The following is a 72,089-nucleotide window of genomic DNA, read 5'->3' on the forward strand; positions in this document are numbered from 1 at the left end:
TGTTTAAATTTGGTCAGGTTATGACACATGCCCTTGTGTAGTTTGCCAAGCCTGGTTCTGCACAGTCAGCACCTAGATTTTGTTAATACTTAGAAAGATGAGAAACTCTGAAATGGAACTCTTAAAAAAAAAAAAAAAGAAAAAGCTATATGAAAAAAGCCAACACGTCAAAACATTCCAGCTGTCAAATTTCATGGTTCCACTACGAATCTTGGATCTTGGCTTATTGTCTTGGGTTTGTAGCTTTTTAATTAGACTTTGAATTCTAATAAGATGAAGATATGTTTTCTTTTTTTTTTTTTTTTAAACAGAAATTAGTTTTCAGTCCATTAGCATATTTATATAAGTAATATTGAAAGCGACCCTTAGTTAAAAATTCACAGTAAATTAACTTTTCCCTTAATAAAAATGATATTTTAGACCCACTTTAATTATCCATAATAGAACACAACACTAGTCTGACAGAAATTCTCACAGGAAAAATATGGTATATTTATATCAATAAATTTAGCTGTGTCAATTTGACTTTAAAGGAGCACTTAAGCCTAGAATTTGGTTCACATAAAGTTCGAGCATTTAACTCACATCAGGCGACTGGAAGAATATTAAACAAAAGTGGAATATCTTTCCCTGTATAGGCAGATTTTGAGAATTTATAAATGTTTCCAATATCTTCATGGTTAGATATATAAAGCTTTATTTTAATTAGGTAGGCATATGTTAGGATACATTAGGAAACAAAATACAACCAATGTATATTTCAATATGCTGTTCTGCAAGCACTGAGATAATAATTCGAAAAAATAATTTATTTCAACTACAAATGGTACATCATAATGTCAGATAAATGAATACAAATGCTGACGTTTCCAAGAACTAAGTAGGATTTTAGCTTTAGCTCTCCATCTCTTTCCCCACTAACCAAAATGAATATGTAAAGCCTCAAAGAAAGTAGTTTCATATTGTAATCTTTGATACCAGCATGATTAAAAAAAGCATTAAGAAAGGTTGATTTGTACACAGTGCTGAAAAATCAATGCTGCCTGGGAGAATGATAAATAGTGGAAGCTGCTATTAAAATAGAAGTAATTGCTGATACATCTATATATATTTTAGCACTATTTTTAATTTGGGTTTTCTTATATCATTGCACACCATAAAAATTCTAGATAAAGAATTAGTATTAGGAAAATATTGGAAGACTAACCATTGAGAACAGTCACAGCTGGGCCTAACTCAGAAATATTTTTTGTATTTAAAAAAAAAAAGAGCTGTTTTGTATTCAGCCCTTTGCCTGCTGACCCAGATTGTTGCTCAGATGGAGTTGTGATGTGAGAAAAAAAAACATTCCATGTTCCTTGGGTGTGTACTGGAGTAGGACCATAAGCTGGGGGCAGTTACTGAGTTCAGACTTGTGTATCTGGGTTGCTTAAAGACTTGGGAAACTGTTTAATCTTGGAAAGGAACATGTTATGGATTGTGTTTTCATGTATACTAACACAAGGATTAAATGCTACATGAGTCTCTGCTAAGGCCTGAGCAGATCAACTTGTTTGATCTTTCCAGGGAGAAGGAATAACTACTGGAGCTGCAGGAATTCAAGGTGACAGAAAAACAACATTTGGGAGGCATTTAAATTTGTCAGCCTTGCTGTGTGCAAGTGATTTCCTTACTTTACAGGAAGATTTCATCCCTGCATATATAGCAAAAGAGGACAGGAAATTATTTTCCCAGGTAATCTTTATTTTTGGAGGCATTAAAAGTTTCTCAATTTGTCTAAGGATGAAATGAAGCTTTTCTGAAGTTTATCACCTAATAATTTGGGCATTGAGTTTACCTGAACTTTGGTTCCTGGACCCTGACAGTTGCCCTGTCCTGAGCAGGGATGAACAAGTAACTAGAGGAGAAGAGGGAGAAGAAGGTAGCAAAAACTGGATAAGCATTTAGGATGAAAATGCAAAAAGTCACATTTCAAGTGAAGAAAAACTTTATGGAAAAGGTTCATTTGAGAAAGTATTTGAAACATGCTTCTGATGAAGGATTTGATAAAAGCACAAATAAAGTAAAAAAAAATTAAATATTTGCTGCATGGTTAAGAACACTCATTTTTTAAATCACATAAACTTAAGTTTTTGCTTAACAAACTCAAATAGGATGGCAGTGCCACTGCACTGTTAAGGCCAGCTTATTTAAGAAATATGAAACTTGGGCTCAATTCCTCCATCAGCCTGAGGGCATTTGAGTCCTGCCCAGGAACTTGCTCAAATCATGATGAAGTATCTCATTTTAAAAATGCGTATTTTTCCATGAAACGTTACTTAGCCTTTTTCTCATTGTGGAACATAGTGCAGGGAATCTGTAATTTTTTTCTGGTTCACAGAATTTACCATCTTCTTTTTCCAGGAGAAATCAGCATATTTTAATATTAAACAAAAATCTTGACTTAATAATCTCCCTGTGTATTAAGCTCGTTAAGAAGTATCAGGCTCTCCAATCCATTAATTTAATATGAGTAGTATTGCCTACAGTAACGCTGCTGAATTTATTGCCCAAAGATAACATTTGGATAACGAGACCATTCCATTACAAATGACTTCTGAAAGAAATCACTGCCCTTATAGAACCTAATTTAATTAATCTTCTAGATGAAGGCAGTAGTCAGTAGGAAGAATTTGATGTTTAGTCCCACTCTTATGAATATTAATATTTAATGAAATAATTCTTCGGTTCATGAATACTATAAATGAGCATTCAGAGCTCCAGCCCGAAAAGTTACCAGTAGTTATTTTTGTTCCTCTGTTCTTGTAAACAAAGACTCTCGCTTTCCTGCATTTGATTTACACAAAAGTTTAACAACAGAAATATGGTGGAACTCTTGTTTAAGGGAGAAAAGCAGTAGTGGGTGTGGACCGTGCCTGCCCTGAGCTGCCCTTGGAGAACTCCACCGTGTGTCTGCATGTATGATTTGAGAATTAACATTAACAGCACCTGACATTTTAAATTGTATAATTATGCTAAGATACATAAATAGAAGTACAGTTTTTAGGTTCTTGTGTGAAAAGAATCTAATTTCACTCTAAAAATGATGTAAGAAGCCTTTTTCTTTAAAAGACCAGAATGAACCAACCTTTATCTTTTCACACATGCTGAATTAACACGAGCAAATCATTAAATCTGTGTCCCGCATTTCACCCCTTCAGGGGCTCCCTTATGACACACTGAATTTCTCATTCTCATGGTATCCAGCATTAGACAGCTTCAGCTCCCATGGGGGGCTGTACATTGAAGCTGGACCCAGCATCTCCCACACAAAAAATTTGCCGTTTCTGTGCAAGATTTACACCTTGGGGTCCAGCAAGAATTACAGGAAATATATTTGCAAGCACTGTGGTGTTTGTGCTCTCTTAATTTTTGAAAAAATTAATTAATTCTGCTCAAATCACATTAATAAATACCAGAAAGAAATGGGGCATTCATGTGACCCTCATAAAGGGCAGTATCCCTCAAGCAAGATTTCATTAGCTTTTTGAGACTTAATTCAGTGTTTCCTGGAAATGTAGAGAGATCAAGTATTCATGGACCAGCATTTTCCTCCTTTCACTAGTGAAGTGCTTTGTAAAATAAATTAAAATTGAAACAGTTATTTTGCTTGAAAGTGCCCTCAAAAGGCATAAAGATATCTAAAGCTGGATCTGAAATGGTTCTTGGAAGGAAAGGGAAAAAAAGCTGAGAGAGTTTGCACTCAAATCTAAATGTTCACTGCAGTTTTATCTTCTCTGTGCCATTCTCAAAGAGCAGCTTTTACTCAAAATTGCACATTTTCCTTCAAGAGGGATGTGCTTTGTTGTGCTTTGGTTGTACAAGAGTTCTACAGGTAACTGTGAGTCTGCTATGGGCTGGATCTCCACCTGCTTCCAGGTGCTGTGGCGTTTCAGGATATTTGGCTGAGCATTTTTATTTTCTGTAATCATTCAGGTAATGCATGTTTCAGATGAATTTCTGTTCTTTAGACTTTGTTATTGCAGTGTGGATAAGAAAAGGGAATTCACTTGCTCACTTTGCTAATTTGTGACAGCAAATTGATACCAAAGGCTCTACAATCTCTCTCTTAGTAACACTGGAGTAGGAATAAAGGGGGGAAATGTTACTGGGCTAATACGACAGGTACAGCACTGAACAACCATTCCTAACCCTCTGGAGATAATTACTTCAAGCTCAATAAAGTACATGTCCTCTTCACTGTTGCAGCAATATCTCAGATGATTTTGTGCTTTGTTATGGATTTAATTCCCCCCCATGCCCCCTCCAGAAATGCTGTATAATATTGTGGCTACATATAGAATAATAGGATATTTTTAGAGTAAAATGTATGTTGATCTGCTTCATTTAAACAATTGATTATTGGAGGAGGCAATGCCATTTTTTGCAGTACCCTGTTTATGTATGAGAATTCTCTGAAGCTTGGCAAGTTAGTAATTTGTGCCAGCAAGCCTGTAACCGAGCTCTAACATTTCTAGAAGGATGTAAGTTTAAATATTGCCTCTTCTAGAAACACATTTCTGCTCTTGTTACCATGACTGAGCTAGATGCAGCATGTGAAGGCAAGATGGAGAAAGGGAGAGTCTGAATCTGAATTTCTGAGATAATATAGGAGTGAAAATCAGTCCTATCTCTGTTTTCAAGATGGTGTATCCTGTTACGCTGTCGTATCGGAGAACGGTTGTACCAAAGTGTGGTTTTCATTCCTCGGTTATCTATTTCAGGTACTGTGAAGAATTCCCCCAAGCCTGATGAGGGTGAGTTGTGGGAGGTGTTTTTTAAATGTTGTTACACCTGCAGGGAACGAGACACTTCCCTTCCTCTGCCATGCACTGCACAGGGCAGGCTGTATCTTCCACTTGGATATATTGGAAGATGGAACCATTGTGCCATGGGTATAGCAGGCACATGTGTTTCTGTGTTGCTGATTAATACAAAAAATGTGAGGCCTGACCTAGAATAATACTGCATTTGTAATTCAGTGTTTGTAGAGATTATGGTTTTTATGTCCAGACACTGAGGCATTCATGTGACATGGATATTTTGCAAAAGCTAAGAAATAATGAAAAAGTATTTTACTGACCTATGACAACTGTTACAGCAGTGCAACAGCTGCTGATCTGCAGTTCAGTGAGAGATGAACAAAACTGGTCTATTCACCTGCAGAGCACCGATAAAAATTAGTAAGAAAGCAGGAAGTTAAATAATGAATGAACACCCAAAGGTGAGAAGGTGAAAGATGAGCAGTAACACATTCTGGTGTTGGAAGTTAAGTTAGAAATTCTAATCAGTCATTAAAATAAAGGGTAAAGATGGAAGAGTTTGCTCAGAGCAAAGGGTTAGTAAAACTTGAGCAGCAACTTCAAATGCTAACAGAGGAACTGAATCCCTACACTTCCCAGGTATGTTGCTTGCAGGCTCACTTCGGAGTACAGCTATTTGCAGATGAAAGCTATTCTAAAGTAGCAGCAGGGAAATACAGACTGCAAATTTAGCTTTTAGGAAGGAGTTGTACACATTTAGGCAAACAGGGATGGAATAAAGCACAAATGCTTGTAGCCAGATACAAAAGCAGGGATTCTGCTGTTCACCTGAAGTTTTCCAGAGCAACCAGCTTCCACAGAAACCCAGAGCTGGCCACAGCAATTATGCAGATAAGCTCCCACTTCAAATGACAGCCCACAGTGCTGATAAAACACACACCAGGAAAATAAGTATTTTTTCCAAAGTTATTGGTGGTTACTTTCTCTTGGATGGGAATCTCAAAGAACACTTGTGTTGCTTGTCACGTGGGAGTTTTACATCTTGGACTCCAGTGAATTCTCCTACCTGAACCGGCCTGTGTAGAGCCCAGAGGGTCAGCTGGGGCAATTGCTGTTGTCCCTGCTGGAGCCACACTGTCTTGTCCTACGCTGTGTTACCCTACTGCAAAGGCTGCCAGGGCAAACATGGTTTGTCGTTAGCCAAGGTGGTCTCTTTCGGTAGAAAATGAGTGCGTTATTTCTGGGAAAATGCTGGGATCCAGCATGCTCTGAGCTGTCTTTAAATCCAGGCCAGAGAGACCTTGGCACACGGGCCGTGTCCTTCATTCTGCTCTGCTCCCCTGGGGCTCCCCAGGCACGGCTGTGCTTTGATGGTCCCTGTGGGGCCCACACGGACAGATGGCGCCATTTTGGGTGAGGGGGACAGTCCGACATGTTGGGTAAGGGCGGGGCAGGGGTGGGGGTATCAATCTGCCATTTTGGGTAAGGGTGTGAGGGAAAGTCACTCCACTGTTTTGTGTCAGGCTGTGGGGTCCCGCCACCATTTTGTGTGAGGCCACGGGGCCACTCTGCCATTTTGTGTCAGTGTGTGGGGTCATGCCGCCATTTTGTGTGAGGCCACGGGGTCATGCTGCCATTTTGTGTGAGGCCACAGGGTCATGCTGCCATTTTGTGTCAGGCTGTGGGGTCCCACCACCATTTTGTGTGAGGCCACAGGGTCACTCTGCCATTTTGTGTCAGTGTGTGGGGTCACACTGCCATTTTGTGTCAGCCTGTGGGGTCACTCCTCCATTTTGTGTCAGGCCACGGGGTCACGCTGCCATTTTGTGTCTGGCTGTGGGGTCACTCCTCCATTTTGTGTCAGGCCCTGGGTTTGGCCACCTTCGTTTGTGTGTGGACTGAGGCTGACTGAGGCTCAGCGGGTGGGGGTGAAGCAGTGATGTCCCACCTATGCAGAGCTCACCCTGTTCTCCCCACACTTCCCACCTGGTTGTTTGGAGCCACTGAACCATCTCTCTGGTCTCCTACAGGGACAAAGGGGAAGTATTAACTACTCTGTATTTAATATGCAAAACAATTAAAATAGCATGTGCCATATGGTTCTGCTTTCCTTACAAGAAGTTAAGTGAACTGAGGAGGAAGCGCAGATTTGCCAATTTTTCAAGATGTGAGATGATCAGATTTTAATTCTTCCCTATCCAAAACTTCAGAACAAGGCAAATGTACTGACATAAATGCTTTCTAAGGTGCTGAGAAGGTCACATTTGTCATTCACAAAGCTTTCTGGGCCTGAGCTGAGGTCTCTGCAGTGGTGCCAGGATGTGCATCCCAAGCTCTAAATCCTTAGTGGAACAACCTGGGACGAAAATGCACTGTGCACATGTTTTTCAAGGGTTCTGTCTCTGCTTGTGTTTGCTCACAGGGTAGGTCACTTCTGACTTCTCATCTGGATTGTATATCCTTAAAAGCAATCATTTATTTATCAGTTGATAAAAGTGCAAGACTTCTATTTCATAGATAAATAGTGTTTTATTTGGTCATAGGTGATTATTTGTATTAACATGTAAGATAGCATTCTTAAAAGGGCCACTATTTTCTGACTGAAAACCTTCCCATTAAATTCACTTTGCAGAGAGAACTGCACAAAGACTGGATTTATTACTCAACAGATGCTTATCACATTGCTCAGTGCTCTATTTCATGGTCCATATTCATCATCCTTTTTGATTCTTAAATCTACACCCAATTCCTTTTGAACATCTGGTGTTCTTTCTTTTCTGTGTTTGTAAGAGAATAATTTGTTTGGGCAAAGTGTTTGTTCTTGTAATGCTCTTAATCCCCCTGGGTGATTGAATCATAGGCAGGAGAGCCGAACTTCTGTGGTTAAATGGAAAGAGGTTTGCAAGATTGTTTCATTTTCTGATAAATATATATTTATTCCTTCAATGACTTCATCTCTTGGCAGCCTTTGACATAAATCTGCTATTGCTGAGAACTGTCCTTGCTAAGGAAGTAGTTCTGTGAACCATTGATCTATATGCAGATTTCAAGGTAAATTAAAAAAAACCCCAAACAAACAAACACAAATTTCTCTTTAGAGTGGGCGTTAAACTGAGGAATATAGTTTATTGCAAATTTAAAAACTGTTCAACATATTTTTGCATTAGGTGTTTGCCATCTGCCAAAGTATGTTGATTTGATTTTTGATGAGCACATGGGACTGTGGGCCTAATGTCATCTGAAGAGCTCATGCAGCAGCACTGAAAATGCAGCTTGTATTCTTGACATCTCAGTAGAGAACTTGAAAATCTTTCTTCCTTTTTTAAGTCATAGATATTTTCTGATACTTTTGAATTATGTTAATTTTTAATTTTTTTACTGTCATATTTGATGAAGCATTAGAAGTCTGGGAACAGTGAAGTCTTTTTACAACTTTTCATCTTGCTGGTGCCTTGTCAGCCTGATATACGTAGAGACTTATGTGTATTTTCCCAAGAGATTGCCATTTCTCAGACAAGTGTTGAAATAGTAGTTGACATCTTTAATAAGAAAATGGAGCCAGGGAACAGAATGAGTAAATTAAAACAGCCATTAATTTGATTCTAGATTTGATCTTAAAAAAAAGTCTAGACATGAATTAGTATTGAAAGAACTGCCATGATTATAGAATTAATCCTTGCCTGGAATCAGATATTAGAGATTACTTATGATCAGCCAGCACAAATTCAGAGTCCCACAGCTAACAGTTGACATAAATAATTGGAAATTGAGAAGTGAATAAAATAGCTAAATGGGAGATGCACTGGTTTATGAAACAATTTCAGGGTACAGTTGTTTTTCCCTCTGCAGAGAATGGGTAATCTTTTTTATAAATAAAATAAGATTTGACTTTAAAGTATTTTTCATTTTTTCCAAGTTGATATTTTTATATGCTTCTTAAGTGGGTTAACTTTAATAATTGCTTATTGATTGTTCATAAGCAGTGGCTCATGTGCAGTGTTCATATTCTTTGATTGTTCATATTTTCTGCCTTGTTAGATCACTATGGATTTATGGAATCTTTTCCACTCTTGAGCTACCTGAAAAAATTTGGGTCATCTGTAAATTTTGTCTATTTGTATAAAGTACCTGAAAGAAGTAATGCAAACAGCATTTATTCAGGTTGTTTGGCATTCAAATTTTCACTTGCTAAACATCATTGTTAAGTGGATTTAAAGTATCCATGTAGGTTTTATCTGTGTGACATAGGCCATTTTCCCAAGAAATTATGTTTTAAAATGGGAAAATGGTCAGCTGTAATGATTCATCTACTAACACTGAGAAATGGGAAAATGTATTGGCAATTTGTAAATATTTCTATATTCTTTTTGTGCTCCTATTGCCTCTCAGTTGTTCTGTGCCTAAAACAGAGAAGATGACGCAGCTTTTCCTCACAGCTGTAATAAAAAAGGTTTGTGTTTGGAGAAGGTGAATGTGGCTGACATTATGCTTTTTCTCAATATTTTTATTGGAAAATCTAGTCCTTGTGAATTCAGAGAAGTTTGGAAGAGCTAGAACCTGTTCAGTGAGACAGAAGTAAGTTTGTCCTCCCCAGTATGATTTCTGGAGGTCCAGCTGCTACCTCTGGGTGTATGGGATTGCCAAAATTTGGAAGTATCGTTGAGGGATTTTATTTCCTTCCAGGGTAGGTCTCTTAACCCTGCTGTGGTGAGAAATAAAGGAAGCCTTTTTTTTGTGTGATTGGATTCTAAAAGTTTGCAAAATAGAGAATAAGGCTGAGACATGAGTAACATGTGGAATAAGTGATGTCTAAACGATGACTTCAGTGACAACTGGACACTGTTATCCCCTAATTTCTGGTACCCAGTGCTTCAGAGTCTTTGTATCCTACCAGACAAGTTTCTAGGAAAATTCTGAAAGCAGTCAGGGCTTTGGAACCACAGCTAGTGGATGCTATAACTCACTGCATTTAGTTTTTAACTGGTGCAAGCTAAGTAAGTGTCTAACAATGTTTTTGAATGAAAAATGGAACCATAACTTGGCACGTTTCCAAGAGATCACTGAGGGGCAACATTTATATCACTGGGCAACTTTATTTAATTACAGTTTTTAATTCTGTTGAAGATTACTTTGCATTTTTAATCTCTGATGTCCTTACTCTGATCCGATCCTTTTGTTCTTAAGTTATCACTGAACAGTACATTTGAGTAATAACAGTACAAACAACAGCTAACATTTTTTTCATTGTTGAGATTTGCTCAGCTATTCTGTGTCCAGTTCTTGTAGGTTTTTCAAGTCAGTTTGGAAGAATACAGGGATCTCTTCTACATTTTTATTGTTTGTGAGCAAGTCTGTAAAGAGAAAAAGTAGGGAGTATGGGGCTTTTGCAGCAGGAATTAATTTCAGTTTATCTGTAAAATAAGGACTTGAGTAAGATGTTGGTTTCAAAGCCACATGCTGTGGTGACAGCATTAATTTGTGGGATTTTTCACATGAAGTTTTCTTCTTCTTTCTTCTTTTGGTCTCTCATTAAAACATTTGTGCTGTTTCTGCTCCAAGGGCCTGCTTCCTTACACCTGTGCGACCACACCAGCTGCAAGACATGATCTAGTAATGACTGAATATCTGCCTGACCCTGCTGGTGCAGCTGACTTTTGCTGAATCTGCCTTTTCAGGTCACTGTTCTTTGTGCAAAAGTCAAGCAAAAGAAGAAATCAGGAGGTCCCTGACACTACCAGCACAGGTATAATTTTAAATTGAAATTGTGAATCTTTTCACTGGCATGGCCTTGGGGCATAGATGATCTTGGTTTTGCTTAACTGTTCCATTTTCCACTGGGTGCAAATTATTAAAACTCACATTGTTCTGAGAATATTAATTTTGCCCAGAACATCAGACTCTGCTTTTTCTTCCTTTTCTCCATTCTTTTTGGTGAAAATTTGTAGCCAGATTGGGATATGTCATTCGATATGGAATATTGAGAAATGTCACATAATTTGATCCAAAGCATTTCCTTGAGCTAAAGGTATGTAAACTTAACCAAAATATGTGAGTGAGGGATCTGCTAGGATGCTTTGTATCAGATCCAACTTGGCCCTGCTCTAAAACAGTAACCATAAAGGTGAAAAACAAGACTGATTAGGCATCGGGAAATGAAATCTAACAGATTGAGGCTAAAAATTTTTCATGTTTACGAAAACACTGAAATTTATAAAATGGTCTTTCAGATGGCACAGCACAAATATTGTTTAGAAGCCATAATAAATTTTCTCTCCAATGAGTTTCAAATATTTGAGTCCTATATTGGCATATTTATCCCTCCATGTAAAACTGCATCCCAAAAAGTCAACCTGGTGAGACAGTTGTGAAACGTAGCTTTTTATTTCTGTTTATTATGTGATACATTATAGTAGAGTCTCAGGGAATAGTTACAAACTAATTCCTAATACTGTTTGCCTGAATTATTCATTTGCTGTGTTGCTACCATGATTTTGGGGCAAAGGTGATAATGCTTAGCTATATTTCTAGCAGTTCTTAAAAATAATTGGATTAGAAATCATGCACTGAGAACCTACTTATTATTCTTAACGGTTCAAGACTTATGTAAGTGTTTTAATCAAGCAGTAAATGATGTATATCTCAGACTACTTTCTTTCCTGGGTTTTGAATTGCAATTTTGTAAGCACTTGAGCACAAGCCTTTTCATTTGGCACAACAAATTTTGGTAGCATTTTGCCTTTCTCATTCCTCACAGTAGGAAATAAACCCCAGCCGTTAATGTTAGAGGCAAGCCACACTGTGCTGTCTAAATAAATACACAGAATTAGCACATCAGTGAACTAATGCGACCAGAATTAATCTAATACACCTGCAGAGTGTCTTATCCAAATCACCCCTAATTGATTGTCGTTGGTGTTTGTCTGGCTTGCTAATGGAACTCCAGTTTTTAGCGAGGCAAACAGTCTGGTGTGTGTTTTCATTAGAGCTGCCGTGCCTGCATTGTGCTGCACCTGCCTGCTCCCCAAATGCTTGTTAGAGCTGTCATATACTTTTATGAGGACAGGAGCAATGTTCTGGCAAGCCAACTTGACTCAAATTGTGCTGGGACATAAAACATGAAGACCCACTTGTGATTGCAAAGGCAGTAAGTCTAATTTGATTAGGGCTCTGGTGACGTGCCGGATTACGGACACCGTTTGTCATTCCTCAGGAGTGCTCCTGGAAGGATCATGTGGAGAGGAGGCGCGATTGGAGCCCACGAGCACGGCTGGCACCTTCCGTGCTCAGCGGAGGAGCAGGGAAACGCCAGGAGATCATGAGCAGTGTTGGCTTTAAAATCAAAAGGAACGGGAAAGGCAGCAAGCAGGAATTCCTGCCTTCTGAAATGAGGGAAAAGTTTTCAGTGGGAGCATGATTTTCTCCTTAAGATTTATGTTACTGAGTCTCAGCTATTAAAAACACCACAATTTCAAACGTCAAAACTCTGTTGTTGAATGACAGGGCCTTATTTTTCAAAAATATTCTAAAAAAAGCTTCTATGGGTTGCTAAGCAACTGGGCTTGGACAAAAAGGCCAGATCCTCAGTTTATGTATTTCTAGGTGTATTCTGGAATATAATATGCCCCATTCTTCATAGCTGTGGGTCAGGGTAGTGTCTGTCAGGCAGATTTGGTGCTGTGTACAGAGAATTCAGCTGATGAAATGGTTTTACAGAGATGGCAAACATTAAATCTTCTGTCAGTGTCAGTACGATAACAAAAATATCTCCTTGTGGAAAATTGCAAGGGTTTTAAATTTTTCCATCGCAAGCATCCCGCTGGAATATGTGTTTGAAATTTTGTTTTCTGCCTCTTAGTTTTTAAGTGTCTTAGTGTATAAACATTGCTGAACGGCTTCATTAGAAGGCTCTGAGTACTGGGAGAAGGAGCAGGGTGGGAAAAGGCCTCTTTTCCTCTTTTTTTGGTTTCTTTGTTTCTGGAAATATTCTCTCTCTCGACATCAAAATATCATTGGGATCACTACTGAAATAGCTGGAATTTCTGCTACAGGGTTTCCATGAAAATATGCAAGTTTCAGAGAAATTTAGGATTTTCATAATAATATAAAATAATTAAAACCGTTAAAAATATATAATGTATTAATATATTTTTATTCATCATTTATGGTAAAAATGGACACTGCTATTTAGATTCCTGTGTTTTAGAACAGCTTAGAAATGAAATGTATACAGTGAGGTCCTTTTATTCTTTTTTTAAAATGTTTTTCATGTATTTTTTTTTCCCTAGAAAATACGTTGACACAAGTAACTTGGCTTACAGATAACTGTCTAGAAATGCCAGAAAGAAGTGCTCACCAGATGTGGCAGCTACAAACTGGATGAAGAACTCTGTCAGTGGAGGGAATGAGAAAAGGTCTGTAGTCTTTTTCAGTATAACAACTATTTATTGTTTGGCGATTTTCCCCTAGAAGCAATATATATCATGGGATAATACACAGTGCTGATGGATTAGAGAAATAATGTGCTTTGAGAAATAAGGGTACATGAATGGAAAGATGAAAATGTGGTATTTAGTGCTTGGGAAAACACACAATATTTGAGATAGCAGCAGCTTGGTGTTGCCTCTCTAAGAGCTCTGCTCAGTCTGTTCTGTTGACATTCATACTGTCCTGCTTCCATTAGGTCCCTTGCAAGGATCATGCTTAAAAGTTAAGGGCACAAGCAGAGTTAGGTGAAGAAAAAAGCAGAAACCAGTATCATCAATATAATGTAGATACTCAGTTCATCTTCCAGTGTCTACTGGTAGAGAAACAACCTTAATTCTTCAAAAACCAAACCAGGTGAGGTCTGTTCTTATAGAATAAGAATTTGGGGAGGGGGGGGGAAGCTTGGGGTTTTTGAATAAATAAATTATACTGGGTATTTTCAGCAGATTATTACAGTTTTTGAAGCCTTGTGAGGCGCATTTTAATTATCACTTACCATCCAGTGCATTGAATGTTTTTAAGCTTGTTCAATGCATTAAAGCAGCAACTGTGTTAATAAATTCTTGTCATTGATTGATATTAAATGACATGTAGCAAACAGTCCATCTGTCTCTGTTCTGTCGTCCCATGCCTTCTTTCATGTTTCCATTACAGAGTCTGTAATAAATAGTCTGATCATTTTGAGTGACATTTGGGATCTTTATTGGACAAGACATTTCAAGTACATCTGTCTTATGACTGGTTTATAGCTGACAGCTCTAACAACAGCTATTACCTTCCAGAAAGGCTGCATTCAAAGTGTTCTCCATGTTCCCCTTCCTGATTTCATCTCTGTTTTTCAGAGTGCCTGTTGCTGACATTTCTTGATTGTGTATTTTTTAAATCCAGACACTTCTTTTCCTCTATGATGATGATGATGATTTTATCACTGTTATGCTGAGTCCAGCTGTATCTGCCACTCACTCCAAAGTTAATCATGGTCTCTTTTGTCTAATCCTGTTGCTGTCCTCTGTTAGCCTTATCAGTTTTGCCACTTTGTATCTTGGTGGGTGTAGCTTCCTCAGTGCTCAGATTTTACAACTTGTGTAAAATACGAAGTCCCTGGGAGGCTAGAGCAGAACAACTAAAACTACCAACTCAGCAATAGTGTTGGTGTGTCTAATCCACGACCTATTGCTGAGAGCCACATGATGCTCTAGCTGCTCTTATCTCAACTTGACGTGAAATTTCTGTGTAATTATTGTCCAATCTGATGGCTAAACTACAAAGTTGGTAGGAGGTTGTTGCTTTTTATCCATTCAGTTCATATTATGCAAGAAGCTGAAGACAGAAACTCTCCTTCCCTCAGGTACCCTGCTTACCATCCCACCATTGGATTTAGCTCTTCTCTATTTTTAGTCACCCATTTTTTGGGTGGCCACAACAGTTGTCCTCGTCTTATCTCCTCATTCCCTGGTGCTGGGAGGTGGCAACTTGTGAGGAGTCATGCTGTTGAGATAAGCCTGACACACAAAATTATTTAAATTGAGAATAATCCTCTCTTGTGTGCAAACCAAGCCTTAATACTGCTGCTGAGGATGTGCTGGATTAATTTCCTCTCTCTGCATGAGCAGAGGCAGCGGCCTGTGCACAGCAAAGCCAGGGAAATGCCTCCAGCTCCAGTGCCTCGAACCAGAGCTCTGTGCTGTGCCACTCCCTCTGGGGCTTCTGCCATGCAAACCATGACATTCCGAGCTAAGAGATAATGGATACAGTGACAGGGTATCTCCTGAAATCCCCTGAATGCCACAATAAATACAGCAGCACCTGAACATCTTCCTGAAGCATCCAGGCCTCCTTTCTTTCTTACTTTATTTTGAAAGTTGTTTTGAGTATAACTGAACTTGATTTAAATTATCAGCAAATTTTGCACTTAAGGTTAGCAATAACTGTTAAAAAGATAGCCATTTCATAAACAAACCAAACTTTATTAAAATTACTTTTATTTTAGATATGTGGAAGTAAAAATAGTCTTCACCTGGCTCCCTTTGTTACATCAGCACATTTAGTCCACAAGTGCAGAACAGTTATTGCTGGTGACTAAACTGTAGTGTGATATATTGTGTTCTGAGGTTGTACTTCTCTACTTTAAATATTAATATTTCATTATTGTAACACTTTATTTCCAACTCCTGTGGAGAATGCAGTATCATACATTTTTAATTTTTCAGGCAGACATGTTCCATACACACAGGAGTTTTAATGGCGTGTTTCCCTGTTCCAGAGGAACCCTGGCCTGGAGGATTGGGTGGCTCAAGGGGCCAAGCAGAGCTTTCCACTTGATCCCAGCTCTGCTGGAAGCCGTCGCTGCCTCAGGCTGGCAGAGCCATGACTCCAGGTCAGTGTAAGCAAAAAATATATTTTCTGGTCTCTCCCCTCACACACAGTCGTGTCATATACACACTTAGGTGGGTATAAGTGACTTGCAGTGGCACCAATAGCATTTTGTAGCTGTTGTTGTTCTAAAACGTGAACCATCTTCAGTCAGAACAATGCATTTCTTTAAAATTCAGCCGTGGGCCATGGAGATTTCTCATGGTGGCTCACCACTTTATGGAATAAACACATCAGCAGAATTGTCAGACTCCTACTGCATTGTATAAGGGGCTTTGACTGCCTTAAGTGTATGCAGGCACCTCCGTGAGATTGTGAAAGCGTTAAAAGAAAAATCAGGCCAAAATGTCTGTGGCCCACCTCAAAATGGATGACAGAAGGTGCTGTAAGTTTTCGTCTTTAATCACAACATGTCCCTTTTACCCTCTCCCTCAAAAGACAAGACACATGGTGAGAAGTCAAAATATATGCCTAATTAAATAAAATACAAAATAAGGCTGAATCAAGTTGCACTTTAAATCCAAGGAGCCCTAGTTCAAGGTCACATCATTTACTCAATTTTAGCCATAAATCTCCAGATCAATAACAGAGGTTGAAGCCAATAAGAAATATTTAACCTTTGGCAAACACCTCTATCTGTTTTGTATAGACCTTGAAAACACAAAATCCCAGCTCTGTGTGTTTGCAGTCACATGTGCCTGCAGTTTTTACCCATGGAAGGAACAGAAATGATGTTTATGTTGGGCAAAATGTAAAAGATGCAATGAACATAAATGCCAAAGTACTCCGTTACTCAAAATTCTGTCCTTATTTGTGTGCTCTTACAACTCACAGCTAGGATTTAGAATATATATATGCACAAAGATGTTTTTAAACAGAAATGTATATACTTGAATTTCAAAGTATATACAAAAAGAAAATAATCAAGATGGTTGACATTGGTGAATTAAGGGTAACATAACATTTCTTTTGCTGCTGTTCTGTGTTCCTCAAAAGTGATTTATCTCTTTGGCTGCTAAGTTCAAAACTTAAAGTATTTTAATTGAGAATGACTCCGAGGGAGTGGTTTTAGTTATTATTTTCTGTTACACGGGAGGAAAAGATAAGGCTTAATAATTTTTTTCCTAGTTTTCTTTATTTTTTGTTTCACTAAATTAAAACACAAACCTTCACTAAAATTATTTTTCAATCTAGCATGTTACTGTTTTGGGTCTGGCTGAAATGTTCTACTAAAAAAAAAAAAAGTTGAGGAAATAAAGTGGCCAACTTCCCGAAGTTTTGCAGGAGCCAATTGCTATTGCTGTCACTCTTGGGCTAAGAACTTCAGGGTACTGATGTGTGTTCAGTAGATATTAAAGTTGGGAAGAAGAAGTAAAAGTGCTCCAATGTGGTGCCTGAGAATACCACAGGTCTGAGGTGTCAGACTTCAGAGTCTTTCACCTACTTCAGAGTCAGGTGAAAGAAAGATGGCAGGTGGAAATACAGGCTGAGAGCTGCAGTTCAGGTTTCTGATGGGTTGGGCATTGAGTGCTTTGATCACAGAGCAGAATGACAAGCAGCAGCCACAGCATTGCAGTTTTCACCTTTGCCTTTGGAAGTTTTTCCAAACAAAAAGGATTGAGGAATTTGTCCCGACTTAGCAAATAGTATTATAATGATAGATGTAAATAAGAATCACAATAAAGCTGTAGAGCAGCCACTTCAAGTGGAGAAAACACTTGGATGAGTAAATCAGAAATATCAGGCAAAAACCCAGAGGTGGAAATGGGAGGAGGGGACATGACCCCCATGAGGACTTGCTTTTAATTTCTGGCTTTGGTGCTATGGGGGTATGGCCCTGTCCCTGGAAGAGTGTTCAGCACTGCAGGAAGAGACCGTTCAGGCATCATGTCCTGAAATTTAGACACAGTAAGGGTAAATTCAGACAAGAGAAGATTAAGACTGGGAAATACAAAGTAAAGTGTACATAGTAAGCATGTTTATCCCTTTCTAAAGCTTCCAGAGAAGAGAAAAGAAAGCAACATTATACCAATCATAAACTGGTTTTTTATTTCCATGAAAGTATGGAAAATTGCAAGGAAGTCCTCTGTAGACTAACACAAAAAGTGCGTTGCATATCCATGTGTGACTCTCACCTTTTATATCTTCGAGAATCTGGACGTTAGGAATTCATTTTTGGCATCTTTAGTGAGACTACTTTCAGGCCAATAAAGCCTCACTGAGTTCAACTTGAGAAAAACAACCTTCTGGTGTGGCATGAGCGAGAAAAGCAGCTACTTAGGATCTTAGTGTCCCAAGGAGGAAAACCATAAAGACTCTGGCTCTCATCTATCACATCCAAGCGGGCAGGACTCACTCTGGGCACGGATGCCTGTTTAATAGCTTTGGAAGTGGCATTAACACAGGTGCAAAGTGGGCAGGAACGTGGAATTGCTTGTTACTGCAAAGCCTTGGCAGCATCATGTAAAATGTGCTGCTACCTGTATCCACCCTGGATGGTACCACATTTGTGTAGGCAACAGCAGGAGCCACCATACCCTCACACATATCCCATTCATTTTTAAAGTGGGAAGGCAATTAACTGGTTCAGTGGGAAAGCTAAAAATCATTTTCTGCAAGCAACTTATTGCTTAGGAACTTGGAACAACAAAGGTCATGAATGCATTCCCTCATTTACGTTACCTTCACCCCTCAGCAGTGCAGGATCTTCAGAGTCTCTCAAGGTCCTACTGAACACCATTGTGCGAGGCTCCGAGAGAGAGCTGATGAACTGAAAAAGAAGCAGAAATAGAGAAAATTTTGATTCTTAGAACTGATTGGCTATCAGAAGAAACTCAATTTAGGCAATGCTTTGGAAAAAAAAGAGCCCCTCTTCTGAAAATCAGTTAGAATTTAAGGTAAACTGTCTTTTACTATGATCACACAGGTATCTAAAGGGAAAAAGCCAGAGCACATCAAATGCAATTTGCAGCACATCCTGGGTACAGCTTGTTCTGCCATCCACTGCAATCAATAAGAGACTTTCACTGATGTTAATGGCTTGGGATCGAGGCCTCAAAGTGAACAGCTCTATCCTGATGATGCAGTTGTGCACTGTTTCTCCAAGCCTGGCAGATATTTTGAGGTGAAACAGAAAAAGGTAGCAAACAACTGATTTGCACAAACAGTAGAACAGCAGAAATCAGTTTGGAAAGCTGTATCTTCTTTGAGATTGTTATTTGATCATGGAAGATCAATTTGAAAATATGTATTTCTCAAGTCTAAAAACTATGTTTGTGATAAGTATGTTATGCCATGAGTCATGCAGGACTTTGTGTAGGTAGATTAGAATCAATACTTAAAGGAATTCAGTGACATAAACCCATCTACTTGCCTTACAAAATTCTTGCAAAAATGTATGTTGGATAAAAAGCACCCATTTTTTCTAACTAATGTTTAAAATTTTGACCTAAGTATTTGGTACAAACCCATAACTCTCTCGAGCAAATAATAATTAAAAAGGTGGATAATGCTCTGTTTACTTAAAATTTCTCAAGAGGGATATGGACATGTTTGTGAAATATTCTTTCCCACTATCTACAACCTCAGCTTTTTCTGGCATGTCCTGAGTTACACATCTTGAACACTCTCAAAATTGACATATCAGTTAAGTTACTACAAGCAAAGATTTCTTTGGAAACAGTTTTTTACAGAGACCTTTGTGACTGTCTTCAAAGATCAGAATGGCAGAATTATTTTTAGCCTAATATAAGAAGAAGGAAATAAACCCACAATATTTGGGGTTTTTTTTCCTTTAGGAAAACATGCAGGTCACTCAGTTACTGACTGGCCAAGTGCTGAGCTGTTGTAAAGGGTCCAGAATGCCAGAGCTTCAGCAGTGTCTGCTGAAGGAGAAGGACCTGTCAATAAAGAAATACTCCTACAGCTTCTATTAAACATCTCTTTTCACTGCTAAGCACCTGTTTTATGTAAGCTCATGAAAAATTTCAGTCATGACTTACCTGTGCGTCTGTTCTTTTTCATTCACTTGAGGTTCACGGGAAGCAATCATTGAGGAAAGAAGCTACCAAAGTATTTATGAAAAATGGAGCCTAGTGCTTGTCAGATGCCATTTCAGTACTCTTGGAGGCACCAGTGAGAGGGCACACTTTGCAGGCTTCTTGAAGAAGGTGCTTATGCTGATGCCAAATGGTTTAGCTGATTGTGGAGCTCCCCAAATAAATCAAATTCATCTCAGTGCATCTCTTGCTGGTTGCTCAGCAGATTCTTTCTCTTGCTCCGAGTGCATATTTTAAAGATCTGTGGGCTAACAATTTGCTTTCTGGCAATACAGCAACAGTAGACAGTAGCAACATCAAAACTGTAGGAATTGTATATTCTAATGTCTAATTACACTTTCCTTGGTTTGTCACTCTCTCTGAATTCAGTTACTCCTTACAAAGGGACAGGAGCAGGATATAGAACTTAAAATAATGGTATTGTTTCCATCTTTGAATGTTCATCAGTAACTTTTGAAACTTTGTTTTCTTTTCACAACAGGAAAAGTAGTAAGCACTGAAATAAAACTTATTTAGTGGGTTGTGAAATAAAGCAGCCTAACACACTCCATTTGAATAATGGGTTATCATGGACCATATAATATTTTTTAAAAGATGCTTCCATTTCTACATACTCAATTCAGAGTAACTTAGGACTTCCTTTACAGAAGTTATGTCATTAATATTGATATTAATCTTAAAATCAGTGTCAAAAACTGTGTCAGTCAAAAACCGTAGATCCTTTCTAAAAATTTTCCAGTATTCATGTCAGTTTCTGGGTTTTTTTAAAGAAGTTTTTTAGCAAAACTTCAGTAAGTCTCTCAACAGCTGAAACACATACAGGACTTGGAAGTGTAATTTTATTTATTGTCTTTTCTGTGTGTGTGAAGAATGTTTGTACTGATGACTGTTTTGTCAGTAATCATTTGCAAATGCTCACAGAGTATTTTAGATAGTTCTGTGATTTCTGCTTTTGCTGTATCAGTAGCTTTTTGTTTTAAGTGGCTGTTAATTTATATGCTGACATTTGTAAAAACTGGAAAACGGGTGACTTTCACATACTTTTTGTGAACTACTGATTGTTTGCCTAAATGGTATCCCTTGGAAAACTGTAATGTTAATATTAATTATAAAACACAACCAAACCCAGAATGTTTTAACCAAATTTAAAGCTTCTGGTGTAGAGCTAGTGGAATGGTTCTCCATTGTGCTGTTATTGTAAAACATTGATAATATAAAAATCTTAAAATTGACACTATAAAACTCTAAAACATTGATAAGGATTTAGGTACATATGTATTTATACTCTCATATGTCTGTGCACACAGTTTGTTTTTGCTTTACATTTAGTGAAATACCCAAATTGTACAATATAATTGGCAAAGTAAATGCTAAATACAGCCTATAAAAATTATTCCCTTCAGAAATTTGCCTGATATTGTAGAAATCCATACTAGTAAAATGTAGTCACCATGAGGCTGTAATCAGTTCTCAGTGATATGCTCTCGATACCTCAAGGAATGAGTATTTTTATCACTGAGGATATGTTTTTTTTGAGATTTGATGTTACCATAGGTATCAAAATAACATCTTGATGCATTCTGTTATAAATATCTATATTTCAGAAATAGAAAATATTGGCAAGATTAAGGATTAAAAAGTGAATAAACACCTTTTGTGCAGCTAGATATGAGCTGAAATGCTTTTAGTCAACACAACAACAGCTGCTTGCAAATCCACGACGTGCTTGAAAGAGTTCCTGGTCAGAACTTTTCATTGGAGCACTTTGTGGTTTCTTCCTTATGTTTATATCAATCCTTGGCAGTTTTGAAAGTATTCTTTGGCTTTCTACCATTCATGTGTCTGGTGGCTTCTTAGAATATTCTTATTCCTCTGCTAATTCAGTCTGTAGCAGAAAAATGCAAATGAACTTGCATGAAAGAGTGTTTGGCAGAGAACTTGCAAATTAAATAGTAATATTGAAAAGTTAGATGGAAAAGCTTGCTTTTACAAAGCTCTCCTGATTTCTAGAATTTCTTGCCAAAATGCTACTGGAGCTAGGATTTTGCAGCATGTGTTTGCCCTGTGGAACCAGGGAGGAGTTCCCAGGCATGGTCTGACTCCATGCTGGAACAACATCAAGGTCGGGAAGTCAGATTCCCCTGAAACTGGGGTGCACAATTGTTTCAGAGAGAACCTGGTCTAAAGTTAAGGTAAGAGCTGCTTCAGCAATGTTTTCTGTTGGCTCATGAGCAACTTGAGAGGTAACAATGGTCCTTTTAAACTATGAAAAACACAGTAATATGTAGTGTGCATAAAGAATTCCAGTCACTTCGGGGTAAATTGGTAAATGGAACTGTTTGCATGACTGGACTTTGGCTCTTCCACCTACCATGATACTTCTCCCTTGAAGGATCAGTTACAGTGGTAATTGCAGTACTTCCATGTGTAAAAACCCACATGTCAGAATATCTGAACCCCTTTGACATGTTCCAGTGCTTTAAAACAAGTCTCCATATAACCTGGACTCTGAGATAACTCAAACTCAGAGGAAAGGAAGGGTGATGAAGGTAGAAGGGATTAGAGGCAGAATAGTGAGATGGAAATGAGAAAAGAAAGTCACAAAGAAAGCAGCAGCTCTGGATGAAACTCACGATTGAAGCACAACTTGCTAAAGAGAAGTTTGGGGTCTTTTAGGGTTAATCCTTTGTATTTTGAGAACACAATGCTCCTAAGATGCTTAGACAAGGAGCCCTGTAATTTTGACTTCTTATGAAACATTTATTACACAATCTACAGTATCATTACATGAAATTTCCTCCTGACTGGAAGAAATCTTGTGTGTTAGGGTGCCATTACATGCATTATTTTACTTTAGAAATACTTGTACTGGGAAGGAGGTGTGAGGGTAGTGATAGGAAACCTGCTTTTACTCAGTAATAAATTCAGTAGTTATTTGAAGATACATTCAGTGTCTGGATTCAACATTTGCTTGGCTACCTCACCAGCAGCAGAAAGGGCTGCATGCAAAAAGAAGCACAACACATGGAAGTGATCTGGAAGTCACAAAATATGCAGTTAGCCTTTCTTAGTGTAAAAAGTTAGTTAAGCTTTAACCTCTCCAGAAAACTCGCTTACAGGACTGGTGTGCATTAACACCCTAATAGTAGTTCAGCTGTCACATCTCTAATTTACTCTGTTCCAGTATTTGTGATCTGTGAATTCAGCAGAAATGCTTGAATGCTAGTCAGAACATTTAATAGCCCTTGATTTTTATGCAAATTTCTTTTTTTGTGGGCTACCATAGACCAATTCATTTAAAATATCAAAGTCCCTACCAGGTGACAGAGATATGAAGAGTCTAAGCAGATGGATTTCTGAAGGCCTCATAGTAAGTTTTGTTGTTTTTTCACTGGTTTGTTTTGGTTCTTTAATCAAAAATCAGACTGCATGAGATGCTGCTGCTGCAGCTTTTTTTTCCCTTGAAAAGTGGAGAATTATGTTGTTTGGTTGAGCTTGTTTTATTGATGCCATCTATTTACTGTGCTGACAGTCCCAGAGGCAGCTGGACCAGTTTTTTGTGACAGAGGGTTCACATATAAATTTATGTGACATTAAAATGGGGTTATTTATTATTTTTTAAAAATATAATGAGGTTTTGAAATAGGAGGATGTAAGCTCTCAGGTACCATTTGAGATACTAATATTGTCATTATATAATCCTGGTAGGCTTTCGACATGGAAAAAGCTGAAAATGGATCTAAGAGTGGGAACAAGAGGAAAGGCACAATGGTGCTTCCAAAAGTAATTGGTCAGGGGAGAATTATTGCAAACCCAGCTCCTTAATGGGAAGAAACTGCACAGGAGGCAGAAATGATTGAAATGACCTGGAGATGACAGTGCCTGTAAAATCATGGTGAGCCCTAACGTGCAGCACAGGGGGGAAATGCAAACACGCCGCATTAAGGCTCAGCTAACAGACAGAGCCCGTTTGTGGCACCACTGGGGCCAGCCCGGTGTGCCCTCTTGGCAGGTACCAGTGCTAAAGGGAAAGGGAGTAGCACAGAATGTGCAGAAGAGGGAAAAAGCCCCAGGAAATGGAATTAAATTGTTAGAACAGTCATTTTTCCTTTTGGTAATAGTGTTTAAAAACTTTCTGCTTGTAGAATGCACTGAATCAGGTATTTTGAAAGAAAAATATTATAAATTCTGTTTTGGAAGTTCAGACTACATTCAGAGAGAAAACACTAAGGGATTTTCTTTTTTTTTAAGCTTTGACTATTTCTTTTCAGATTTTTTTTTTCATTCAAAACACTTTAATCCAAAAATTATATTTTTAAACCAAGATGAATCTTTAAAAACTCACATAAATATATGTGTGAGTGCGTGTGAAGTTATTTTTAATGTTTTTTTTTTTTCCTAGCTGCTAAATTACTGATGTGTTGTAATCAACAGTGACTCAGGAAGAAGGGGAGACTGGCTCGTGGATCTGATTCAAGTAGCAATGTTTGCCAAGACTTTTGGGAAGGAATTTCTTTCATATAGTCTCACTGCAAGCTTATGATTTACTTACCCAGGTTCTGTGCTCAGTTTTCATAGCAGGTTTCAAAGATCCATCCCTACTGCCTGGTCTGAGATGATGAAGTGAACTGCAGACAAAGAAATGGATTTAGTGTGATTCAATCTGGATGTTAGAGCAGATTCAGAGTCACCTGGAGAAGTTTGAAATCATTCTGTCCAAGGAAGGGCTGTGTCCCACACCTTACCCTAAAAGCTCTTCCAAAGGCAGCACTGTCAAGCACACTCTTGTGACAAATACTGGAATGCAGCTGAATGTCACTGGGGAGCAAGATATTCTATATTAGACCTACATAATGAATGCAAATTGTTTTTTTAGGATCCAAATGGGAAAGCATAAAAGGCTACAAAAGCCTTAATTTATGATTTGTTCATTTAAAGCTTCAGACCATTAAGTAGCCATTAAATCACTATTTTATATTCTGCTAAGTGCATCTCTATCATCAGAATAAAAAGATTGACTTAATTCACCCTGTATCAAATAAAACATTTTAATTGAAAGCATTTGTGATAACAAATTGACTGGAATTGGAAAGTAAATTAATGCTGAGCTCTGACGACAGAACATCTTTGTGATTTTGCGTTTAGTGTCTTGTATGTGCATGAACAGTTACATTACACATATGTTTATTTGTACTTAGATTTCAATTACAAAGATTCTACCCCAAGTAAAACTTTCATTGCACCAATAGGGTTCTCCAGATTCATGTCTGTCGTTCTAACTTTTTCTGTGGAGCCCAAGTTATATTTTTTTAACTGTTTTACCCTTAGCCTCACTGCTAAGGGCCACCATTATTGAGGCTGTGTCCTAACACGGGGCATAGACACAAGCAGATGAGAGGAAATTGCACGTTGTTCCCCCCTTGGATATTTCAGTGGTTTTTTTTATTTCCAGAGAAGACAAAATTTTAAAATCTGCCTTCAGTGCATGGAGATTTCAAAGAACATTGATTTGGAAACATATTTTGACATAATTTGTTATGGCATTTTTGACTGCACTTAAGCACTGCAAGTGATCTGGTTCCTTTTCTTTCAGTTATGAGCCCTCCTGTTGCCATTATTGCCTGGCCTCGAGTTTTCTCTGTGGGGCTGATAAACACCTCTCCCAGGATGAAGTAATTGGAATATGTGTAGCTAAATAATGACGTGCACAACTCTGCAGCAAGTTGGAGTTCTTGTGCTAAAAACATTCCCAGAAGGAAGTATTCTAAGAAAATACAATTGACAATCATTGTTTTTCAAGTAGAATGTGTTGTCCTGTTTAGTATAATATATTGTTTCAATGTAGTTAAAGCAGACCCTAGTACTCCATTTTCTGAAGAAAATTTTGGCGTTAGGAAAATACTTTGAGATGTAATTTTTATGTAAAATTATGTGTTAATAGTTCATAAATTGAATTCCATGTCAATATATCCATCTGGAAAGGTCACCCTGTGTCCCCCAGGAACTTCTGGCTTGCTCCTGAAATGGCTATTTTCTCATTAACAGGGAGCTTCTCAGCATGGGGAGGAGAGGCTGAAAAGCAGAAGGGCTGAGGAGAGGATACCTGGAGCACTGTGCAGCTGGGAAAGACAAGGAAAGGACAATCCTGCGGATTCTGGCTCACACACACTCCCAGGTAAGCAATTATATTACCTTGGGCTTGTCTGCCAGCCCATCTGGCCTTGCCTTAACTTCGGCAGGTTTTCTGTCTGTAGCTCCTCCACCTTCCCCAGTTACTTCCCATCACATGTTTCTGCCTTCTGGCTCTGCCTTTCCCCCAGCTTCTCCCAATTATTGGTCAAACAACAGCAATCACCAAGAGCTGCTACACAAGATCGTGCATTTTAATGTCTGTTTTATGTGATTATTCAGTACGCTGTTAAAGTCTGCCTTTAAAATATATTTAGTTTTAATCTGGTTTTAGTGGCCCTCCTGCTTACCCATATGTGAATAATTCCTCCAACAGTTTTCAAATTCGGTACCTTAAAATGTTTTTCAACCTAATTCAGAGTGTGAGGCAAATGTATGCTCTCGCTGGGAATTTAAAGAACAATTATGGTGCATAGTGTGAAAGGGTATTTTCAAGGAAACATTTGCTCATTCCATTAAGATACTCTATTATTCTTTTTCTGAGGATTCCATTAATCTGTATTTGTCATTTATACTGACAAGGAACGACTCTGAAAGTGAAGGCTTTTATCTGTTTATCTCTTGATGGAAAATCACCCAGCACAGTACTTCAGTTTGCCTCAATTTTTTTATTGAACTTGGAAATTTAGTTCAGATCCACTTTATGAAACTATGAATATTGGAAAGCAGAGAGAGGAATATTGTTATTAAAATGATAAATTGTAGTTTAAATAGATTTTAAATGTAAATTTTTGTAACATTAAATAAAGGGATTTATTGATGGGTGTTTAATTCTTTTACACCAGATTCTAAAATTTCAATGACTGAAAACCAGATTTATTCATATTTTTCAAGTATCATAGAAAAGGCTCTGGGTTAGGGATTTTTTTGTTTGTTTTGAGGGATTTGGATTTTTTTTCCTTTTCTTTCTTTTCTCATTAGTAGACCTTTTGTTTCTGCACATGAAAAATCAATCTCATGTAATGCATTGGGAAACCCTCTCTCTTAAGACTCCCTGCCTTTCACTTTGGGTTATCCTCTGAGCCAAATCCTGCAAGATTATAATTGATTTTAAAAGTCAGCAGCAAAAGTATTTGATCTTTAGGCGACAAACAGTCAAAGAGGAGCCTTCAGGATCAGTGTTAAATGTCAATGAAATTACATTCATGCTAGGATAGGCAAGTTGCAAAAATTTAAATCCTGCTGTAATAGTGACAGTAATAAATGGAAATTCAGCAAAATGAAGCTATTAGGCAACAACGTGTAGTGTCATAAACTTGAACAAATGATTGCAGAGCAGCTCAGGCCTGAATTAAAACCAAGCAAGCTGAAACAAGCAATATCATTGAGATGGATAAATAAATTTATCCGAGTGGATATAATGACGCTTACACTAGAATAAAAGCCAGCATTTTAGCTGATGTGTTTAATATAATCTGGCCATCATCACTCAGAATGGACGTCAGCACCTGCAGGCACTGCTGCTTGTACCAGGATTTCGAATGTTGGACCCTGTGGTTGGGGTTTTCTCCTCTTGTGGTGCTTTAAAGAATCCATATCGAAAATTGTAGAGAGCTTCACAATGTTCTCTTGGAAATATGCAATTAATTTAGCATCAAGAGCACCTAAAACAATGCTGGTGTGCAGAATGGCAAGGCAGCCCTAGCAAAGAGCAAGGCTGAATTAAATTGACCTGAAAGAGCAGAAAGCAGCCTGGAAGCAGCTGGGCACAGGAAGGGGCTATAGGACGCTTCAGCCTCGTGACACCACCTCAGAGAAAGCAACCAGAAAACTGCCTCCAGGAAGACAACTTTTCACTGCACCTAACCTGCTTCCTGAGCCCTGAGAAATACAAGAAATGAGAAAAAAAATCTGGTTTCTGGGTAAACAATTAAATAAATAGTCCAGCACATGGTGTTGTGTTGTACTCTTACATGTGGCTTGTTTCCAAACAATGCAAGACCAGTGATGAGGGATTTTAATGATAACTCTACTGATGCTATAGAAAGCTGCAATTTTTCTGGTATGGTCAAGTGTTTGAAATTGCACCTTGAACGCCTTCAGCAAATGAAGCAGAGGGTACAATGCTGATTTTTCTGCAGCAGGGATGCTAAGTGAAAGTATTGGAATAGTCCAGCTATAATATATAACTAGATAAAGAGATACTTAATGCTGAAACAAAAATTTCAAAGTATGCATAAAAATGAATGCTACCACTGAAGTCACATGAAGCTTTACTATTTTGGCACCTGTGTTAAAAAATCTTGCGTTTTCTGCTTTCTTGCAGGTCTACAACATCAAATGACTCTTAGCAGATGCAAGATGCTTCTGGAAGCTGAACAGTGGTTGTGTTTGATTCATCATACCCTTTGGATCACCCTGTTGTAAGTTGCAAATCCTTGTTAGAATAGAGTATATATTATTTCTTTGTAATCTGTGAACCTCTGAACATCTTACTTCTTCAGTTTGCCTATTTTTTTCTATGAAACTCAACGTAGTGTGTTTGAAGTGTAGCTGTATAATAGAGGAGTAGAAAATCAAGTGTGGATTTAATTTTCATTCCAGGCCCAAATATTTAATAATCTCAGATAAAAAGTAGTGCACTCCATTTAGTCCACTCATGTGCTTCACTCAGTGGTGTCTGTGAGGTACTTGATCTCCACTCTGGGTGTTGAAGGGTTCTGCCTTCCTCCACAAAGCAGCATCAGTCCAATTCCAAGTCCTTCATTAACAGTCTTTTTTGCAGTCTGAGAGAGCATGAAATTTGAGAAGTCAATAGTCATGACTGCAGCTCACATTATTCACATTCATGGAGAGCCTTTTACTACGGCTCACAAGGAGAGGATTTTAAATCTTTCATTAGTGCTCTGAAATCTAGGCCTGCTCAGCCCTCGTCAAAGCCTGTGGAAGATGTTTTATTGACTCGAGGAAAGCTGGCTGGAATCAATGGCTTGAAGGTCTGTCTGCCCTCACTCCTTCTTACCTTTCCTCCTTCCATTTTCATTTCTGTGGTGGCTTTCCTATCTGTATCTCCAGGTGACACAGGGAGATAGGCACTCAGACACAAATGACAAGCCAAAATAAACTAAACAATTCCCATCCTCTTATCTAACATTTTCAAGCTTGGGAGATGTTTTAGAGGGCACTTGGGTGACTTTGAGCCAGCTGGTGCCCTTGTAGCATTCTGACTTGGCCATGTTTTCGTCCTATTTCCAAGGGCTTTCTGGTTTGGTTTTTTCCCCTTGGTTGTGCTAAAAGCTGCTTGTTGCCTTGACAAATATTTGTTTCCAATTCTGTGTATGTAAACATCTAACACAAAATTGTCTCAGGATTCAGTATGCACATGACTGCTGCACCACTGTTTACCAGAGTTCAAAACCTGGGCAAACAGCAATTTGTTTGGGCTGAATAAGTAATACCTTATTTTGGAGGGCACAAATAGCCATGTAATTATTTTGAATTAAGAAATTACCATATCATTTCAGGCTCATTACATGGGTATTTATTCTCAGCAGATTATGTGCAGGCTGTTACAATAGTAACTAGTGTAACTTTTGTTTGGAAAGGGAAACAGAGCAGTAATGAGAGGAGGAAAATGCCTGTGGTGAGCTTGCAGTCCTTGGAATGGGAATGTCACCCCAGAAGTGTGGAGCTCCGTTTTCAAGTGGAAAAGACCTATTATTCTTGCATAGCATTTTATTGAACTAGCAATAATGCACTATTTATTTTTATTTTTATATTTCACACAAGGTAACCGGGGAGCTTTAGGAGCTGTAACTCAGCTTTTGACCCATTGTCAAAGTACTGCAATACCATAAATTAAAAAAATAGCCAAACTGGGCAACAATGTGTATGACTTGTATATTCCTAGTAGACAATAGGTGGTTGTAATTCCCTGAGGAACAGTCTTGACATCAGACATCCATGCCTTTAGCACTCTCTCATAGAGCAGCTAACTGGCTTGTTAATGCTAATTCCCTTCATTTTCTCAGTGTCCATCATGCTTCTGTGCCACACTGCACTGCAGTGGTGTTCTCATCCAGGAGAGCCTGGCCATGGACAACAGGATCAACAAGCTCTGAAGAGCCTGATCCAGGGGACACAGGGAGCCTTCAGGTCTCCGTTACCTTCCAGTTCCCCGCTGCCCCAGTTCAGCTGCCTCCAACAAGAGTAAGATCGCTCTGGTTTCCCTTCATGATTATAAATGCTTGTTTAATCTCTCTAATGTTCTTAGCACCAGCACACAAAAACCTGAGAAACATTTGTTGTGAGGTAGAAATTCACCTCGTCATGAAATAATTGCTTCTAAAGTGTTAGTCATTCATGGCATGGCTCTAATTGCATTATACTTAGGGGATCGTAACACAGCAGACTTCCAAATTTACCCTGGAGTGCTTGTTTTGCAGTATTGGGTTGGAAAGCTGTAATTTGAGTAAATGAAATGAGTAACTGAAGACAGACTCTGCCTCTCCCCAATATGTCTCATTTAAAAAAAAAAAAAAAATTGCTTAAGTAATTAGCAAGATGCTGACATAGTGCAGGAAGTGTGCAGTGGATATTTTGTATCTCAGCTGAGAACAAATTAATAAAGCAGATTTCTGTTTAGACAAGGTAAGCTCGTTTTCAGAAGGGAAGAATTCTTATTTTTGCAAGATCAGAGGTAAAAGACGCAGTGAGAGAAGAAATGTTCATGAAAGCCTGGCAATAGCCTTGTTGTTTATTTGAGAAAAGGAAAGGCATAACATTGAAAAAGCCCTTAGGTCTATTATACAGCTGTCAGACCCTGGGTCTTAGACTGGAGGAGATAATGACTGTTTGCTGCTCAGCACCAGGGAAACCAAAAGAAGGATTGAGGGATGGCAGTATTTTGCTGGGATACACAACAACAAGAAATTACGAAATGCTACCTTGGCCCCTTCCCTGCTTTCTCCTCCACTCCCATGAGGTCACTCTGCCAGAGCTGCTTTCCTCAAGTTCACAATTTGCTCCCTGTCACATAGTCAGGGCTTTGCTGGAAGTCACAACTCACTTTTTATTCCAATTCAGTGCATCTCCTGCTTTGGTCTCATCCCTTTAAAAAACTGGCTTAATTTCAGTTAATTAATTCAGGTCAGTGCATTCCTTCCACAGATGGTTGGAAATAGGCTCTTGTCCAAAGGCTTGGAGGATTTGCATGTCCGGTGAGGTTGGGCTGATGTTAAAGAGCTGAACATTGACCAACTCATCTAAATATGAGCTAATGAGGAAAACACAGCTACACATCTCAGACTGGTTTTTAGAGGAGTCATTTAGTGACAGATCACCCCTGTATGTGTTGATATTACCCTTCTTGTTGGAAAATGTACCTCTAAAATAAAATCTGCACGTGCCTTTACCCCACCCTCAGACTACCGATATTTTCTTCCAGTTCCAAATCCCTGCTTTTCACTGCTGGGAAGGAGAAGCATCCTTTCAGTGTCCTTTTCTCACCCCTGATATTTTACCGTCCTCTAAGAAAAGGTACAGGGAAGATGTGCACTTTCCCAGTGACCCTTCACAATATATATCAATAGATGGCAGTAGCTGAATCTCATTGGAAAGAACATCCCTGGCAAAGTATCATAATTGGCTTTTTCCATAAGACAAAAATGAATGCACTCTTTATGGGTTAAAAAGAGTGCAGGTTATTTCATAAATCAGGGTCAAAGAACAATTTCCCTTTTTCATTCTCAAAAGTATTGATATCCAAAGTTGCTTAGAACAGCACCAAGTTTGCTTAAAGCTGTACATTGAAAGACTCCACAGGTTCAAAACCGGGATCAGAAGCAAGGATCAGTTCAAGTCTATGAATCTCTCACTGGAACCTGGTTGGAGACTTGTTACTGATGACCTGGCCATGACATTCACCTACAGACAGACAATCAAATCCTGCACTATAATGTAGAGTCAGGAAGTCCTGCATCCCAGCTAGACCTGGGAATTTCCCCAAATGTTTTCCTAATGCCAATGCAAATATTTTACTGCAGTCTTGTAAATACAACCTGATTTCATTTATTCAGAGTGTCCTGTATTTGAGCATGTCTGTTTTAATATCTCCAGCTTATATGGAAACAGAATTTCAGAATACTCTGTAATCACCATTGTTTTATGGAGTAGGTCCAAAAAAACTAGTCTGTGAAACCGGTAACTTAAGAATTTCATTATTTCTTATAAAAAGCATAAAACTGAAGAAATTTGTAATGGGAAGTTTTCTCAACAGATCATTTAATCCATTCCCTTTCAGTGAGGCAGAATCAGGAACATGCACATCCAGTCCCTACATGCTGACCAAAAGCAATAATGTTGCCTGGCCAGTGGAGAAGATAATTGTCTAACAACAGTGAAGGTCTTCCATGACCCCAAGCCCCAGTCTCCTTCAGTGGCAATTTATTCTTCTCCTTTCATGGTTCCTGCTTATTTTCCTGTTGTTATTATATTGCTGGAGAAGTTTTGACAAAATCAAAATCTGTTTGCGCATATGTATTATACATTTTAAGTGAAAACTCATTTTGAAACATCACATAGATTTTTAGATCACTTAGATTTTTCTTATCAGAAGCAAAATGTCACCAAAATGAGCATAAACCAGTAAATTAAAGCATATGGCTGCTGATGGATCAAAACTTCTTGAAGGGGAAAACATAGCCCTCTGGCAGAACATTTCTGAGCACTTTATCATCTGAATTCCTGGGTCTATGGAAATATTTTGTGCTTATTTGCAAGCACAGTTTTAAAAATCTTGATCGTGATTATTCAAATTCTTTTGTTTATAATTCAAAGTTTTCCTGCTTTTCCCTTTCTGCAAGTGTTTACGTGATGCTCCAGTGAGAAACATTCAGAACTGATACATTTTTGTGACACTTAATCTGTGAGCAGTCAGGGGAAATGCTCTGCCTGGTAATTGGCAAACCAGTATTTCCACATCTCTAGTTAAGTTAGGAGGATGGCAAAATGCTGGAAGCTCTCACTCAGTATTATCTAAGTCCTGTGAACCTTGAATTAGCAGAAGGGTGTTGCAGCCCGAAAGACCCCATTTTCCCATGAGATTTAAAGTGCATTTTCCCTGGATAGAAATGTATTAGGGTAATTATTTTTGTGTGCTCTTACGAAATGGCTTCCTTGTTGCTGTATCCTTTTCCAGTGGTCATTTAATAATGGATTGGTATTATTAATTCAGGCTTGGGAAGTATGAAGCATTCCAGACACCACAGGGTTACAGCCTGCCCAAACCCAGAACTACAGTATAACCCCAGCTTCCCAAAATCCCAGTTTAATGCAAGTCTAGGAAAGGCACCACCAACAGACAGAGGTGAGAAAATGAGGAACTGATCTCTGCTGATCGGTCTGATTGGTGTTATCCTGACAGAATCATTGAAATGCAAGATACTTAGGCTGGGTATACTGATAAGATCTTTAGAGGGCAACACAGATAGCCCTCTCCTGGTGGAAGGAGGTTCAAGAGCCTGTGTTCTTGTCTCCCCCAGTCTCCAGGAAAGCCAGAATGTACCTGTATTGCACACACATCTACCTGTACCATGATTCTGCACTCCTCATTCTGGTCCCTCTGTCTTTCACAAGCTAAAGCTACTAAGATAGATGACTTCATGCCTCTGCATGCAAGCTAAAGGGTTGTATTCTTAATCCAAAAGTGAATTTTACTTGCATAGCTACAAGATTATACGGTGCACTCAGTTTGCATGAAATACATTTTTAATGAGGAAAAAGCACCTTAAGTAAGTGGGTGAAGAATGTTATCCATCATTTTCCCCAAATCACAATCCGTGATTTCACTCAAACATCTGTCAGCCACACAGCAGTTCATTTTCCCAAATCAAATGCTAGAGACAGCTAAAGAACAAAACATTGCTCAAAGAAAATTAAGCACCCGCTGGGCAAATAATATTGCTATTTTCAGCAGCATGGAAGTCTTAAATTTCTCCAGCTGTTTCCAGAGGTGTGTCCTGGTGCCCCATCCTCTGCTCACACAGTGGCACAAGCCACGGTTTGTATTCCCAGATCAAAAAGAGGTTTGAAGTGGGCATGTGTGTTTTTCTCAGTGCTTTTAAAGTCCAAAGCTCAGATATGATCTTTCCTGAAATCACATTCAACCTGTCCCAGAGTCCAAGGGCAGAAATGAAAGGATTTAGCTTAATAAGATTCATCCTTATCTGCTTAAGGTATCTCTCTAGAGCAGAGCCCAAATCTGTAAGCTGCACCCAGAACTTCATTCCCATTTTTCAGAGCAGTGTAGAGTCGCTCTATGGACGTCTGTGCTCAAAGATCTGCTGTGAAGAATTAAGCAGGATTTTTCTTTCCACAGGCTTTTTATATAAGTAAGAAAATCTATCCTTACTTAATATAAAGAGAAAAAAAGTTCCGAGCTGCTAGAGGAGAAGGTGGATTTCCAAGGATTAAAAAAAACCCAAACACACTTCATAATGGTTGAGCTTTAAAGAAAATTGTCTGATCCTTTTTTCCAAGATAACTGTTTTTTTCAGTAACGAGGTTTTAGAACCATTTTCCTATAGTAAGAAATTCTCATCCATAGATGGGACCTTTCTGAAAAATGCGTATTGTATTTTCCTGGTCTGAATTTCTTTGTTATTGCCAGTAAAAATAGAGTTTCCTTTTCATCAGATGGATAATATTAATTGTACAGACTAAGACTATGGGATGTAATGTTATATGCAGGTGCTTAAAAATAAAAAACTACCATTTCATTCCAAAATGCTTGTTATTTCACATCATCAGGATAAGAAAGATTGCTTCTTTAAATGTAAATGCACTTGTATGCAGTTCAGTGAGATGAAGGTGGTGCTGGTGTAGACACAGCAATAATGATGCTATACCTTTTATAAAAATTTAAAGTTTTAGCTGAAAAAAACCCAACCAGAATAAATGATAATCTGTTTCTATCTTTTCTTTAGTCACTTCACCCCTGGAAAATTAAATAGAGAAAGAAAAGGGGGTAAACCTATAATACCATGAGTTCTCTTTACTTCCTATCATTTATTTGCCATCCTGCTATTCCTTTAGCTCCAGAGTTACAGATGGTGGTTGCACTGTGGAGCTCCTGAAGGCACCATGTAGGTTTGTTTAAGCACCAGACCGTCAGAATCCCAGCTGCTACCTAACAGTCAAGTATTGATTTCACTTAAGCTGATTTTTCCTTCTTCCTAATTATTTTTCCTTTCACTAGAGTGGAATCAAGTTTAAAAAAAAAAATTTAAAGAGTATAAAAATGTAGATGAAACATAGTTTCATGTTACTACCAACATTTTATTCTTCTCCTTAACCTCCCAGTCTGCAGAAGATTCACAGCCTCTGTTTGGTGAGGATTATTGGGATGATGAATAAAACTGTAAAGTTTATTTCACAGTCTTGAAGTCTTTTATCAAAGATTTTGGATTTGCAAACTTTCACAGTACTTTGGCAGCAGTGCTTGATATTTTTCTCAGACACCTTTCCACAGAAGCATTACTTAAGTATTTCCTTACACTCACTCACACTTGTCATTAGGACAAAAATCTTAACAGGATGTATTGAGTTTGACCTGATCCTCGTGGTGCATTATTTAGCTCATGAAAACTTTTCTGGTTCCAACCAAAGGATGAAAAATAGGTATTCTTGTACTTTCATTTCTGTCAAACCACCTGAGGACTGAGTTTTTCCCCATCTTTCTTCCTCAGGATGACGTGGTCCGCAGGAGCTGTCCCTGCTCCCCGTGGGTGCTTCTGCACCAGCAAAGTCCAGGGGGCCCCTGAGTCCAGAGATCTCAAGTGCAACCAGCTCTTTGTAAGGTGAGATCTCCTTTCCTCTCACTTCCCAGAATTCCTTGGAAAGGAGATAGCAAATCCAAGTATGCTTCAAGCAGATGCCTGGTGTGGCGGGAGGATCCTGGACCGTGCAGTGGGGGGTCTGCCAGTCAGGTGTTGATGTCTCTCTTATCTTCTCTAGAATAAATTACACCATTGGCTCAGAGATGACTTCCGGCAGTGCTTTAACAAATTTTAGTGGGACAGGAGATGGGAATATGGATTATTTACTTATGTTTTTTCCAGCTCAGTTTTTTTGACCTGTCCCCAGACTGACCCACTGTCATGTTTAATAACATCAACATGCTTATTTTGCCTTCTGAAAATACACTTTCTTTGTAACTACAAATTGCCAGAGGTCCTGTTTTAGTAGTGAGAGAGTTTTGCTGTAGTGCAAGTTATGTGCTGGAGTACCCAGAGGCTGTGGGAGCAGTTCTAATATTATTGTTTCAATCCAAATAAATATGATGAAGACATACAGAAACCCATTAGCCAAGAACCTTGAAAACACATCCCTGTACATGCTTTCTGCTAGAGCCATGAAGCTGCAGCAAATCCAAAAAATCTTACCAAATGATAATTTTATATTGTGATTAGCTCAAATACCCAGAAGAAACCTGTGGCTTTTCAGCTCTTAATTAAACCATAGGTGCTTCTTTGTTTCCCCTTCCTGCATATGTTTTTGCTTTTATCAAGGATGGCAAGCCTGGAATGCTTCAGGGTTGTGCTTTGTCTCAGAAATGGCCATGACCTGGCACTCTGAGGCTGATGGCAAGCCCGTGGTTTGCTGGGAATGAGCTTAGTGCTCTGGCTGGGATTGGGAGTCATGGACTGGAACTAAGGCGATAGACCATTCCCAGGTCTAATCCTGTCAGCTTCAGGGAGCCTTCTGCAAAGTGCTTGCTTTTAGTGCATTTTGGAGGACTTCAAAGAGCACAAGGAAGACTCAATTTTCTAGCAGTACTCCTTGTACATTTTTTTAGGCAGGGAAAGGATCTATTTTCTGCTTCAGCTTTTAAAATCTGATATGGAAAAGGAACTACATTTCTTTTCTCGGGCTGCAAGAGTAAATACTAGTATATTAGATCTAACTACTATTTATGCAGTCTCATGGTGTGAATTTGCTTGATTCACCAGTATATTTAAAATATAATTATTTCTGAGATTAATTTTAAATTTTTTTTTTTTAAAAGCATCTTGGAAGAATTTTTGGGGCACAAGTTCTCTCCCTTGCATTTCAGTCATGGACACTTCCTGGAGCTTCCTCCCATGTGGAACCTTCCCAGACTTACAGTTGGTTTGTTCTCAGTTTTATTCATTCTTTTCCTTATCTGTTACAAACTCATGTTAAGCCCAGGCTAATTTAGAGTGTAACATGATCGAGGATTTTGCTTATTCATGACAATTTATTAAGCTGTGCAAAGATAGTGCTATTTTAAAAGTATTTAGATTTAGATTTAGTATCTGTTATCTTCCTAAAGAGCAGAAAATGCAAATGGCTCATACAATCAGCTGTATCGGCCTAGAATTGCTAAATCATAAAGAGTCATGGTACAAAACAATGCAGCAACACTCTAAATTTATGGTACAGTGATGCCAGATGACAATGGAACTGCAAAGGAAGTGCTTAGTATATCAGAAATTAATACCTAGTGGGTCCATTTTTGTATGGTGATGATTATAAGTATCACTCTATGTGTGAGCATAATCCCTTCAGAACAGCAGTTTACTAAATGTTCTGGAGATTATCGAACAAAATACAAGTTGAGGTCATGTTTGGGTTTTCATTGGGCAAACCACTATCATTTTCTTCTCAATCCAAACTAAAATTGCAGTGTTACAGGAGGCACTCAGGTTCAGTGCACACAAATGGGAGGTTGATACCTGTGCTCGGAGCAATTTAGAGCTATGCAGAGGAAAATCAGCACGCCACGCTGCACTTCTCTTAGTTACGAGAACAAGTTATGAGAACAAATGCATTATTTGACCTCAGGAGCTGTTTCTGAAATATTAAATCACTGACCGAATGGCAAGGAGGTGGCAATGCCACTGAGTGCCACACAGGGATGGACAGCTGCAGCAGTATAAATACACACTGACGTATGAGGGTGAGAAATAGAGAGGGATATTTACAATATTCCTTCAAGTAGAAGTTTCACAACCTCCATTTTATAATCCATTTGTTATATTATGTACCTATTTTATTTTAAGCAACAAATCAGTCATAAACATTTATTTTTAGCAGTGAATTATACTTCTGGGCACACTTAACCAGAGCTCGTATGTGGTGTGTCCAGTAATCTGTGTGCAGCTCTTTGCATCAGATGAGAAATGTACAGCCTAATCATTTGTAACCGTAGCTATATACCAGGAGGGCTGTTTGATCCTAAAGCTGAAGAAATTCTACTAACTTTATTTGTTTATTATTTCCGACTTAACAGTCTCATGCAAAATGCAAGAGTTTGTTTGAGTGGCAATCGTAAAAATGAATTATTTGTTTCTAGACGTAGTTTTTGCTAATTTGTGCTGCAGTACTTTTTTTTTTAGTCAATTCTGTGTCTTTAGCCACAGCCCCTCGTACGCATTTCCAAACAGACCCAGACAAACAGCTGTTAGAACTGGAAAAGCAGCAGCAGAGTTGCTGGTGTTGTACAGTGTGTCTGACTAATTAGGCCAGCACTTACCATGGTTAAAGTGCAACTTACTCAAAGTACACTCAAAGTTACTCAAGGGAATTATAGAGAGGGTCACTAACTCTGTGTGTGTTAAACTATGAATTTCATCTCTCACTTTTGCCCTCTCTGATGTGGAATTTCTCCTGCCTGTGTAACTCAGGAGATAATGTAAATGCAGCGTAAGGACATTAATGAGACCAGCCCCTTTGAGTTTTAAGGTTTGACTTTTTTTCCCCCCAGCCTCCTGTTAATGATGTGACAGTTTGTTGCTACAGGAAAGAGAGAGAACTGCATCTCTGGTAACTAAAGGTCAGATGCCCTGGGCTGCACATGCTGCTGTGCTCAGCACACCCGGGGAGAAAAGAGAGGGCTCGTGGTTTCTTGGTGTTAAGAGTGGCCTCACAAAAGAAATGTATTTGAAATAACAATGGTTTGAAGCAGCATGTTACTAACCTCCAGTTTTGGATTAAAAAAAAAAAAAATCCCAAGTCCTTGAATATTTAATGATGGCTGAACAAACTTGGAATGACCCGAGGAAGATGGAAAGTCACAGAAGTTAATGCTCCCAAAATGCAGCAGAGCTCAGTAGTCCTTAAAAGCAATTAAAGAGCTTTTACCATCTGTTAAGTAATTACCTATCATCATTAGTTATTAGAAGTAGGAAATGATGTAAAGGGCACAAACATGATAGAAAAAGAACAGCCAGCTTCTTGTGGGCTTCTTGAATGAGGTCATAAAAACAGGGTTATTAATACTGAAATAAAAATGACAAACATTTACAGGCGGTGTTGTAGCCGCTCTGCTTCAAAAAGAAAAGCATTACATTTTTCCTAACAGTAAATATTTAGCTCAACTCTTGGGCTTGTTACCAGTATGAAATGAAATTTATTACAATATTCATCTCCAAAAAACAACATAAGATGAAGAAGATTTAAGGTTTCTAAATTCAATGCAGTATAGCTCAGCTAAAACCAATTATAGAAAACCCAATTTGAGGACCATGACTTGGAAAAGATTAAAACCAAGTAACCAAAAACCCCCAAAGCTGTGTGTGCTTTTAAGCTGCATGATTTTGCATGCAAACATGCACACATTTTTACTTACATATCAGTATGGGCTTCCATGTCCCTAATTCTCATTTCTTTTTTTCCCACTCCTTAGTCAAAATAGGTTCCATAAAATGCATTTCTTTCAAGGTATTAGCTGCATATCTTTAAACATTCTGCAAGAATTTAAGTCTGTAGGTCTGAGATGGCGCAGGGATCCTTAGGTATATGTTTTGCCATTTTTAGTCTTATGTCCTTCAGCAAGTTGATACATCTCACTGCAAGTTCATAATACACATTAGAGTTACACAAGCAGCCTGTCCTGGCTGTGTGCTTTGAGACAGCAGCGTGAGAGGCTACTGATACCCAAATAATGCCCAAGCAGGTGGCCTATCCTGGCCACAAAACGGCACAAACAGAACAGAAATAAAGGAAACTGCAGGAACCATCTAGAAATCAAAGAGAAAGTCCAAGCTGTCCAGGCTAACACTAATTTGTGGCTGCAATAACAAAATAACAGTGTGAGAAGTGGAGAAATCTTATAAATAAAAAAATGGGGACTCAGGAAACCGCTGTGGCAGATGATCGAGAAAAGTGTCCAATAAATACTGAAAAAGGGGAATTAGAATGGCAAAACCAGGGCCACTGGGGTAAGACAACACAGGGTAAGGTGTGTAATGGGGAGACAAGGTAATAAAAGGAATAAAAACTGGTGCTCTTCCAGGCTCCTTGCAAGCAGCTCCATGCCTGATCCATGCAGTTGTTCCCACCATAACCCTGACTTGCTTTTCCATGCAGGAGGGAGGTGTTCTGCATTCCCTGGCCTCAGGGGATCCCCACCAGCTCACCCCAGCACTGACCACGGTAGGAGCACTTGGCGACTGCCCTACACCCTGCGCCCTTCAGGACCCTCTGCATGAGGCTGGGGCTCTGTGCTGCAGGCATTGGAGGACTGCAATGTCTGCACATGTACGTATGGCCTTCTTTCTTTCTGGGGGTTCTTGGCAAAAGCTGGTGAATAATATTGAAGTATTTTGTTTAATTAGAGTAATTCTTCCCTGTGTCATTTTTTTTTATATAAAAAGTGTACTCTATATAAAATGTGCCACATATTTAAAACAAAAACAATTTTATTTTGGTTTTGCCTGCTGCAAGTCTAAACATTTAGGTAAAGAACAGAAGCATTGGGTTTGTGTTGCCAACATCTTGCTCATAAGGTACTTTTTCCCATTATTTTTTCCATCTGTTTTGTCTCTTAGAGATTATTGCAGCAGCTTAAGAGTTTGATGTATTTCCAGCAAGGCATAGGAAGAGAATGTGCGGAGAGACTGCTTAAAGCCACAGTCTTAACTGCTGAAATATTCTATTTATGAAAATACTGTCTGAATTTATGTTCAAAATCCTCTGCCTGATTTGCTGAATGAGGAGGAAGAGAGAGCAGGGGAATTTTCTCTGTCAGGTCTCCACAAGTACAGCTGTGTTGAATATTTAAAAATGGCATTTGCAGTCAGTGCATATTGTGATACACTTTTTTTCCAGGGAACAACAGTCTGTGAGAGATTATGATTGCTTTTTTATGAGACTAAAAACAAAGTATCAAACAAGCAGTGAATTATATTTTAATGTGTGTTGATGTTATTTTCTATTTTAATCAAAAGCTGTTTGTGAGAATCTCTTCCCTTTGTTGCTTAAAAGCCCAGCAGCAATTTGGGTAGGTGTGTTAAGGGGTAGTGTGTTGTCTGGATGATGGTGGTGGCAAAGGAGCCTACAACAAAGACATTTGCCAAAGTGAGTGCCTTTTAATCAGTGTTCTGACACCTAACTAAAAGCTGGGCTGCACAGTCCTTGAGTGCCCAAGGCCCTCTTGTTGATGCAGCTTCATTCTGCAGAATTGCTGTGTCTACATGGACAGGTTCATCTGCTCTCAGCCTCGCCCTGCACCTGGAACGTGTCTCCAATCCATAATTAAGTGTCCTGCTGGCACAGAGCCTCAGTCCTGGGAACTGATTTATGGACCTTCAGGAAGAGAGGGTCAGCCCTTGAGGCCGGAGACTCACCCCTCCATATTTTAACATCCAGGAGGGTGTAAGCGTGGTGAGGCTGAAATGCTGACCTTCTCACGTACTGTGACATCCCATACATCAGTGCAGTTGTTGGGTTAGTACCAGGAAATCAGCTACTGGTACACGGTTTACTATGGATTACGCAGAAGCGTAGCCCAAAATGGAAAGGGAGCTCAGGAACCATGTGTTGTTACCATCTCTGTGCACTTAAAAGTCCCTTTGATGTGAAAAAATGTGCAAAATAATTAGGTTTTTGGTTTGGTCTGTCTGGAGACTTATTCAAGAAAAATGGACTTAGGCTACCTGAACAATAGTTGAGGGGAGCACTGTAACCAGGGCATCTCAATGGCATTTGAAGGTAAGAAAATGACTGTGGAGTGAATCTGTGTATCAGTACCAGCACCAAATCCCTTGATACATTCTCAGTAAGTTTCAAATGTAAGTTCTCAGAATGTTGAAAGCAGTGATAAAGAAGGTGTGACAGTTAAAAAGCAAATATCAAAAATAAAGCAAAATAAATCTTTGAACAAGCTGAACTCTAAATATTTAAAACTCACAAAAAGTGTAAGAAGTGAAGCAGAAATAATTGTTGGTGCTAATATCTAAAAGCCCGCATGTGTCCAGGAACCACTTTTTTCCGAAGATGTCAGATTTCACATGACAGAAAATTGTCACCCCCAGAGTGGTATTTTTGGAACTTCTCAGTGTCTAATCAGTTAGTGGCAGCAGTTAACAATTGCAAGCCTGATGCCTGGAAATCAAGTAAATGTGAGTGCTCCTGCATCCTGTGGTGGGCTGGAGCAGGATGGTGGTGGGAGGTGATGGCACCTTGGGTGCCCAGCAGCTGCCCTCTTCACCCACTCCAATAATCTCTTAACCACACCCTGAACTGTTTCCTTCTATCCCTACTAGCAGGCATTTGGATGGGTCCATGGGAACGCAGGATCCCAAACAGTAAGTGCTCCCCTGGGTTTTAACCTGGAGGCACAACAGCCATGTAGCTATAAATCTGTAAATATTGCTACAAGTCTGCTTTTGTAACATTGCTTTATGTTTTTGTGTTCTCTGGAAAAGCTTTTTTTTTAATATTGCAAAAGTAGGAGGAAAGCATTGGGTTAAGATGATGATGATGTAGCCAACAGTATGACAGCAGAAATAAAAGCACAAGCAGGGAAACACATTGCAGTCCTGATCCACCAGAAACAACTTGGAATCAGCAGCTGCCCCGTGCAGACTCCAGGGCTGCCACCTGTGGAGGGAGAGAGCCCAGAGCAACACGGGGGCTCAGCTCTGGAGGGTGAGCTGAGGGAGTCCTGCTGGGTTTCTGAGGGGAGGAGAGGTGGGCAAGCAGGGCGTGAAGTTTCAGAGTTTTCTGTTGCTGTGGTGCTTTTCTGTCGAGTCAGTGAGTTGAAGCAGCCCCAGCAGGATCAGACAGGAGGTACAGATATCCTAGAGAGGGCATCCAGGGGCAAGGAGGACATGGGAGAGTTATAAAGAGGGACCACGGAATGGGAGGAGCTTTAAGGTTGGTTTGTCACAGCATGTGCAACTCCGTCCTGAGCCTGGTGGTGCAGAGGCTGCAGTGGTGGCCTTGGAGTTGAGGCCTCAAGGTCCTGCTCTGGGTGTCGATGATGTCCAAAGCTGTCAGAAGTGGGCAGGGCGGGTTCAGTTGGCATCTACAGCTCCCATCCCAAGTAAATGTCCATGCACAGTTCCCAACCACTGTTAAGGGAGGGCCAGTGGAAATACGGTGTGCAGTGTTTGCCATGATTGCAGTGGCTGCTCTGGTCGCCGTGTGTTTTCCTGCCTGTTAATCCCTGCTCTCCTGTGTTGGTTTAAATACCTTTCTGTGACATTCGGAGACTAATGGAGCATGCCAGCCCAGAAGGAGCTCGGAAAGGTTGTTGGATATGATCTGCATTAATCAGAGCCCATTCACTCTGGCATATGATCCCTTGCCTGTGCAGACAGGGCTTCTGTGGCAAAAAATAGAGATAAGTAGCAAAAGCTGCTCAAGGAGCAGCCTCCCTGTGCGTGTTCCGACAGGCAGGAGAGGGATTCGTCCTGGCAGTGGTTCCCTTGTATCTGCTCCAGCGGGTGATGTGCAGTGACAATGGCAGCTGCTCCTTTCCACGGCGCTGCAGAGGGAACGGTACCTGTGTGTTCCTTCTGAGGGGCATCATCTCCAGCTCCCATGGCTGATCCAACTACGGGAGACAAATAGCTCAGTGCCACCACACACACCTAACACCTGATTAACTCACATTTTCAAGAGCCTTCTCTGCAGAAAGGGAAAGGCTGCAAGTGTCACGGTCTCCCTGAAAGCAGCACAAACATGTCCCCTCCCGCATTCATGGGATCAACAGCCTTTCCTGGAGTACAGAGCTAAGCCCTTTCCTTATACCTTGTTTTCATAATCTGCTGAGAAAGAGCGAGGCTTTTTTCCTGCCTCGCTGAGTGCGTTGCTTTAGTACTTGTGTGTAGTTTAGCTAAGGCAAAGAGAGCTCCTTCCATTCACAACGGCACTTGAATTGTTGGGCTACTCAAGGAAAAAGTATTTCTCAATCACTTCTTTTGAATCTGCTGTATTTGACATAGAAGTGCTAAACATGAGTGGAATGAGTGGGAGAGAATAAAGAGCTTTGATTTCTCAAGGCTGGTGATGAATGGTGGTGGTGATGGGAACTCTGGGCTAATTGTATCTCTTTTTTTCCCTTTCCTTTTTTTCCTCTTTCTTTCTTTCATCCCATAATTGAACAAGCTGCTAAAGGAACCTTAGGATTAAATATTGAACAGAATGGTTCCTGAGTGAGTGTCGCAGCTGATGCACTAGAGAGTTGTGCTAGTTTTTTTTACACTTCTGGTGTTTAGAGAATGCTCTTGATATGGCTTTGCCTCTCTCTGTAGACACAGAGCTCTCAGCAAACAGGAGGAAGGATGGAGAGGCACTTTGCCTGTACACCAAGCTGGTAACCGTTTCTGGATTGTACAGATCCACTCAGAGGATCGAGTGAAGCTGTTTAGTTCACTCTGCAGAGGGGCTTCCCAGGGAACAGGCAGCCTTGCCTACAGAATTCACTACCTAAAGCTGACTTTCCATCAACAAAGACTAAGAGAGGAAAAGAAACATTATAAGTAATCTGAAGAGATAGCCATGCTCTGATGGAAAAAGCCTTTAGAAGTAATTACATAAAAAGCGTGAGCTTCTATGCAGAGTTAGGGTTCCTGAACGGATTAATTAAAAACAAAGATGTATTTTCTGTCAGAAATCTATCAAAAGTAAAATCAAAATGCAATCAGATTCAGCTTTTAGATGGAAACTGACTGTGCACCAATAAACATTTTCCATTTTTTAATTTCACAGAATAACTAAAAGAAGGCAGATAACAAACACCGCCACTTCCCCTCCCTGTCATCAACACTGAAGTACTTTGCTGAAGCGAAATGTTAACAAAGAAGCTGGGACTGGACATTTAGGGACTTAAAAGTTACTGAATTTTCTCCCCATCTTGATGCTGTGTAACCATTCCCTCATTCCCTGCAGAATGGGAAGCATCTGAGCAGGGGAAGGAGCAGAACAGCTGAAGTGCTTCAGTCACAGCCTGTGTTGCTTCAGCTATTGCCAGGGGAAGGCGTTTGGCTCATCAGAGTAGTTTGTATGTAAATCGAGTGAGGTTATTTGTGTTTCAGTGTTACTTAGAAGTCAAACAGCCCTTGTAGAAGGAAATTTTAGTCAAATCAACACATGCATTCCACCCTCCTCCCAATGGGAAAGCATTAGAAAAGCAAGGAGAGTATTCCCAAACAGCACTGCTTAGCAAAACATGTTTGGAGGGTTTGCTTGCTTTTTTTTTTTTTTTTTAATCTAATGATAATACTGATTTGATGCCTCTTTTGTCTTTGTACTTCACTGCCTCATGGTTTAAGCATAGGCAATCATGGATGAATCTTCTGTTTTGTAGCAGATCATTAGAGTGTTGCTAATATAATTTTTTTCTTGTTGCATAGTGAGAAAAGATGTAGAAGATAATGCTTGTGTTTTAGGTATTCTCAAGAGCTCAATAAGAGATAAAAAGCTCCAGAAATACAAATCTAAACTTGTAAGCATTGCTTAGCAGGACCTTTCCTAGCTCACATTCTGGATGTAGGTAGGCAATCCAATCTGATTACACTTTCAAGGTGGGGGTTGGCAGTTATCCAGTCAGAAATGTTGCATTTTGTTAGTTTAGTCAGACCACGTTCTGCGTGGATACAGCAATGCCTGGATGAAATTCTGTGGCTCATGTTATGCAGGAAGGCAGGAGAGCAGCTCTTAGGGGTTCACTAAGCTCTCGAGATGCATTTTTGAGGATCTGTCAGTCAGACTGGGATCAGGCTCCCAGAGGATGAGAAGCACACAAATAGTTGTCTTTTTTTATTATTTCTTTTTGTAATATGTAATTTAGCATCATGTGAAAGATCTGTTGCAGACCATGAATCTTACTCTCCAGGGCAGCTGTGATTGTCTCTCTTCAGTTTTCTCTTCTGTGTACTTTGGAGCTCTTCTTTGTAAGAGGCGAACACATTTAGCTGACAGTGATTCTTATGAAGGAAATTAACTTTTATCTATGATTGATATTCCAGTGAAGCACCACCTATGAGAAGAAGAGAAAGGAAGAGAGTAAAGGGAGCTTACACTATACACAAAAAGATACTCCACAGCTCTAATGAAACTGTAAAAATATTGTCTGCCTTGCTCTAAGGGGTGGTTTGAAAAATTACTGTGTAAGTCAAAAGAGTCACTCCTGGAATTTTAGTTGAGATTTTCAGAGGGATTCTTATTTAATGTCTTCGTAGGATGTGGAATTGTCATGTGACAGTAACTGAATTTATTATCAAATTAGCCACCATGGGCGTTATGCTGTCCATCACTTCAGCATCACCTTTTCTCTCCAGTTCCCCCAAAAAATGCTGTTACCTAATGCCCCCTTTTCTCATCACTAGGTTGGAGAAGTTCAGTGCCCAGTTCTGCAGCATTGCCTTGGAAATGCCTCCTTTTGACTTTTGTTCCTTGTTTCTTGGGGAGCCTATCAAGAGAGTGGATTTAACTTGGTAAGTACCTTTGGCTGTCACTGTTACTAACATGCTCAAACTTGGATGATTTAATTTCTGTCCTTTTGTAAAAACAGGTTTGTTTTTCAGACCTTTTCCCCCTTGAGACCACAATGATGTAAATGCTAACAGAGCTCAGTGCATTTATGCATGCACGTGTCCCAGAGCCTAGAAGCACAGTTTCCCATAAACATTTCCAAGCTGGGAACAAAAGCAGGTTTTCACATTAAAAGCACCTTTTTATGTTTGCAAGAAAACTCTGTCTGAGCTGGCTGTGCTCAGGCAAGTGCACTTCATTAGGTAATTCTGCTCTCAGCTGTGTGTTCACGAACCATTCCCATTTAACCTTGGAGAAGGATGTGTGTGTGTGAAGTCAATGAGCTCTTGCAGCCCTAGGAGTCATCCTTTTGGAAACTATTAACAGCTACAATAATAATATTTTTAAAGCTGCTTCCTGAGGTTAACGGCTAAAGGCCATTTGAGATCCCTGCTCCATTTTCCAGTATGCAATGCTTAAAGGGGTAGTGTGGCATCCAGCCCCTCTGGAGAGATGTATGCCAGCCACAACAACCAGAGCTCTTGAGTTTGTCAGGGGGCTGAAAGGCACCACACAGGCACTCAGTGTAGGTGAGTTTGTAGTCAGAACAGCACAATAATAAACCAGCAGCAAAGTCCTTGTTGTTCCTCTTCCACAGGGGTAATTCTCTGAGCTTCCCTCCCAGCCTGGTGTTTTGTGGAGCTAGGCTGGGCTAATGGTTTATAGCAAATAGTAGTAAGCTTCCAGACCAAGGTGAAAAACGCAGCAGGTAGGATGTGTGTACAGAACATTGGTTTGGCTGGTGGCATTGGAAACAGGGTCCCTGATGCAGGGTGGCCAGCCAGTACCAGAGCTACTGCTTTTATCTTTATATTCTGGTGGCATTGGAGACCCATTTACAGTGCCAGTGATTTGGCTTTGGTCTGTTTAAAAGATGGCTGAAGACTCAAGAACAACCAATTCCAGTGACCTTTTAAAACTGTAGGTATCCTTAGCCTGCTGAAAAGAAGTCCATACTTTTAAAATCCAGAGCTATTGTCTTCACACAGAACAGAAAACATGAAAGCATAGAAAGTCCAACCCCATATTTCTCATCTTATCCTGTGGGAGTTATTCTTGATCATGCAAGACCCCACACATTATTCCTATGGGTGCTTATATCTGACAGTCTCTTATGTAATATGTCTGCTGTTACAAATCTCCTCTTTTTAATAATGACCTGCTTTTATTCAGAAATAGTTGGGCTGCAGTGGCCCAGTCTATTTTAGATAACAAAGACTGTGCTTTTTGAAGCTGAATAGTGTGAATGCTTTTTAAGCCTTTCTTTTTAAAAAAGAAATCTGATATTCTCAAACACGTTAGGTTGCACATTTGCTGTAACAAACCACATGCTGCCGATATGCTGGGTTTTTGGACTTTTTTAAATAAATTGTTTTCCAAATAAATGGTGAAATTCCCCATGGACGCGAAGGTATCAGCAGTAGTGCTAAACATCTGGCTTGCCTCTGTAGACTGCACCATGTGGAACCCGGAATATCTGGTTCAGTGCTGTGCCTGTCTCCCAATTATATTCAAAACATCAGCTTTTCTTGGAGAACATTTGGTGAAAGCTTCCTTCATTGCTTTAAGCCAATTCCCATGAGAATATTACTGCTTCGGATTGATGTGAAATTATTCAGATTAGAGAAAAACAAAGTTGTCAGCATTTGTGTACAGAACAAAATACTGCACTGCAATTACAAGTATGGGACAAGGAAAATTCCAACAGCATGGAATATATTGTAATTCTAATTTTTCCCCCAACATTTCCAGCTTTAATAGAATACTCTCTGGTCTGGAAGACTAATTTTTTTTAGAAGAAAAATTATTAATGTTACTAAATTCAATCAACAGTTCTCTCTTACCTAAGCAGAAAAATGCCTGTCATGTAAGTACAAAACACAGCCAATACAACCAACATCTTGATTTTTGTCCCATTTCAACAGCTGTACGTCAGTATGATGTGGTAAAGAAAAGTGAGAGAACAGATTTCCTAATGATAAGGTTAAGGAGTTATTTAGGGAAAAAAACCCAAGCCCAGCAACTACCGTTTTTCTGATGTTAGCAAGTTCTATAGAAAACATATCTGCCTTAAATTGTAAACCCAACAGCCAGAATTATCTGCAGCAACAGGATCTTTCAAAATCTTCTGAAAGAGACTCACTGAATTACAGATTCTCTGCAGTTGCAGTGTCTTCTGATTCAATTGCACAGATGAATGTGATCCATTGCTCTTCTGTGCTTCAGTTTTACTGCGTTATGTGTATGTCATGAACATGGTTTGTGGTTGAAAAGGGAATTGTACTGCCACAAGATGAGAGTGAAAAGCATGATTAAGAGACAAGTCATGAACATCCTTTATTATGGTCTAACAGCCATGCTAATAGTCTCCCTTCACATTTATATGTAAAAGGCTCTTTAAGAGGCAGTGTCTTAGGAAATAAATTTAATTTTGACATTCGGATGCTGTTATAACATACACAGCCTGTAGATGACATAAAATGGTTGTCTGCCATATACCTCAGCTGAGAGACACAAACAGAACCTTGACTGGGGGGAGCATCAATAACCAGGGCTTTTAGTGCTGGCCTAACTTTTTGTACCTAGAGAAACAATATTCTTCCATTTAAAGAGCTTTTCACCTTTGTTTGCAGTTGGGATATTATTAATATATAAATGGTGACAAGAGGTTTTCACCCAGATTTTACATGTGCAAAAATCCATACATGAAGCTGTCTCCTGGAAATGTGGCCCAGGAGAAGGCAAAGAACCCATGTAGATCTGAACCTCACACCTGCACTTCAGAAAGGCACCTTCTACCTGTCCTTCCACCCATCTGTTCCTCACCCAAGGAAATCTTTTTTTTTGTTCTATTTCCAGTGTTTACAGAAACAGAAGAACTAAAGAAAAATGAATAACTTCTGTGTGAAATTTCCCTCCAGGGAACTAACTGCAAATTTCAGTGGTTATTAATACTTGTAACTCAAGTCTAATCAGGGAAAATTACGAGCAAACATTTCCTTTGCATCCTACAATCTATGATGGGGCTAGAAAGCAAGAACTCTTACTCTTTTTGGCACTGGTTTTCATTTTCTTGATTTTGTTGTTTGTTTAAAGAAAATAAGGGAAAAAGGAAAGCCATCTTGGGAAAGAGAAAAGCTCTCTTGTCACCTGGGATATGGAGAATCAAAGGTGAATCCAGGGTGAAAAATGGGCAGAGAGAGGACTCCCATGCCTGAGATGGGAGCCTCTGTAGGGTATGAGTGTGGTGTGGGCTGTTGCCTTTCAGGTTTGTAGCTGGGAATTCCCCTTGTTGGTAGAGCTTTACCCCTGACCACTCATGATTCCGAATGTTGAGTGTCAAATTGGCCAGTCTATTCCATTTCCTAAATTTATGTGGGATTTCTCTTTGCTTAAATTATGCCTTATGCCAGTTGACTGTAAAAGTGGGAGAAACTCAATGCACAGTTTTGAAGTCATCCATTTTCCCCATCCAAAATGGTTTTGGCCAGTGGGGTTCAGCACTTTCATTTAAGCAGCAATTTTACTTTACAGATGGAAAACAAAAATGGTGGAAGTACAAATTCCAGTAGGATTCTACCAAACTTTGAACATGAATGAGAGGACAAATTGTGATAATCTTATTCTTGCCAAAAGTTACCTTGTTCCACACTATAAGATGCTATTTAATGCAAGTAAAAGCTTCGTGTTCTGGTCCAGCACTGATTGACATGCTCTGTCTGAAAGTCAGATGGAGAAAACCTGTGTACTGATCCTCCCTTGAAACAGTTAACTACCTTGTAGTAAATAACGTGTTCTCTGTTGTTGTCTGTAGAATAGCAATATATTTTAAGTAGCATTCGCCTTCAGCTTTTATTTTGCTAATTTTTTATACTTCTGTGTTTCATACACCATTCTTATTGACTGAGCAAGATTAGCAGTGCAGATATTTAGCAAGCTTCCCTTCCAACAGTGTTTTATTTTTATTTAGGAGTTTTTATTTTGTAACCAGTCAGTCTGTAATTCTGATGAGCTGCGTCAAAGGCTCACCATGCCAGATCTTGTCTTCGTGACATTTTTGGAACTCCAGAAATAATAGTGAGGAGTTAAAATTGCAATCCAACAAGGCACTGGAACAGGCAGCTACCTAAAGAGACTGCAGGAAGTAACAGCATTTATTAAATCTGAGAAAACCTAGCCGCTGCCTGTACTTTGTGTTTAATGCAAGTAGTTATGTATATTATTTTGATAGAACAGCTTTGACAAGCCACTCAGATGGTTTAAACAGCATCGTTATACGCATATCTGACTCGGTTACTGTTAAGGGGCTCAGTTGATTTATTAGTGCAGTATTGCCTTACACTGGCTTTATTCTTTGGACATGTTTCCAGAGGGTTTAGTTTCACAGTCTCTTGGGCATCGCATTTTGTTGACTAGCCATCATCTAAACTTGGCCAAGAGCAATCAGATGAGCTTTCCGCCCAAGCTCTATAAGCTACATCTGTTCTCAGTAATTGACAATGCAGAAATCCTCCCCCAAAACTCCTCCTTGGGGCACGCTGTATCCTCACTTGCCCTGCACATCCATCACTTACTTGGCTCTGCACATCGGTCACCTGCCTTGGATACACTGTTTCAGCAAAACTTCCAGGGCTGGGGAAGAGGAGATGTGGTTTGAGGGGGAGAGGTGGCATCATGAACAGTGGGAAAGGAAGGCTGAATTCAGGGAGCATTTGGCAGTACTCAGAGGATGCATTTTGGGTAGCACAGGCCCACAGCAGTTGCGCTGTTTCTCCCATGAGACTCAAGGCATTTGGATTTCAGCTGGTCACGTTTTCTGTCCAGTGTTTGTGCCATCATGGAGTTCCCATCCCTGAAGAGAGCATTAGATGAAACTGCAGAGACTCAACCACATTTTCTGTTTTCTACCACCACGAGAATTAACCTAAGGAAAACAAAAGGAGGTGGGCCACAGGGGAGCAGAAAAGGCTGTGGCTCTGTGTGAGCACTGCCCAGCAACCATGAAAACATCCCCAAATTATCCTGTTTCTGACACAAATCCAAAACACAGCCCCACACCAGCTACTGGGAAGATAATGAACTGCCCCAGCCCAAAGCAGCGCACTGAGGTGTTTGCATTGTTGCCTTTTGCTTTTATTAATGTATTTTTATGTGAGAGTGTGATGGCTGAAAAACAACCTGCTGTGGTGGCTACGTAAATTTGGAAAACTCTTCTTGAAATCTGTGGTATGACCTGTGTACTATTGTGTGTCCAAATGGATTTAGTGTATCATAATGCTCCTAGAAAAACAAAAGGACAAAGAAGATGGGATTGCTAAGGGAGACATTAGATTTCATTTCACACTGGTAATAGTTTAGAGATGTGTGCTGAGCAAAATGGGATCCAATCTGTGGCACTTTTCTTTTTTATTGCTGCTAAGTGATTTCAATATCCAGTCTAAAGTGATACTGAGAGCGCTCGATGGAACGGGGATGAAATCAGGGAGTGCTGGAGGCTCAGAGGAGGCCACAAATCTCCGGCTGACTGGTGGGAGCCTTTCGGAGCCATCCCAGCTGACCTTAGCGGGTGTTATTTAACCTGGAGGCTGCTGGTAAGTACCTTGCAATGTAAGGTATTGTTGGGTGTTAAAGGGAACGACGTGCCCAGATTGCATTTTGGACATCAATTGATGTTACTTGGTTATGGCCGTGAACTTCCCGCTCTCAGGAACATTTATGGCTAAAAGTTTATTGCCCATCTGTTGCTGCCTGATAGACATATCATAACTGGGAAATGGTTTAAGCCCCGTAACCTTTCAATTTATGGCTGTTGGAAGCAGATGAGGATTGCTACACAAACAAGGAGGCATACCTGCAGTCCACGAGGCAATGGTCACAAATACTCTGCTTGGGGGCCACTTCTTGTGAGTGTATATCCTGCTTCTGATGAGCACGCAGCTACAGAAGGTGAGTGTTGTTGTTTGTTCTACATATTCTGCATTTTTATGATCAGAATCATTTCTCAGTTTCTTGAGCTTTAACTCAAGTGTTCATAAATTGGTTTGTTTAACAGTGTACAGTGTAGGATCCTAATATCAGATGATGATAGGAGGAGCCTGAGGGGCACAGGTGGAACTGTTGAGACTGTGTTTTGGCTTCTGCAGATTTTGGGCAAAGAACTGAGGAAGTGTGAAATGAGGGCAATGCAGAAAAATACATCAGACAAAGGCAGTGGCTCAGTAGGCGCACACATTAGTGAGGGTTTCAGAAATCTGTTTTTGTTTTCTATGTAACAGGGTTACAATAGAAAAACAAGTTTTGGTTCTGCAAGAAGAGGCTCAGGAACTGCACTGTATTGTCCTCGCTGTGCTTTGGAATCCTTTATATTTCCAGGCATCATCTCATTTTCTCTAACAAAATACTGACTTGCTGATAAAGTGCCGTGAAATTTAAAAAACAAAACAAAAACAACCAACCTTTGAGAGGATTTTAAATTCATGTCTTGCAGTTTAACAACCTCAGCTTTTTTTCTGGAACCAAATGGCTCCTAACTTACGTTAGCATAGAATATTTTGTACAGTTTCTGGGGAATTCTTTGAGAGCAAACCTCTGCTTTTGGTCTTACTTAGCTGCATAATATTTTGGTTTAAAACTGGTTTGAGTAAATAACATAGAGAACCGGTCATGGTTTGGTCGAACCTTCCCATGGCTTTATTTACTCCGTGTGCTGTGTTTCCATTTGAGTGCACAAATGGTGCTGTCACTTGGCGCGATGTGCGAGGGCGTGTGAGGAGGAAAACTGAGCTCTCAGCACTGTGCCCATTAGAAATGCCCTCAGCAGCACAGTGCAGTTGTGGCCAGGCAGCCATTTAGCTCCCACCAAGTTTACTTTGAAGAGCCCTGACAGAGGAGGCAGAGGGGCACCTGTGTCGGGGCTGGCAGGGGAGCATGGCAGAGTGCCCAGTGTTCCCACCTCTCCTGCCTCTGCCACCGAGCAGTTCCCGGCTCCGAGGGGCTCCAGACGTTCCTATGGCTTTCCCCACTAGGCCTTTATGTGAAGTGACAGCTCTGGCAGCAGACATGACTTCTGCAGAGTCATCAATGATTGCTTCTAAAGCTTCATTAGCAGTGCAGAGCGCACCGGCAGTGCTGTGCTCAGATTTGAAGTGGCACCGTTTCATTTTTCTATATGTGAGCAGATAATTTGCTTTGTGCTGAGATACTTTGCCTGTGTAATAATTTATTGGCTTCTATAGCACCCAGGGACCTTATTTTTTAAGACACACAACGCGTTTGTGAAATGTGTGTTCCTGGTATTATTATTTTTAATTTTCTCTTGGCAACTGAATTTTCTTCTCTGCTGCAGAGAATAATGAAACAAGATGCATTTGCTGGATTCCAGTTCAGTTTAAGAAATCACAATGGCAATTTACATATGTTTTACCCTTACATCAAGATTTTCACTATTTACCATAACTGGATTAGATTCTAGTTATGTGCAGAACTGACTGGAAAATAAACTGGCATCCTGATTTGCATTCATTCTGCGCCAGTGGTTCCCCTGTCAAATTTGCTCAGTGTGGAAGATTTGGCCCAAGAGCTGGGTTTGTGTATTACCTGTTACTGCAGGCAAAAGCTTCAAGTATGTGTTGGCCCAAACCCCTGACATATATAAGGAATGACATATTGTTACCAGGGAATAGGAATATTGGAATTACAATGCACTTAGTGCTTGGTGTAGAAGAGGGCTGGGGGAAGGTTTGTGCCAGATAGCCAGGAGCCCTCGTTTATAGAGTGTGAAAATAGCTGCTGAATGCAAGGTGATCACAGCATGTGACTTCCAGGTAGCTTCCTGCTCCCATTCCTGCCCTCCGTGGTTTGGGCAGTGTGTTGAGCAGGCAGCAAAAGAGCTTTCTGTGGGTGTGCTAAAATCTTCCCTTCCAACTAAAGGTATGTGATTTCCAGGGGCAAATATGTCAGTTTATCTGTCTTTTTACACTGTTTCCTCCTCATGGATTTTGTTTATAGGTGTAGCTAACTATGGACAACTGTAACCAGTGAAAGTTAAGAAACAAATTCTGGCGTGTGCTTATAAAATATGCATGAGTACTCAAATGGTCTGTGCTAAGAAAAGATTATTTTCATGCAAAAAAGGAAAAATTAGGCCTAATGCCAGACTCCCATTCTGGGGTACTTTTTATTCTTTGTTGATTCCTAAGCAGAACCCAGTCTTGTTTAATACAGGAAATGGATTTTCCTCATGTGCTGAGTTAAGTATTTGTTTCACCAGCCCTTGTTCACTCTAGTGTCAGACAAATTTTTAGTAGGGAAGTTTAAATCACCCTTTACTCTGCTGTTCTCTGTGGCTATCCCCAAGCTGTTGCAATCAAACCCCATGTCCTGATGTGTACAGGCCAACACCATCATGTCACCAGCAGATTGGAGTCGATGTTGCTGCAAATTTGTAGTTGTAATTATTCCTCTTTCCATCTAATAGAGAGAGGAAGGGACTCTTAGGTAGATTTAGTACAAAATGTTTCAGCCTGAGCTAGGCAGATTTGTTAAAAGCCAGAATTAATAAAATTGGATATAAGGCTGTGCTAACACAAATAGAAACATTTTGAAGCCTCTAGTAGAGCAGCTACCTCCCTTTGCAGCCTTGTGCTTCTCGGATGCACATTCACACCCCTAAAGCGGAGCCTCTCTGAACGGAAACAGAGAACTTTGAGCCATATCCTGATGTCCCGCTCCTCATCATCTCCTGGTGCAGTCTGCTCATTGGTAGTGAATTGTGTAATCTCGGAGATCCTGCGAGAATGAGACTTCTCAGTAAAATCCGTGAGACATCAAGTGGTGCAAGAGGGACTGTGCCCTTCTCCACAGGGAAGAAAAGCCCTGGGCTGTCTTTGGCCTCTTGCACATGAATTTCAACAGCAGACAGACACACCTCCTGTCCTCATTCTCCAGCTTTCCTTCACCAAAATGTGAGAAATCAGGTAAATACAAAAGTGACCTGCTCTGGGCTGGTGAGCTGAAGGGGCAGATACAGGAGGCTTTGCTTCCCTGCAGGTGTATACAAAAGTTACAAATGTTAGGAAAAGAGAGATGTGAAGGAGGCTGTTTGGGATGACAACACTGCTCTGTGAATTAGCAGTCAGCTCTGTCTACATCACATTGAAAGTCCAGCCCCTGTAGTCCTTTCACCAGGGGAAGGTTTCCAAGACCTCACACCAAGGTTCCAGCTCTGTTGTGTGTCCGTGGGTGGTGACGTGCATCAGTAGCTTGGTTTGTGCTGTTGCCACATTCCTCAAGGAAAATTGCGGCTTTGTTATACTCAGTTATAGATTTGGTCTAAACCTGCTTTATCAGTGCTCTGAGATACAACTCAGGGCTGATTCCAGATAATAATTTGTCTCCATCCCTACAGAGTTTTCACAGGCATTAGGGACAGAGAGGTGCTCCTTAAACTCTAGAGGTTGCCCAGGTTTTCACCTGTTCATCTATCTTGTGTTTGGTAGAAGGGGTTGAAATATACTTAAATTGGTCATTCAGAAAGATCTTCCACCAGGAGGCAAAATAGATCTCCATTACTTTTAAAATTCAGCTTGTTATGTTTCATCTCCTAGAAGCTGCCAGTGAACTGTTGTTTGCATACATCCCTGAGCAGTTGCACATCTCTTTACCATGGCGTTTAATTATCATTTGTACAGGAGCTCTTGGCCCTCTCCATGCAGATGCAAAGTGGTATTAATTGTGTAGGGAGCACATAGGCAGTGTGTGATGTCCTTAGCAATATAATGAACATGTCTCAGGAGCTGAACAGATTGGTAGAAAATAAAAAAAAACAAAAACCAAACTGATAAATATTATGGTAATGATGTTTTGATATTATTTGATGGCTAAGTGACTGCTTTAAGAGATCCCAAAGATCTCAGTTCCTAACTGACAGTGACATGTTGGTGCTAATACAGTAATGATGATGCCACTGGAAAATGAATTGATGGGGACACACAAAACCAGGGACATGCAAAAGGACACCAGGAAGGGCTTCCTTAAGTAGTAGGATACTTCAGTGAGTGGAAAAAATGCCTCTCATTGTTCTCATTTCTGCTCTTTGGGGTTTAGTTTTGTGTGTTTTTTAAATATATGGTAATTCTTTTATCCCTTTTATGTTTTATTTAATCTCACAGTATCAGTGTTCCAGCTGCTTTAAACAGAGAACATTCCTGTGACCTGTTTCAGAGAGAAAGTGTTTTAAATTTTCTAAGCCTTTCCTATTATAAAATTTCCCGTTAAATACCTGACATATGGAGATAACCTGTACCCAGCTTAGTCTGGTATCAGGGCTCTTTTGTTGCTACTGCTTTTATAAAACACTGTGCATGAGCAAAATTTTACTTAGTCATGCTGATCCTCCTAATATTTCAGCACAGCAGAATCTTGCAATGAAATAAAACTGAAAAATGGCCAATTTCACTAGTCTGTGCCTATACTTGGGGGTAACTACCACCATATAATCTTCCTGGCTCTGTACCATTGCCAGGAGGTAACAAATGTACAAAATGAAGGCTGTTGCAAAGGTGTGCTCATGGTCTAGAAATCTGGTCTAGTGTTCTCTAGATACAACACAATTTCATGTTTCTGTAATTATATTTCAGTCACATGTATAAAATCAATCCTGCAGACTTGAAATGACTTGCTGCTTTTGATTCATCATGTAGGGGCACATTTTAATTCTCCAAGAAGGTTAATAGCTTCATGCATTCATTGTTTAAGTAATTTCTTAAATCCTCGATGCTTACATGAGCAGCTTTACTGGCTTATATTTTCTTTTATTGAAATATATTACAGGAAGTACCTTAGAGCCTACTTCATTAAGTTCCATTGTAAAATGCTGTGTGCCTCAGAAAGAAAGAATACTAATCTGTAATACTTTCTCTTTAAGGGAGACCTCAACTTCCTCCTTGAGAAACTGAAGAAAATATCTCTCAACTTCATTAGAGACACCAGTAGGTGCTCCTGTTCTGCTGCTGCTGAAGCCAGTGAAAAAAGGTTTCCTTTCTCAAGGATCTGTGTAATACCAGGATTAGAATTAAGTTAGTTAAGAAAATGTTGACTCATCGGAATTTTCACCTCAGGTTAAGATAATGCTACTTATAGCCTGGGTAAGACAAAACTCCCCTTTTTTTTCCCAGGAATTAGAATGTTTTATTATTATTTTGAGTATACAGAGATAGAAGTGCAGAATGATAGAGCTGAGATCCAAATGGGACTCCAAGGAGTGGTGTAGCTGTTTGTGAAAAGCTGTGCTGTTTGAAATGGCCCTGTGTGTTCATAATGAATATAATTGCTTTCTGTGTTGGTGCTTGGGTTTGATTCCTTTTGCAACAGCTGGTTTAGTAGAATTCATTTGATGATGCTGGGTGGTCTACCTCAGTGAAAATGTATTGATTTTCTGAAGAGTCCATTTTTGGAAATGCTCTTACACTGTGTTTTTACATACATTTGCTCATAGCTTAATTGCTATATCTATAAGCTGCTGCACATCCTGCCCATGTAGCTTAAAGAGCCACATAAAGCTGTGAAAAAGGTTCAAGAGATCTTTCTGGAGTAAAGAAGGAATTAAGGTTTTTTAAAAGTTAAATTCCTCAGGATTTATGTCAGCTTGTTGCCTATACACTGTTGACACCTCATCTAAAGTATCTGTTGACTTCATATTTAAGGGTTTATGCCACTAAATGACTGAGCTCAGTAGGTCAAATCGTGCATATTCAGGAGATTTAAAGACTTTCACAGCTGAAGAAAAAACCACAAGAAAGAGCAGCTTAATGTCTGTTTTAAAACTGTTAAACCTGCAGAAATTCCTAAAGTATAAAATGGAAAACATCGCTGCTTGCTGTGCTTGGTGTGCACCTAAGGGAAGCTGTGTGATGGAACGTTTCCAAGGAGGAAGGGAAGGGACAGTCTGAGCAGAGGAGAACACAGAGAACGGCACTGATGGCTGTTGTGTGAAAGATGATTAAAGCAACTGCTAATGCACTCTGTGCTTCCTGGCTATTTGAATGGAAATATTTCCCATTGATTCTCCAGACAGTGGCACTCAGAAGCACTGCTGAGTACCTCCCTTTTCATGGAGTTTATTTCAGTCTCATTATTTATTTCACTTTTGAAAATAGACTTTATATTTTACTGCTTAAAGAAATTAAAGAGTGTAATAAAAAGCTGGGGTTGAACAACAGTGGCTTCCTCTGCTGAAGAAAGAGCTGTGGAAACTGGGTATTGGACAAACCTCTTTAGCAATAGGGGCAGGTAGATCAATTTTTAAAAGGCTGACAATGAGCACTCCATATCATTAAATCTTGTCTGATTATTTGCTGTAAGACTTTATTTCAATTCTCAGCTTACAGGATAATAAACAAGGCATATGGACATTGATGCTCCATTCATCCCTGAGGATTAAGATTTAAACCACATGAAGTTATTTTGTTTATTTGTATTTTTAATCTTCATTGGGTACTACTATTGGTACTCAGATTTGTTTATTCTCTGTGTGGGTTTGTTTGTTTGTTTTCTAGTGCCTTTAATATATCACACTTGATATATTGTTGAACCCCTCCATAGTTCATTAGCATAGCACAGCTTCCAGATGGATTGGGATGAGCTTGCTGAGTCAGCTGACAGAAGGAAGAGAGGAATCATATCTGGCAGCAGCACAGAGTTATTTTGGCTTAAGGTGGGAATGACCTAACATTTGTCATCTGTTGTTTATTCTCTTGTCCTCTGCTGTTCGAGGAGATCCAGTTGGGGCTGGCTGGATTGGAGCTTTTATTGTTAGTGTCACTGTGTATTTATGGATTTGTTTTGCACTTTGTGGGGAAGGGGCAGAGGTTTATGCAGTGATCCTTGGAGATGTTGTGTCTTCAGCGAGGAGAAGGTTTTTTCACAGGAGTACGTGCCCAGGTGCTCTGCAGCACACAGACTGCTCATGGTCATGAGACCGGGTTCAGGTCTTGGGATGAACATCACTGTTTTACTGATCGTGGAACATGGACCAAGTCAAGGCAGGCCAGTGACTACATACAGGCACCTCAGGGTGATATTTAAGGATGGAACTGGTTTTGCAGATATTCTGTGGGAAACAGGTCACTGCTCAATACCAAACTGACAAAGGATTGCTTCAGACCATAAGGTAGGAGTGAATCTCCTGTTGAAGCAGCAGTAATGGTTTTGATTGACAGTACAAAACAAGATAAATAAATACCGCATTAACTTTTGGTCACTGCCTGTGTAGTCCCTGTCAGGACTGTAACATTTATGCATACTGCACCATCGAGGATCATATGGCTTTTTTTTTTGCTTTTTTTCCTTAACCTTGCTGTTCAAGATAAACGTAGTGAAATGGGATAGCATTTTGATTGCTGTAATCAGACCTACCACACTTAAATGTTCTGAAGTGTTTTTCATCTCCTAATTTTCAGCTATCAGTAGCATTTATGACCCATTTTGCTTCCTCTTGAAATCGCAGCTTCTGAAACACAGCACCATAAGAGGCTGTCAGCAGCCTTTCCAACTCTGAACTCCTGTTGCTCGGCGCCTCAATAATCCCAGGAAGCTCTTTTGGATCATGACTGCTCCTTGTTCTTTCCTGATGATGCTAAAATTTCAAGGATAACGTTAAAAAAAGCCCCAGAAAATTATTGGGCTGATTCCCTCCTTAGTTTATTGGGCTCTAACTACTAACTGCCTTTGAAAAACCTAGCCTAAACTATTAATTTTTTTTTAATCTCCTCCTTTATTTTATCAACAAATTTAATTAAACTGACCACAAAAGAGCCCAAAAATATGAATACAAAAAATACTGTATTTTTTGACAGATATGAAGGTGCTAGTTAGCCTTCAATTCAACCATGTTAAAAAAATGAAGTCTTTAGTACACATCTCTACTGCTTTTTATTAAAAGTAAAGAATTAGAAAAGTACCACATGTCAAAGAGTAAATAATAAAGCTTTCATTATATTGAGACAATATTGGTAAATCTTACTGATATGCTGTTTATAAAAAAAATACAGTGCTTAAATTCTAATGAGATTCTGCACTGTTGACTCTTCCTCCAGTTCTGAGAACAAGGCAATTTATACTCTTTTCTAGAGCAATTTAAATTGTTTCTTTTATGTTGTATGGTTTTGCACTAATGTTTTTTTTCGAGTTCTGCTTTTGTGGGCCTCCTTTCTCCTTGCTTCTTATTGAAGTGCTGAGGATCATTTGAGTCAAATCCATTAACTTTCCCATGGTTTTCAATCAAGAGCTTTGCAAAATGCTCAGTTCCACAATGGCTTTAATGGAAAATATAGATTGCTTCATATTTGATTTAGACCTCACCCCTGTGCTTGTTTGCTTTTTTCCCCCTCAGGTTATCAAGCTTCACATGATTTTTCTCAGCCTTTTCTTAGCATAAGCTAAGTTGTAAGTTGGACAATTGCTCTGCCTCTAATTTTTTTGCACTACACTGAAAGTCATTAATGTTATTTCTGGTGATTGCAGCTGATATCCTGAGAATGAAAACATTCAGTGGGAAATCCAGGATCTGCTGGAGTTAAGGAAAACTTCTTCTTGAGTGAACATTTTTTCCTACCCATCTGGGCATGCAGGTCTAAATATAATTAATAATTTGATGCCATGAAGATTTTTGCCTTCTCTTTTATACCCCTGTTATACCTTTTTACAACTTCTGTATTCTCAGTGCCTTTTGCCTACATTCTTGGACTTGTTTGTCAAGCTAAGAGACTGAACATTTTAGAAGCTTCATAGCCAGGGATCAGTGTGCCCCAGACCCCAAGGTCCTCTCCAGAACACATTCTGTAAACCAAGATAGAGCCATCCAGGGGAAGGTTCCTTGGGGAGGGGGGCTCACTTGAGCCTCTCATTGGGGAATCTTTGATAGATCTGCTAATTAGTAACACCTCTAATGTTATACCCAATGGAGGGGGGGACACAGAGATAGACTCGGTGGGGTGCATCTCGATGCACATGACCTGGACGTGTGCACCTAAGGATCCATAAAATAAATATCAAAGTAAAATCCCTTTTCCCCTTCTAACCATGTGTGACTCTTGATTTTAAGACCAGGAAAAGGCATCAATTAGATCCTGGTTTGTCTCCAGCCTATCTTTATTAGAAATATTGATAACCTTGAATGGAAGTAGTAACCATAGTTAAACTGTGAGAGTATACAGTGTATGAGCAAGGGACAGGATGGTTTGGATGGGTAAGGTGGGCTTTTCCTGCAGATGAGGCCATTTCAGTTTGTGTCTCTTGCAGGTGTTTCACTGCTGGACAGACAGATACACAGGATGAAGAGGCAGGGAAGTGGCTGTGTAGCCACGATTGTTCTCCTGAAGCAATTTTGTTTTTCTTGCAGGCTGCAGGTGGAAGGAAGCGGTGCACTTTTCCAAACACCTAAAAGCATCTGGAAAAGTGAAGGTAATGGACTTGAGGTTTTTTCAAAGGCTTTTGCAGAATATGACAAATACATGAGACTGCATCACTGAGGCCTTTTATGATAAATGGAAACAACATAATTTGTGTCATAGTTGTGCTCCCAGAGCTCTATTTCCAAGCAGCCCTACACAGTAATGGGCAGAGCTCCTGATGGGGGTGATCCAGTGATCTGTTTCACCTGTTGTGAGATTTTGGAATGTAGTATTTGTGTGTGATTTATATGTATGGCTTTTACTCACTATAAATGTGCCTCCCAGCTTCAGCAGGTCTAACACACAGTTGCACTTCCCAGTCTGCCTGCATCCAAACACAGAGTTTGCATGTTGCAGAGATTCAAAGGGGCATAGGAATTACTGTCTACTATAAGAGAATTAAAGAAGAAAGAAAGAGAAAAATAATCTAATATGGCCCATGGGTCCCTCATGTTTTACAGAAGGCTTCTTCCATAGGCTCTCTTTGTAATTCTTTTGCTTCATTTTGTCCTGTTTTTGTCAGTCACCTGTTGAATTTTGGCCTGAGAGCATCCTCAGTGCAAAATTGATAAAGCCATGCTCAGAAGAGTGGTAACTGGAGACAGGCTCAGTAGAAAAGGCCTCGTTCCATCACTTCCCAGTTTGTACTGGATGGGGATTTCATTTTATTTTTCTTTTCATTCATACCGTGTTTCAGAGACATGGCCAGCTTGGCTTCTTGGGTTTTCAGCAGTGTGGGTTGTTGGTTTTGTTGGGGTTTTTTCATTTTCCCCAGTGAAGAATCTGATGTCACCAATGCACTCAGAGTGTACACAAACCTTGACAAAAAAGAGCAGATTTGTTTATTGAAAAACATCCCCGTGTTACTTCTAGTGGCAGGGAAAGTGTAAAGGCAGAAAATGATTCAAACCCCATGTGTCCTGACTGCAAAGTGAATTTTTAGGAATATGGAACACAATAAGCCAATAGACTCACTAGATGGCTTTTTTTTTTTTCCTGGTTAATTTAATCATTTCCATTTAACCCTGTTTCCAAGACACAGGTCTCTCCAGCTTCTCCAAAGTGAGCATATGGGCAGTATATGGATATCACAACTATGTTTTAATATCCAGCTGCTGTTTGTGTGCCAGTGGGGAATGGCTGCACGGCTGGCTGGAGTACCCTGGGTGAACCTGCTGCTTACATAAAAATATTTCTGAATAATTGTAGCCAATGGCCATTTAATTTGGGCAGTTGCTGATCCTTGGCATAGATTGTTGAGAAGTTAGGATAGCAGAGAGAAAGCAGATTGAATTAATGGAAATATGGAAACTGTTTTGAGGGGAGAAAAGGGAGTTCACTGTTTCTTTTCTGCCTTTATAGACAGAGGATTGGGGTCACAAAAGCTCCATGTGGGTTTAACATCCTTGAAAGTGCCAGGAACAGAGTAATTGGATGACTGGAACAGACTCTGGATGCAGCTCTTTCGTCACTGCCCTCGGTGAATGAAATTCTTTTCACTCTGAATTCAAATCTAACAGAGACTTTTCGCTTTCAGCGTGGATGGTTTCACCTCTGAGCCAGGCAGCAGCCCCAGTGGTAAGGTACAGATAATTGTAGCAAATCACTCCAAACCCTCCTGAAAGCACTGCATTATGCATGCACCAGCTTTAAAAATGGACAATTAGACACCTCTTTTAAAAAGTGCTTTTGTAGTGAGTAAAACAAAATGATTTCTTCAGGTTCCGGTGCAAAATGGGTGGCTACAAAGCATGTGCATAGATTTCTGGAGATACAGTACAAAGGGGATGATAATAATAACCTTGTTCTGTCACCAGAGTGTCTGCAGAAAGATTCCATCAGCATTTTGCACACTCTGATAAAAAATGTGTGAAATCCTCAGCATGAATGAAGGTTCAAAGTGAAACAGAATCAAGCAGAATAAGGTGTGCATAAAGAAAAGAAATAGCTAAATGATATTAAGGAAGCCAAGATAACTGAAAAAAATAACAGCACAATAGCTTAGAGTCTGCTTCTGCTAACAAAGGCAATGTTTAGCACCCAGTGTTTCCATTCAGTCTGAAGACACAGTGACATTCTGGAATGAACAAAATAGGCAAAGCATGAGTTTACAGTGGTGTTTTGAGATTTGAGGTTAAGATACTTGAACTCTGACCTCTCCATAAAAAGAGAGGCTTCCTGTCTCTGCCAGCATCCTAGTGTTGAATGATGCCTGGCTGCCTGTGGCACAGAGTGAGCCACAGGAGATCGGGATATGGGCTGTCTGTGGGAAAGCATGAAGGGATTTCCTGGAAAGGCTCCCCCTTTAGGGAGCCTGGAATCCTGCAGTTGCTGGCCCTGACTAAGTTAGGATTGCTGAGACACTTGCCTATCCATAAGGGACAAAAACCACAGGGCCGAAGCCCTCCCAAACCTACTCAGTCCAAAATGGAGTGGCGGATGAAGTCTGTCTTTAGCCTAAAATATCCATGAATCTCTAAAATCAAACCCCAAAGGTTTTGTGTTCAGCTCTTGCACCTCCACAGGAACGATATTCTGGAGACCTTTTCCCATGGAAATCTCCTGCCTTGTATCTGAGGCTGAAACCAGCTGAGACAGAAATATTTGGGGTGGTGTTTTTTGTTTTTTTACCATTTACAGCTACATATTTGTCTTCAAAAGCAAAGGTCAGAAGGTTGTGTTAATTAGAAATATTTCAAAAATGTGTATCTCAGAGCTCTTCAAAAGCCAGAATAATAAAAAACAGAATTGCAGAAAAGGAGGCTAGGGAAGATGAGAGAAAAATTAATATATTTGGTTTTAGACTTGCTTTTGTGATCCACATTTCTTACGTACACCGAAGTTTTAAATCAAGCAAATTAAACCTTACCACAGTTCACCTTTGAGCACAGGGCAGAGGTAGACACGGTTCCAGAGGTCACTGTGCTACTGCAGCAGCCCAGCAAGAGCCAGTGTAATTTTGTTTAAATTCAGAACATGTTCTGACAACACATGCCCATCTGCTAACCCTCTGGCTGCGAGTCAGGTCTGCAAAAGTAATATGAAGATGCAACTCCTGTTCTAGTCTGATGGTTTTGCCCCTTCAGATGCCTTCAAGAGCTTTTCAACTGCCCAAAATAAGTTCCTAACAGTATAAGAAAATGGGCAGTGAATGCAGGGGGGCAGAGAGGCAGGTTAAAGAAAGAGGAAAAAAGCTAATAGTTTGTTGTTGAAAAATAGATGGGGGGTGGACGAATGGATGAAGGCTCTTGTGGAAAGGCCAGGATGTTACTGAGCTGGGGGAGGAAGGGCAGTGATACTGATTCTTGTATCAATATCAGGTTAGAGCCATTCTGATATTCTGATGGACCTTCAAATGTTTTTAGCAGTTCTGTGGTGTTTGCATCTGTAATGAGAAAAACCCACTCATTCCTGGGTGCTGGTCCATGAGCCAAAAAAACAGGCAGTCTCCTTCATTTATCCTTGTTTTGTGCAGGTTGGAACTCACATTACAATATGATGAATTAATTGTGTCTTACAGTGCTACAGGTTGTCTGCACCAAACTGGCTGAGTGTAAAAGATTTCAGTGCAGTAATTACCACAGCTTTGTTCAAAAAAGCTTTTCTGCATATGATATGATGTATAGATGACCATAAGTAAAGAAGAAAAAAGGATGTTAATATATTATTTTTAAGGAGGGAAAACTCACATGGGAAGAAAGGTAACAGCTCAGATCAATAATGGACAGAGAAAATGTGGGACAAACAATAGTCAAAAGTCAGTGCTGGGAAGTGAAAGAGGCAGAGACAACATAGCAAAGGCCTTACAGACATTCAGATGTGGATGTTGAAAACTGAACCAGTGAAGAAATAAACAAGCGTGGGTGTAAATATGCAAATTTTGAATGTGAAGCAATCAAGAGTTTTGAGTTAAAACTCAATCTCACCACGGAACATGTGGCAGGAATTGGTGTGCATATGAGTTCAGCCTTGCATGGAGAGAAACGGGGAATAAAGAGGACTGTGTCTCTTTGAAGCATTTGGGATGTACGTAGTGGTGTTGGAGAATAGAAATAAGGAATTTCAAAGTATCATCATGATTAAATGAATGGAAGCAGTATGATAGGGTTTTAATTTGCAGCCTAATTTTAAAAATAAAACAACAAATACAAAACTACAGAGGCGGGGGAAGCTGTTTGTAGGTTTTTTGTTTGCTTTAGAAAGGATATTTTCTTTTCCACAGTTTGGGCTACAGATGGGTCTCATGGGATTTGCGTTCCAACATAAGGGAGATATTCAGGCTTTCAGATTTCATTACCACTTTCTTCATTATTGTGCCTTGAGGAGCTACAAATAACACATGGCTAATTTGTGAATACAGCGCGTTCCAGGGAATGTGTGTATTTTAATCAGGGCACCTTCTGACATTTGGTAATTGGTTTACAGATTTGTTATATAATTTCATGAGTATTAAGTTGCTAAGAGGAAAAAATCTAAATTTATGTGATCTAAAATCTGCCCTCATTGGACCCTTACAGCAGCTGTGCTCCTTCCAGGTCTGAGGACAGATTTGAAGTCAACAAGTAAATAAACTAGCAGCTATTTTTTTCATTTCTTATAGTTTTAGTAAACTAGTAGTTACATTCTTCACAGCTTTCTTTCCCTGTGTGTGTCTATATATCACTAAACAGCTCTTAAGATGTAGGCAGATTTTGTCTGATGAGAAATCAGGTTTTATGTTGGAAGGTGCATGTTTGTTCTTGGTGTATTTTTTTGGCATGTTTGTTGGGACAAGTCACATGCCACTGGCAGATCTGCATCTGTGCACTGAGAACATCTGCAAGCAGATGCTCACATACTCCCTTTCCTTAGCTCACCATCCCAAATTAGCTTTATTTCCAAAACCAGTTTGGTTCTCAGGCTGTCTTGTGTAATCCTGCTGTCCTGAAGCCTGGGCATCCAAGGCCTTGGAAATGGGGTGGGGAGTGAGGCTTTGTGTAAGAACAACCTGTCTGAAGTACCAGATGTATGACATGGAGTAATAAGGAATATTATCTTCCATTTTTTTATTGTTACAATCAAAAGTACAGAGAAACTGAAAATCTAGCTGCTTTTAAATTTTAGTTGTTGATATTTGTTTTTCTCTCTTGCACAAAAGAAGATGCACCTGTCTGCATTTCTGAAGTTACCTCGCTTCTCTGGCTGTACCTGTTGCCACAGGATGTTTAGGGAAGCTGCTAATTGGGGAATGTTTCAGCTGCAGATGACTGAGCTGTGGCTGTTCATTTATATTATTTATTACTCACTGGATACAGGCAGCATGTGCCAAACAGCAGGATCAGGCGGGAACATCTGCTAGGGAGCAGCCAGAGGCACGAGAGCAGCTCGTGGCAAGAAACCCATGCCTTTAATTCACCGAATTACCAAAAATGGGCCCTGTTTTGGAGCAGGCCATTTTGTGTCAGGCTGTGGGGTCATGCTTGCCATTTTGTGTGTGAACACAGGCTGACTAATGCTCAAGGGGTGAGGTGTCTTGTAAGAGTCAGAACATCCTAGAGATGCTTCTCCAGTTTCCTTTAGCACACACACACCATGTTTCTGCTTCCAAAGTTATCTCTAACATTACTTACAAGCGTGGTGTTCTACAGTTCCCATTACTCTTGGACTTGAATCCTGATATGTGAACAGCAAATAACATGGCCTAGAAACTGAAGCAAGGTCCATAAGCTACTGGGAAGCTGCATAGGGATGTGTGGGCACTGGGGAATTGCACCTTCCATGTTGTGAGCTGTGGATAATGGGTAAGATCACACAGCTGGGGGGAGGGAGGGTTAAGAAGACCAGCCTGGATCTGGAATTCTGACAATTTCTATGCTTGTGTTACATTTTTCAAATTCTTCTACTTAACCAATGCACACCAAAGTATTAGCATCTTTAGAACTGATGCAGAGTAAAACAAAATTATGGTAGAAGTCCACTAAAACCTTGCAATTTCTTCTTCCTAATTTGACTCTGGTTTTGTTGCAGCAAGGGTCCTATCAGCCACAGCGCTGGGTACAAAGGTGAGATTTGTCTGCCTGGCCAAATGTCCCCGCTGTCTGTGCATGGCTCTGGCTGCCCCATATTGCTGAAGAGCACAGCCACCTGTGGGTCGTTTTGGCATTAAAAATACCAAGCACCTTCCATGGCTGATGCCATCTGTCACTGCAGCACAGACAGAGACAGCTTGGGTTGTAGTAGGCTGGCTCAGACCAGGCAAGGTACCAACAATTTTGCCTTTCCTTTCCAGAGCTTCACCTCTGCTGGCATGTTGAAGACCTTCAAAGGCTCCAGCTTGTATTTGCCTTCTGCAGAGCTGCTGCTGGAATTTTAGGACGTTATATATCAGTGTATCTGTCACTGAGCCAGGAGGAGTGATGAGGGTGCCTGGAATACCCGTGTTGCTGCGGGACAAGGACGCAGGAGGGGCTCTCTCATTCCCACAAGGAAGGTGAGTGACTGCACTGCTGTGCAATGTTGCCCAGGAAAAGTCACAATTACTTTCCTGTTGCTAGGTGGAGATCCTTGAATGTGTCTGGAGCCTGTGGCTTGGGAACAAATAATATTTCTGCAGGGTCTGATGGGGTAACAGCTCTCCTGCTGAGCCAAGCTCCTGGCTTCTCCTGTTGAATTCTGGAGCCAGTCCCTGCTCCCTTGGACTGGAGTGTGGTACAGCCCTGCCAGCAGTGTGTGAGGCCATCAGCTCTCCCATATCCCAGTACATACGGGTGCATGGGTCTCTTCCCAGAGGATGCTTCTCCTGTGCCAGGCAGCACAGGGATTCACTCAGGCTCTTCATGATGAGGTTCTCACCTTGGGGAGGGCACCTCCTTCAGAAGGTGCTTCATCTGGAGTGCAGACAGGCCTTTTTTGAGCATATTGTTGTTATACTGGCACTTTGTTCCTGCTCACAGTGTTGTGGTTGGTTTTTTAATGAGTCCAAAGAAATTCCATTAAAAATACCAGTGGGGGTTTTTTTTGAGGAAAAGGCAATATTGATAACAATACTTTGCAAGCAGATTTTGTCAGTTTTTGTGATCTTGGAAATGTCCAAGCAGTCACTGATGGGTTATACTGGGCTGGCTTCAGCTGTGTAATGCTGTAACTTGAAATACTGCGGTTATTTTTTTTTTTGCTGCATATGGCCATAAAATAGAGACTTTCCCATAAAGTAGATTAAGGAAGATCTTTGATGCTTTCATTCAAAGAACAGCTCTTCCAGAAGGTGAGCATTAACAAGATGGTAGTGTCACATTTTCATGACAAGGTTCAGACTGAGCAGATCATTAGAAAGAAAAGGATCAAAGCCACTTCCACATATTACATTTCAGGTGGACGTGAGTGTGTCACTGGCAAAAAAGCTCAAGTAGCAAACTTCACAGGAGGGGAAGCTCACTCCTCCTGTCTTTCTATCCATCGCAATTTCCTTCCAGAGAGTCACAAACTTCTGGAGTTTCAAAGGAGTTATGTTTTAATCCAACTGGTAGGGCTGATATAGCTCTGATGAGAGACTTGGACATCAGAAGAGATGTTGGCTCTCCTTCATTACTAGTGAGCAATCCAAATACCACATTAAACAATTGTTTAATTCTCACTGGCTTTCCAGTAATCCTCTTGGTCTGGAATTGCCTTTGTTTTTTAGTAAGGGTTACTTGTCTAACAAAAAAAAAAAAAAGAAAAAATTGACCAAACACAGAACAAATGTTTTTAGCCAGTGCAGTAAACGAGAAAATTTTACTTTGTGAATTTTATTAAAGTAGATTTGTAATTTATTTGACTCTAATTTATTCACTTAATTAAAAATTCTAAATTTTACCAAATTATAAAGCTGATGTAATGTGTAAACCTGTGCTCTATGTCTACTGGTAGGACGTTCTGTGCTGTCTTCCATGGATACAGAATATATAACCTAGAGCCCGAGGGCACAGGGAGCTGTTAGATCCTGATCTCAGGGTGTTCTGCAGGCAAAAAGGGCCCTTCCACGGCTTGATGAAATCTGCTGAACTTGTTGGATTGCCATTAATCACATTCATCTCCAAGTGGGAGCCAGCTCCTTGTGCAGCTCAAAGAAAGCAAGAGCTGCTCCCAAGTTTAATGTTATACAATAGGATCGTAAGGCATGTATCCAAAGTGCTTCTCAAACTTTTTACAGACACTCCAGCACATTTGAAGCGTTTGACAGAAAAGAATAGGCAAGGGCAACAATGATTGATCCATGTTTTTAAGAAAAAAATTGAAGCCATATTTCCACCAGGGGCTTCAGACGGACATTGATGTATTTATCAAGAACGAGCCCACAAGCGCCAACCTCTGCATCACTAAGAATGTAGCCTGCTGCAAGAATTTACAGCTGTGATGGAAGATTCATAGCTGCTCTCTTTATTTATTGGAAACATCTCTTGCAACTGAGTAAAGACATAAATATGAAATTAAATCACAAAAACTACTTTGAAGTAGTGCTAAGGGTAGTTTTTAAACCTAGGGGCCAGGACAACCTAAAACTAATGTTGAAACACAATTGAGATGAACGGTATTTACTGATCCATTATTCCATCACTTTACAGCTAATATGTAAAAGCCCAGATTACTGGAGAGCATTTGCTATATTCTTATACATAATGCTCACCAGGAGGACTCAAGGGCAGCACGTTAGATAAAGGTGCATCCATGAATTTCTCTTTGTGATTTATAGTTTTCATGTCACTGTAAAATTATTTTTATAGTTTATTTTACCAGCGTGTGGTGTGAAAGAACTTTATATGCTCTTGAAAAATAGCTTCATAAACAACAACAGGCTGTGATATGAGTTCTTTGAGTGCATAGATAGGGGTGTGAATGCCAGTATTAGGTTAATATTCTTTGTCCTTTTAGGTCACTGCAGATATTTCAAGTGGCCGCAGCTCCATGGGCCAGAGAGTGTGGGAGAGCAGAGCAGCCAGGAGAAAGGGGGCGAAACACAACCCACCCCCAGGAGCAATTAGTGTTAATGTGTTATTCTGGATAATGATGATCCATAGTTTCTACATAGTGAGTTTTCATCTGTGCATCTTGTAGCTCCTTATCTCAATTTTGCAGGTTGCAAAACTGATTAATTACACCAGCAGCATTAGTTTAATTAGTGCTGATTATTCTTTGAGCTTTTTCTTCTTTAATCATCTGTTTAATTGGAACTAAATCCCCATTTATCAAATAGTGTAGGTTTTAGCATCTGAAGACAGTGGATTTTGTTTAAGTCTTTCCACCTTGAACTCAGGCGTTGTTATAAAAGCTTTGGGAATATGTCTGGGATTATACTGATTATAACTGGACCAGGATCTGGCATTTTTTAGTATCTGGTCATTTTGTCAAATGTTTTGATGTTATAGCTAGCACTTTCTTTAAAAATTTAGGAAAAATAGGTGAAGAATAACAGACTGGAGACTCTTACAAATGACCTGCCATATTTACACTGTTACTCCATAGCAGAATCTAAGTGAAATGATGAGGGAGAATACTTTGTTGACCAGCCTGAAGAAGTTTGAATTATCTTTAATCAGGAGCTGTCAGGATAAAAGAAAATACATGGAAGCAGTATGTGACTGTTTTTCAAAACATAAATGCAACAAAATCTGAAGAAATAAGGACTGTACCCTACTTGTACATGAGCTGCTCTCTGTATTATCAAAGCGTGGTTATGTTGATGGATCATGCAGTGACAGGACAGCAGATAAAAAAAGTAAAACCTGGAGCAGTGGTGGATTGATGTAAGAAAGGGAAGCAAGTCACACTTGCTTCACCTAGAATCTTTCAGTAGGTCTGGAGCTGGTAGTTCTTACTCTTCATTCAGCTTCTGCTGCAGCCTTTTGCTCCTCTCCCCTCTCCTGCCCCCCAAACTGCTGGGAAAATAGTTACTAATGATGACGGATAGGTTTTTTTTGTATTTTAAGTTCCCT

At 39.9% G+C, this 72,089-nt stretch overlaps 2 long non-coding RNA genes across 3 annotated transcripts; both read left to right on the forward strand.

Moving 5' to 3' along the window:
* The first annotated feature begins 15,569 nt into the window (after window positions 1-15,569).
* LOC138108909 (uncharacterized) lies at window positions 15,570-35,683 on the forward strand. The gene is made up of 5 exons (XR_011150109.1): window positions 15,570-15,663; window positions 25,763-25,892; window positions 28,173-28,269; window positions 29,878-30,055; window positions 35,593-35,683. It is a non-coding gene; the product is annotated as an uncharacterized lncRNA (long non-coding RNA).
* Window positions 35,684-46,511: 10,828 nt separating this feature from the next.
* On the forward strand, window positions 46,512-57,701 carry LOC138108910 (uncharacterized). 2 transcript variants are annotated; one of them, XR_011150111.1, is made up of 4 exons: window positions 46,512-46,593; window positions 52,111-52,281; window positions 52,510-52,636; window positions 57,615-57,701. It is a non-coding gene; the product is annotated as an uncharacterized lncRNA (long non-coding RNA). The 2 variants fall into 2 exon arrangements; XR_011150110.1 differs by lacking the exon at window positions 57,615-57,701 and adding an exon at window positions 55,327-55,639.
* Window positions 57,702-72,089: the final 14,388 nt, after the last annotated feature.

The sequence above is a fragment of the Aphelocoma coerulescens genome, chromosome 4, assembly GCF_041296385.1.
Source record: "Aphelocoma coerulescens isolate FSJ_1873_10779 chromosome 4, UR_Acoe_1.0, whole genome shotgun sequence".
In the NCBI taxonomy this organism is placed as follows: domain Eukaryota; kingdom Metazoa; phylum Chordata; class Aves; order Passeriformes; family Corvidae; genus Aphelocoma; species Aphelocoma coerulescens.